This window comes from Adiantum capillus-veneris, chromosome 28 (genome assembly GCF_014529385.1).
Source record: "Adiantum capillus-veneris isolate H3 chromosome 28, ASM1452938v2, whole genome shotgun sequence".
NCBI classification, from domain to species: Eukaryota; Viridiplantae; Streptophyta; class Polypodiopsida; order Polypodiales; family Pteridaceae; genus Adiantum; species Adiantum capillus-veneris.
In genome coordinates this window covers 73298412-73370500 of record NC_140958.1, presented here as the reverse complement: position 1 = coordinate 73370500, position 72089 = coordinate 73298412, and the positions used below count along the sequence as shown (strand labels likewise).

General features: G+C 41.3%; 1 protein-coding gene across 1 annotated transcript; it reads right to left on the bottom strand.

Moving 5' to 3' along the window:
- Window positions 1-22069: 22069 nt before the first annotated feature.
- Window positions 22070-39191, bottom strand: LOC147420685 (uncharacterized). The gene is made up of 18 exons (XM_086503843.1): window positions 36693-39191; window positions 31967-35996; window positions 31049-31899; window positions 30862-30970; window positions 30667-30780; window positions 30067-30582; window positions 29797-29945; window positions 29259-29717; window positions 29030-29183; window positions 28719-28841; window positions 28324-28643; window positions 25518-28258; window positions 24706-25432; window positions 24245-24560; window positions 23989-24155; window position 23731; window positions 22953-23675; window positions 22070-22809 (listed from the first exon to the last, which is right to left on the bottom strand). The coding sequence occupies exons 1-18, from the start codon at window positions 39056-39058 to the stop codon at window positions 22789-22791; spliced, it is 13887 nt and encodes a 4628-aa protein (XP_086359969.1). The 5' UTR covers window positions 39059-39191; the 3' UTR covers window positions 22070-22788.
- Between the last annotated feature and the right edge of the window lie 32898 nt (window positions 39192-72089).

Below are 72089 nucleotides of genomic sequence, written 5' to 3'. Positions count from 1 at the left end.
AAGCAGAGAGCACAAAAAAAAATCTTTGTATGGTGATCACAAAGATAGTGAGTGAATCAAGAGCAGAGTAGGACCAAAAGCTCCATTCAGCTCTTTGAGCATACCAAGTAGCTTATAAAATAGTGATTGGAATGACACCTTTCAACTTGGTGTTTGGACTTAATACCATAGTGTGCATAGAATTCTTTATTCCCACACTTCAAATAGCGTAGAGTGGACAGGCCACAAATTGTCATGTGGGGTAAATGTTCTCAAAAATCTAGACGAGACATGCTTACAAGCTATCGCAAATATCTATGCACAAAAATGATGCATGAAGGAGTTTCACGATCAACATGTAATCAACAAAGAATTCAAAAAGGGTGAATATGTATTAGTCTACACCTTAAAACAACACTTCAAAAAGTTAAGAAAGTGAAGAAATGGCTCATTCATGATTAACAACATATCATTAAGTAGCACCATTTAACTTGCAACATTAGAGAGAGAACCCAACTAAATTAGTGGCTATAGGTTGAAGAAATATAATTTACCTCTTAGCATGGCAATGTTAGAGAAGATCCATGAGGCAATAGAAAGAAAGAAGCAAGCTCAAGCTAATCAAGCACAACCTCAAGAGGAAGCTAAGTTGCGGATTTAAAAGCGTAAGGAATGACAAAACCACGTACCAATTCTACCACAACCAACAATAGCACCTCCTCAAATAGAAGCAATTCATACATAGCAAAATTGGCTTGGAGACATGGATGTATGCATCCGTATACATTTTACAGATGGATCGACAGAGTGAGCACTTGTAGACATTAGAGCGTGCATAGGTGCCGACAAGTACTCTACATACATGAAGATGTTAGATGCACCCTTATCAGAAAATCAAATAGAGCTCAAACTACAAATCAAGGAAAGATGCTCATTTTAGGTCATGCAAATTTGTCAATCAACATCAACGGCCATCAATGCCCACATCAATTGCATGTCACATCAGATGTAGATCTTAACACTAGGTTGGTAACCTAACAAGACATAAAAGTGTCCTTTCAGGGTTTTGAAAAAAAACCTCCAAAACCATAGTAGATCCACTCATTTTGTAAAATCCTTTCATGAGGTTATAGTTCAAGGCCTACAACACATGGAAAAAATAAGAAACTTTTAAAATTTCTCATCTTTTGGTCACACCAAGCCTCCAAAGTTGATGGACCAGTACATTTTCATCAAAACAATCATTTCTTTCTTTTTGTTGCATAAAAATAAGATTAGGGATTTTTGTAGGACTTGAGATAAATTCCCAAGTTAACTTCAATGGGTTGGTGATCAAAACATATGATTGCTTCTCACTCACTATTTTTTGTTTTGCCAAAAGAAATAGGTACAAAAAAGTTGAATTTTTACCATTTTGCAAACCTATCATCAAAGTTTCTATAGCCACGCTCAATACAAATAATATATGCATGTTTTCTTAGTTCCCTATTGTCCTTTAGGTTCATAAGGAGCCATGGAGCATGTCAAAAGAATAATACATCTCTTACTAAGGGGAATCTTGGGGACAAAGATGAAGTGCTAAATACAGCAAACATGAAAAAACTGGGTTCAACATTATGAGTTGTAGAATCCCATAGAAACTATTCAATTTCTAGCCAAATTTGATCCTTATGGCTAGATATGGTTACTACCTACAAAATGCATGTAGTTGTCACAAGAAACTAACAATATTGAAAAAGCTATACTTGATATACTAGAATGTTTCGTTTTCTTCTATAATTGAAAAAATCAACCATCGTTGTCTACTATGCAAAATAGGGTATTAGGTGCCCCAAAACTCAAGGAATATTAGCTTTATGTTACAATATGTGACATAGAAAATCAAAACTGCATTTGGATATCATGAAAGCCACCAAAAAAATCATAGAAGAGCTAAAATTGGCTAAAAAACAGGATTTGATAATTTTTGTAATTTGGTCATAACTTACAACTTTAACATTTATTTCTCCCTAGAAGCATCAGAACATGTTGAGGACTACTAAAGATAGTTCTCTAGCATTATAGACATCACAAACATGAATTCTAGAGTGGTATAGTTGCAAAAAGTTGAAAAAAGCCAAAAACAGGACCCGTTTTTTCACACAGTTTAGGTTGTGAAATGTTGTGCAAGGACAAGGTTAAAGATGGAATTGATATTCCAAAAAAAAGCCGAGTTTCTTTCAGCTCATGAGACAACTTTTTAGACAGATAGCACCTCAAAATCTATTTTGAAACTCTTGACATAATTCAAGGAAAATGGTCACTTAACAGGACATAAAAGTGTCCCATTACCAACCTAGTGTTAATGAAGCAGTCTTCCTATCCTGGATGAGAGCTTACAAAGCACTTTCCAATTGGCAAGAGAATACTTTAATGTTTAAACTTAACGACACCTCTTATGCCACTCCTTTGGCACAAAGTGATCACATGTGGGAAGTACAACACATTGTTACAAAACCGCAGCCAGTGATACGACCTCAACCTAAATGACAATTAAACGAACAAACCAGAAGATAGGTATGGATGAAAAAATCCATCATGGCAAACAAGCCCAAACAGGTCTACTTACCACACAGTCAATAACCACACAAGTGGCTACCAAACCAAAGCAACTGCATCCACCAGCAAAATCTCAACAACCTCACCGCAGTTATACTTGGAAATGGCAGTCCACATAACAGTGAAAATCTATAGCAAGCCAATCCAGCTATAAATGGATTCCAAAACGAACACAATCCTATCGACCCAAATTGACCAAGAAAACCTAGAAATGGAAATCAAAGCAACCGATTCGCAAACCAGCTCAGTAGTCTCCACCAAATATGACCATCACATACAAGTGGGTCCCAAAGACACCACAACCCATGGAAACCAAGACAATGGTACTCTAACCACCCACAATCAAAGAAAAGCACCCCATCTTTATAGTCTTTTGTCCGGACCACGTAGTATAGATGGAGTCTTGATAGCAAAAATCATTGAATACTCAGTTCAGTGCCCACATCCTGCACAACACATTGTTACCAATGCATCTTTTCCATTGGCATAATGGGGACATGTTTCACAACCTTGAATAGACACGGTGTTCTCGCCCATGCACATTGCACAGACCTTTGTCGTGGAAGACTTAGAATGGGAAGGGGAGAGTAATAGCCAATTACAAGATTATGAGCTGCAAGATTATGAGAATTCATGTGTATAAGGTATAAAGTGTGTTTTTGGAAATGTATGTCTAGAGTGAGAGTATGTATAGAAGAGTGTGCGAAATAATTTTGGCTAATTTTTACCCAAATAATAATATTTTTTTTCTAGTTTTCTTTAATTTTAGCTAATTAGCATAAAAAATTTAATAAAATTGACCAAGGGAACCAAAATCAATGATCGAATGTCCAAATGACGAGCTATTTGAGCCGTAGGTGATATGCCATGAGCAATCAAGGCAAGGAAGGTAAGTATGCACTTGAGACTTTGGGTAAGTCGGACACTTATAGGCAAAATAGGGCAAATCATACCTCATTTTCACTCGCTACATCTTGGGGGGGGGGGGAGAGAGAGAGAAGAGAAGCAGATTTATTGTTGTGACCTAGAGTGCACGAGCAAATTTTTGCTTTCTACGCGCACTCGAAGCCACCACATAGCACCAAATTTGACAGGTATGATCTATTAACCTCCCTCAACAAATATATGAAGGCCACACATCACAAAAAACACCAGATTAGCCACATCAACTGAATAAATGTCGATTTTTTATAAAATGTCAAAGGTTGGTAGAGGGGCAAACCCAACCCAAATTCAAAAAAAAATGGCCAGGAGACTCTTGAAGCCACGAGCTTTCCAAACATGCAATCACACGGAGAATTGGTGGTGGAACACGGATCGCGATCTGTGTTCCCCAACCTAAGAATGCAAAAAAATTTCTCTTGCAGTATGCCCTACAGAGCATAGCATCTATTCACTTGTGCAAAAATAGTTCAAAAATCTTGTCAGACATGGATCCCCCAACATGGACTAAAAGTCACCCACAATCAGATCAGGGTTTGGGGAAATCAACTCTCAAGTTTAGGAAAAATTTGGATATCAAAAGACCTCAAAACCCTAAACCAGAATTTATCTCTACAAAATGGTCATTTTGACATAGGCTAGGAAAAAATGATACAAACCCCAAAAGTTGATGACCAAAAGGCTTAGGGAACATGTCTAGATGCTTCTTCACAAGTTTGGGAATATTTGGGCTCCAAATATGGATCGCGATCCATGTACCCTAGGTGTAGAGATGGCAGATTTTGGGTCCTAAGTGTATGCAAGTGTCAAAATCATCAAGTTATGGAGGAATTGTGCAAGATTGGTTAGAAATCCTTGAGATTTGCAACTTCAGAGTGTCAAAGTGTCAAAAGTTAAGGTTTTGAAAGGAAAAGCCTTGAAGTGGAGATTAAACATATTGTATGCTCATAATGTCAAAGAGTAACCAAAAAATGCATGGAAAAAGTGTAGATCTTGACAGCAATGCCAGGAAGCTCAATCAAATCAAATGACAGTGAAAATAGATGGACAGGTAGACATCAAGGTGGTAATCAGTCTCCAAACATCAGAACCACAAAAACCAACACCTATTAGCCACAAGAATCAATCAAAGAGGGGTCCAAAAAATAGATACGGTCAAAGTTGGAAAAACAAGGCCATAAACTAGGAAATCGGGTTAACTTAGTGAATATAGGTGTGAATTTGAAAGATTCCACTAGTGTGCTAGGATACACTATAAGAACATTCCCACAAAGTTTGAGCCCAAAATGTGACCCAACATGGAACTTGATCCATGTACCTTTTCCAACTTTCAAGACCTGGACCAAGCCATCATGACCCACATGCTAATTAAAGCTTAACCCTGAAGTTTCAATCCATTTAAACATCAACCCTTGTGAGAATGCCAAAATTCTCCACGTCTACGAAGAATTTACAAAATTTAGCTTAGAATCCAAATCACAAAAGTTTTCATCCATAGCATCCTTTGATCATGGCAAACCAGATGGTGCAAAGATCACTCCAAAATGTGTTCCAACATGGATTGGGATCCATGTATCTCTCACCCAAAATTAACCTGAACTAGTTTGCCCTAGTGCTTGTAGATGTCCTAGACACACTGGTGAAGTTTTGTCAAATTTGGAACTTTTTTGCTCGAGTTATGCTCATTTTTCATTTTATGGTCAAGTTTGCGTTATATCAACTTTTGCAACCACATTTTGATCAACTTTTGGACACTAAACAGTTGAAATTTTGGTAGTAGGATACCATGCAGATGTGCTCAGAAGGAGTGGGAAGCAACCCTCTATATCAACATGTCATCGAATGAAAAGGCTCATGTCACAGACAAAAAGCTTGAGAAAATTTTGGCCAATATATTCATAGGAAAATTCAAAGCAGTTGATGGCACTAAAGGTTAAAGCTAGCATCTTCCCAAAGAATCTTTAGACAATACACCAACAACTAGAGGTTCTAGATAGTGCAAGATGTCTACAATTAGACAGCTTTTTCAGACTACCACCATGGGGGAGCAGACTTTTAAAGAGCCCATGAGCTGATGAGCACCATACATTATAATAGAGAATCCACCTTGACAGACAAAGATGGAGCCTTTGTTTGGGTCAAATCACAAGTGGCCTCATCTTCCAAGCACTCCATCTCCCAATAGGCAACCACAGCATGTTGTTGTTGAAGACCAAAGCCATAGATAATCACAAATCTTTCATTAAGCAACAAGGGTACAAGTGAATATAAAAGGATTTGATATATTCAGAGACAAAATTTCCATTAAGGTTGATCTCCCAGCATCTGAAGTACAAAAACCACCCCGCTATACATATCCCTTACTACATGTAGCCGTGGGCATGGCTAGCAGAGAGAAGGGTCATCATGTACGACCTTGGCAGATATATCCTTGTGACAATCTAGTAGAAGATAATCTAAAGAGCAATGATAGGAACAAAGCATACATGAATTTTGGTCCAATGCTCGCACACATTCCATATCGGCCCTGGGCATGATAGAGGATTTACCGGAGGCAAAACCTTAGTTGAAGCTCCTGCACAAAGGAAAGCATGAAGTTAAGGTGGTGGGTAGCTCATCGACAACACCTAGAAAGAGAAGGCCACAAGGCACTAGTTCCAAAGCACCCGCAACTGATAGTGAAGCCACATAGTCCAATTTTGAGCTCCACAAAGAAATAAATAAGAAAGAGGATGTGTGAGGGATGTGCCATCAGAGTATCAATCATTAGAAGAGGAGGAAATAGAAGTTCCTTTGATCTAAAAGAGATTGTAATAGACTGAACAAATCTCCAAGTCTCAAGCACAAATATCAATGGAGGTAGCTCAAAAGCTCAAAGAGGAGTGACAACAAAGAGAGCACAGGAGAAGAAAATAGAAGAAACACAACAAGACTCACCTCCCTCCGATGTTGATGATGTTGAGCTGGATGTAAGACTCAAGAAAATGAAGGAGGAAAGGGGACAGAAAGGCCAAGAAGTTCAACTGGTTGTCTCCACTCGACAACGCATCCACAAGGTGTTGAAGAGAAAAGCTAAAGAGAGAGCTGAGATAGAGTTTGAAAAATAGAAAACACCAAATTTAGATTCACGATTGGACTCTCCTCAAAGTCAGAAATCTCATCATGAGGAGACTGCTAAATATGTGACAACAACAAAAGATGTTGAAAAAACAGAGAAAACCATATCTCTCCAAAGCAACAATCTCCACCTCTTGTTGGTACAAAGGAAACAAAAACTCAAGTTGAAAGAAAACAAGACCTCCTAGAGGAAGAGCAACAACGCCAATTACAAACACAAGTGAAAACTTCTCAACCAAAGAGAAACACAATTAAAAATAGATGTCCACCCTCTTAACCAAGCAGGAGGCGGTGGCAAAGAGGATTAAAAGAATTTGATCTAAAAGAGCATCTTGAGATGATTGAACTACGATTTAGATGCTAGGATGTAATAACATAGCTTTGGATCCAAGATGCGGAAGATGCTAAAGTTGACACTCAAGAAGCAAATCAAGAGATAGAGTGGATCAGAGAATAGCCTGCAAAAGGATAAAGAATAGCTCCAGAGGGATCTAGCAAAAGAAAAAGAAGATGATGCAAGCATCTACCAGGATCTAGAGAAATAGATTGAAGCCAACACAGAGATCATGTGGAATAGGAAGCACTAGAGGAGGCTCTAGAGGGGGGGGGGGGGGGGGGGGAAGATACTCAAAGCTGTGTGACTCATACAACATTCTCAAGCACACACTCTCCACCCTCCTATCAATTCAAGACATAGTTGCACATGCATCCACCTCAAAATCATCCATAGCAAATGCAAAAGAAATCAAAGCATTGAAGGTGGAGCTCGAGCAAGAGAAGTTGCAAAGGAAACTTATGATGGCCAAAATGCATGCAACAAATTCACAAAGAGAGTGACAAATCAAGGAGCTTCAAGAGAAGCTGGCAAAGGCTAAAGCGGGCCTTATTGCCCAAGCGGAGATGCAAGCTAAAGCTATGGAATTGGGTGCTCTACAAACAATGATACATTAATCTATCACCCAAAACCAGCACATTGAATTCGAAAGCACTCATCAACCCCCACTGGACCTACCAAGCACATCATTTAGGGGAGGAATGCAAGAGCTTGAAGGAAAAAAAGAATCAATGGGTGCTAGAGATGAGCTCAAGAAGTGGACATAAGATATGCCAAAAGGGACACATAAAGAATACATTCAGTATGAGCTCAGGGTTCTAGAATTGAATGCTCTTCTAATGATCAAACCAAATAATATGTCAAGAATTACACCATGAGATGATCACACTGCAATTGACGAAGCAAGAGGCCCTTTTGTGGAAGAAGAAGCTGCTACCAGCACTAGAATCCAATGCAAAAGGCGACTATGAGAGGGAGTCCCAGTAACTACAGAGCAGGTGTTGCTCATCCTAGAGAACCAATCTCTATGGTGCAAGCAAAAAGGGACCCCAGGATGAGACGACATACAAGAATGCTCCCTAGCACTTACGGATCGGGCCGACCTATTGCCCAATACCAAGAAGGAAATCTATGCAATATGGAAGAGTAGGAGGCCATCAGTGCTCAACTATACAGTACTTACAAAGCTTACACACAACCATAAGCCACTAGAAGCTTATATGATACATAGACTCAAGGTTGTCATCACACTAATGAGGGATATTCCAGACTTAACCTACCAAATGACATGCAAGATTGCAAAGATGATCCTCACCTACATTGAAGCATTTGAGGCATCAACAAAGCAGAACATCCATGGGAGGTGTTTCTTAAATAGACAGCATCAGCTGGATATGGAGACTGAAGTTCCATCAAAGAATGTCATAATGGGCATGTACGAGTGCTTAATGTTTCTACCTTCCCACTACATGCAGACGTTCGAAGAAGCATTCATGACAGGCTTCTTCAAAATGGACTCCACAATCTTCAACCTGCTTACAAAAGATATGTAGGCAAGGCATGTGGCATACAAAAGCATGTTCCTTTTAGAGATCTCTCAAATAAAAACAAAAATTATAGCTAGTGCTCAACAAAGTCGTCATCAAGACTTTGGAAAAAGGTAGTTTGACTACTGAATTGCTTCCACGACTTGTAAGAGGACGTGGAACGTCTAGGAAGGGGGAAGTGTTTGGCCGATGTAGCTGATGAGCACCCTCCTAGTCAACCAAACCTTGTACAAGCCACATTTCTAATGTAATTTATCCTCTCTTTTTTGGGAAGCCTTGTAAATGAGTCTATGTAATTTTGATCCGAAAGTCGTACACTCTGAGCTGTATTATTTGATCATGTGCCCAAAGCCATGTTAGTCGGCCGTTGGCCATTTTGAAAGCCCTATGTATAAAGCTCAAAAATCTTAGTTTAAACACACTTTTGTAACATTATCTTTTGGAGAAATAGAAGAGCTATGTGTACGACTATCAAACGGCTACTCAGTTACTACGAGTTCTTATCCATTTATCTCTTGATTTGGTAATCCAAATTTAGTTTTGAGAATTGCATTATGCTCCTTGTTTCTTTCTCTTTCAATTAAGTATAAGCATGTCAAGTTTTGATGTGGTTTGCAACTATGTGTCTGTGAATCTTATCTGCATATTTGAGTGCTTAAATCATTGTTTTTTGATATTTTGACCATAGGAGAGTATTATTAAACCTTAGGGAAACTTGTTTATGATGTTCTATTGTAGTTTTTATGACTTATTACATGATATATTGTGATTTTTTTACCTTGACAGATAGCCACTAAACTTGATAGACTTGTCCCCTTAGACCTAATATAGCTTCTCTTAGAGTTTTTTGACGATCCAAGTTCATTTAGTTGATGAAATGGCATGAGGACCTGGAGTGACATGATAGGACATATGCATATTTTTTTATCAAAGAATGGTGATTAGTTTGTTGAGTTGATATGTTTTCTTGCTAAGTTGACTTCTTGAGTATTGACAACCTCAAACAGTCTTTGTGCCCCATCCGAGTCACTTCCTAGCGTATTGACATATTATGTTAGTATCAGATAGGTATGCTATAGACGTCCGTCATGACAACCCACTAACACCTTCATATCTAAATCCATGATTGATTAGAGATTGGTTGAAAGCTCCCCTTTTTTCAATTCTCATTAATTGGTGTAATCATCAACTTTTGCATCATTTCATTGGCTTTGCATTTTCAATTAGTGCTTTTGTTCCCATAAAACACTTGCATTAGCATTGTTCTCCTCTTATCATGCTCCTCATAGAGGCCCTAAACACCCAAATAAGAGTTCATTAGCCCATCCAATTGTTTTCTATACTAGGGTGTGTGTGTGCACCAATGCATAGCCGAGAACAAGTGTGTATCTCTTGGAGGCTTTATCACTCAAAAGGCATTGTCTACTTGGCTAATTTTATGCATGTGATGCATGGCAAGAACCAGAACAAGTACAACTAGACATAGGTGCGTCCAATTTATTGTCATGCAAAGTATGCACCAGCCATTTAGACATACCCCTAGCCTTTTCATTCTCAGCCCTTTCCACATCAAGTATATCATGTATATCTTCATAGTTAACGGCTGATCCATGACATTTTTGGAACCCCATAGGCTATACATTTGCTTCATTGGAACTTACATTCAAGTTTTTACCATTAAAAAGAGGCAACATATTGTCATAAATTTCCTATGAGCTTACATTATTTTCTCTGGTATGTGATAACAAGGGGTGAAAAAAATCTTCCACAAAAACAATATCTCATGAAATCAAAATACACTTTTTCTTCCAATGGTACAACCTATAAATTGTTGCTTTCAGGATTGTAACCAATAATACATTTGATAGCCTTATCATCCATTTTTTGCGATGCTTTTGTGGTACCAAAGCATAAGCTAAGCAACCAAAGATGCATATCTTATCAATAGATGGCTTCTTCTCATGTCGTGCTAAGGATTCTTAGACTACAAGGCTTTAGTAGGAAACATGCTAAGTACATAAGTAGCACACATGACAGCCTAAAGCCAAAACGAATGTGGTAAAGGATGACTCTTGACCATAAATCATGCCATCTCTATAAGAAACCTATTTTTTCTTTCACCAAACCATTTTTCTAAGGTAGGTATGGCACTGTACATTGGTGTTCTATTTCATGACTAGGCAGAATTGCATTAAAGTCATGAAACATATACTTCCGCCCTTGATTTGGATGGAGGATGCCCATAGTTCATTTAGAGATATTTTTAATCATAACCTAAAATTTATTGAAGCAAATGAACACTTTCGGACTTAGCTTTAAGCGGATACACCCATGCATGCCTGGAGTAATCATCAATGAAAGTCACAAAGTACATGTAATCACCCAGGGATGGAGTTTGTATAGGTCCACAAGGATCATTATGCACAAGTTGATGTTACCATATACATGTGGTAGTGATGTGTGTGAACACACTAGGACCGCCGGGGCATTTTTTCCCTCTTTAGGAGGTTTTTTCCCCCGAGCATTGTATATACACCCATCACTCTAGGGCTATCTATCTTTCCATTGCATGCTAAGTAACACACTCTCTATTGTGTGCCTTGAGCTTCCTTCGTCTTCTCCAAGCTGTGTGCGTTTCTCTGCAAACCTAATTCCAACAATTGGTATCAGAGCAGGTTGCGTCCTCCCGGGCTCGTCGCCAGCAGCTCCAACACATGCCTGCTCATTTTCTCCAATTTCAGTGAGCTTTGGCGAGCGTTTGCAGGTTTGTAGGTGAGCTTTGGCGAGTGCTTGCAGCTTTGGCAAGCGTTTGCAGCTTAGTCTGCTCATATTTTTTATTCGGGCTCATTTCGGCCTCCATTTCCACTACAAGCAGTGCTGCACAAGCTATTTCGTCATTTTGTGTAGAATTTTTGTCAGTGCCAATTTTTGCATAACAGGTGCCTTATAGTCTTCTACGGTTTGTGCTATATACCAACTGTTGTTCCCGCTCCGTTTCTCCTATTTTCGGGCAGTTTTCACATCAGGTGCAACATTTACCATGGCTGACAACAACAACACAGATGTGTTCAAGATGTTTGCTATTGAGGACAGGTTGCATGGGGACAATTACCCTATGTGGGCTTATATGATGCAACACGTTCTTGTGTCAAAGGGCGTCTGGAATATTGTGCACGGCATTGATGTACGTCCTGGTTCTGAGGATGTAGGCGATGTTGAGGATGTTGCAGGTCTTGCTGAAAGGATTGTTGCTGTTAGAGTTGCTTTTCCTACAGCACAACAAGCTCGTTGGGATGTTATGGATGCGCAGGCTCATGTATTTATTGTGTTGTCTGTGAAGCGCACCATTGTTCCTCACATCCGTTTAGCAAAATCTACAAAACAGGCTTGGGATATTTTGGCTGGTCTTTATGCAAGTCGCCATGAGGCTAAAATTTGCTTTGCTGCGTAAAGTGTTGGAGTCAAAGATTATGCATGAGGAAGATGATATGGACACTTTCCTTGCTAGTGTCAAGGATATCAATGAGCAACTTATTTCTGCAGGAGAAGTCATTTCGGACAGTTCCCTTGTGCAGATTGTTCTTGATGCCTTACTAGATTCTAATCAGACTTTTGCTAGTACTTGGAGACTTATATCCCAAGGAAATCCAGAAGTTGTCAAGTTTGATGCATTATACACATTGCTATTGCAAGAGTCACTTTCCAGAAAAAACAAGACTAGACAGCGTGCAGTTGAACAGGCTTTCATTGCTTCTCAAAGAAAGGGTGGTAAGAGCAATGCAGCCACTTCTTATGGTTCTGCTGCGAGTGGCAAAACCTCTGTTCCTAATGCTTCTGCTAGCAGCACTTCGTCGGGCAATTATGGTGACAAGGGCAAAAAGAAGATGCGTTGCCATTATTGTAAAGCTAATGATCACTTGATCAAGTCCTGTCCTAAGTTGAAGGCCAAAGAGGCTAAGAAGAAAGAGGGTGGTTCCATTGCAAATGCTGGTTCTACTACAAATGCAGCCATTGTTGAGTCTTCTGTGAAAGGAGACTGTGATACTGATGTCGATGAAGAATGGGCTTTTAACGCAGAGTGCACTTACAATCTTGCTGTCCATGATGCATGCTTGTCAGTTTGCTGTAGATTCACATGTGTGGTATTTCGACAGTGGTGCTACAAAGCACATTACCTCACATCGTGAATTGTTTACCTCTCTCGAGTCTGTCCCTCATGGGAATTAAGTCACTTGTGCCAACAATGCCTCTTATCCGGTTGAGGGAATTGGAAAGATTGTGCTTACTGCTACAAATGACAGTTATTTCACACTTGTTGATGCGCTTTATGTACCTGGGATCAAGAAGAATCTCTTGTCTGTATCCGCACTTGCTAGACTTGGACTTGTAGTCAAATTTGTGGATGACAGATGTACAATTCATGATCTAAGTTTTGGTGATAAAATTGTTGCATCTGGCCTCTTGTGCCGTGGGCTGTATAAGCTTACTTTGTATGACAAGTGTGGACAAAATTTTGAAAATGTTGTTGCAGATTCAAGGGCTATTTCAGATGCAAAACTCTGGCATGCACGTTTTGGTCATCTGAATTTTGCCAGTTTGCTACGTTTGCAGAAATCTGATATGGTTGCTTCTTTGCCGCCTCTTGAAGCACCTGTCAAACATGTTTGTGAAGGCTGTATTTTGGGTAAGATGCAGCGTTCTAAGTTTCCAAAGGATGGTTCAGTTCGGGCCACATGCAGGTTGCAGCTTGTGCATAGTGATGTTTGTGGGCCCGTGCAAACTCCATCCTTGAGCAATTACCAAAACGTGCATGCCAAAGTTTTGCATCTAAAATAGACTTTGAATCCACAATTTCATTTTCAAAATTCTACCAATACTTGTCATACAAAGTGAGCTTATACAACCCACAACACAAAATGCCAAATGTAACAATTTCATCACCAAAACTAAGACCATTAACTATATATGTCATCCCACAAATTTGACAACAAGGAAGTCTTTCAAGTGCACATATAGACAAAAGGTTATTTTTTATTCATGGTACATAAATTGAAGGAGTACAAGCAGAAGTGCCACGCGAGAGAGAGTGCGAGAAGAAGAGCCAGAACGAGAACGAGACATGATTTCCATTCCCTTCTTGGACATATGTCCTAGCCGGCTATGCCACAAAGAAACATTCGGCTGCTCGGTTACATTGATTACAGTTTTAGAGACATTTGATACATAAATCATGTAAAGTCCTCCAGACTTTACTCCATGTGCTACTGTCATAGAACCCTTGGATATCTTCCACATGTTCTGTCCAAAAGTGGTGACGTAGCCAGCATCATCAAGTAAACCTGTGCTGATAAAGCTCTTTGTAATTGCGGGAACATGTCTCACATTCTTCAGCGTGAAAGAAGAGCCATTCTAAAACTTCAATTGAACATCTCCAACACCTAAGATCTCACATGTCTGCCCATTGCCTAGCCGAACATGATCTTTAGTGGTCACATAAGAGGTAAACCACTCCTTGTTTGGAGACACATGAAGTGATGCCCCTGAGTCTATAATCCAATCACTCAGTGCATTTCCATCAGATGCTGTAAGAAGAGCTGAGTCCATTGTATTCTTCAAGAAGTAGATGTCTCCTGACACTAGATTGTCATCCTCTGCAACAGTGTTTGTCACATTTATTTCTTGAATCTTCACTGAGGACTTGTTCTTCTCACCATGGTCTTCAGCTTTCTCTTTGCCTTTTTCTGCTTTCCATTCTCTGCAGTCTCTTTTCATGTGACCCTTCTTGCCACAATGGTAGGATTCTATGTCACTCTTGCCTTTAGCACTGCGGGACTTGCTATGAGACTGATTCCTCTTTCCACCTTTGTACTTTTCTTTGGTCCTTCCCCTGACAACTAAGGCTGTTCCTTTGCCTTTGTCCATTGTCTTTCTATTGGTTTCTTCAGTAAGCAGACTTCCTTCTACACCTGCTATGTTCAAACCATCTGGAGGTGCAGAATTACTCAAAGCTGTGCGAAAAGTGTCCCAACTTTCTGGCAATGTGACCAACAGGAACATAGCTCTAACAGGTTTATCAAACTTGACACCTTGAGCTGACAACTGACTATAGATTGTGTTGAATTCATTCAGATGATTGGACATAGGTGTCCCTTCTTTCATCTTCAAGTCAACAAGCTTCTTAAGCCAGTATACCTGTGAAGCTGCACTCTGCTTCTCATAAAGATCACTCAGCTTTAACCATGCTTGATAAGCCGACATCTCGTCTGCTACATTGAAGTAAACGCTTTCTGCCAAAGTCAGCATAGTGGTAGAAAGTGCCAATTCATCCATTTCGCTCCATTCATCTTTGTCCATATCTTTTGGTTTTATCCCCTTGAGCTTTATAGGTTTTATCTGCTTCTTTTGTACCAACACGTGCCAAATCTGCTTCTTCCACAATGGGAAATTGGTTCCATCCAGCTTCTTGATATTGTAAAGAGCAGTGTCCTGTGATCCAGCCATAGCTACGCTTCACAGTAGTTTACTTTCCTGGGAAAAATTCGGCAGAGTTTCCCCTGTAAACTGCCCTCTGAACCAATATCAACCTGTCAAATGAACCAAGAAAGCTTCAGATTCTGCAAAAATTTTGGCAAAGTCTCCTTTGTAAAATGGCTCTAGTGTACTAAAAACAGAGCTCAAAAAACACTGTCTCTCTGACACTGTAAGCTGCGGGTAAACCTGTCCTGCACCTGTACTGTCTCTCACTGTCTTGTCACTGTCCTGTAAGCATAGACTGTGACAATGCCTCAACGGCAGTAAAGCAAAGATGCAATCCCAACTGTCTAACTCACAGTCAATAAATCCTAGCTACCTATCTAAGGGTGCTCGAGGGATCGCTCCAAGACCTGTATCACCGAAAGGATCTCAACATTCGAGAATCCCCCAGCTCAATAAAACCTCACTCGACCCTCAACAAAGGCTGCAGTAAATTTGACAGTACATAGACTTCCCACAAAGTCATACATCCACAAATTTCCCACTATATGCTGTAACCGCTGCGGCGGTTGTTTGCTGCGTGACTCACAGCCAGCAAACCCTCAACAAACATACATCATCTCTGACAATACATCCCATGTGGAAGTACCTGCAATGTCAAGATGAAATCTGGAATATCAAGCAGCAAACAGAAGCTACCTGATGAACTAGTGGATGTCGCCTACAGTCTGTGTGTAGATGCGTCTGTGTCGTATGTGACACGCCTCCAAGAACTGTGAGCCGTCCTTCGATGTGTAGATAGCCACAAATCAACACTCTGGGAGTGTCGATATCCTCAGCACCTGCAGTCGTAGGCCGAAAACCCCAAATTTACAGAGTCGGATCTACACCCGCCGAGACCACGTAGTCGAAAATGGCCTGCGCAGACCTTTGTCGAAGCCGAACGGTGGCCGAGATGACCTCAGAATGAAATTGTGAGAACACCAAGCCCTTAGGGCTTACCCACAGGATTTGGGGCCGTGTCTTCGCCTGTCGAATTTCACTCCAATCGGAGCTGGTGACTCTAGCCTCCTGCAGTGCTGCCCGGAGCCTCGATCTGAGCTCTGATACCAGTTGAAGGAGTACGAGCGGAAGTGCGACGCGAGAGAGAGTGCGAGAAGAAGAGCACAACGATATGGTGAACTCGCTCTACTGTAATGTGTAGAGCATAGTGAGTTCTTATCAGGTTTCAACAAAAGAATATGTGTACATACCTGGCGGCCCGCCCACTTACCTGGGCGACCACATTGGGCTTTATACCCCAACATAAATCACATCAACAAGTGTGAAAGAACTCCCATTCATATGAGTCTAGCACAATCTTTCCAACTCTCTTGACTAGATAAGAGGCATTGTTGACACAAAACCATATTCCCATGAGGGATTGCCTTGAGAGAGGTAAATAAGTCATGATGTGAATCAATGTGCTTTGTAGCATCGCTCTCAAAGTACAACATGTGAATCTATTTATTGTTCCCTGCACTAAATGCCCATTTTGCATATATATAAATCATCATCACAATCTCCATTTAAAGAAAATTTTGCGATAGTTGCACCAGTAGAAGATCGAGCCTCTTTTTTCTTGGATGTTGTTGCCTCCAACTTAGAACAATGCTTTATCAAGTGATCATTAGCCTTGTAATAATGGCAACTCCTCTTCTTCTTGCCTTTTTCACCAAAATTCCTATACGAGTTGTTGCCATCAAAAGCACTAGACACATGTGATCTGCTACTCATAGAAGAACTATGAGAAGTGGTTGTATTGCTTTCACCACCTCCTCTTTGAGTAGCAAAAAAATCATTTTCAATTGCATGTTGTTTAGCCCTATTATTTCTTGAAATTGACTCCTATAATAGCAATGTACATAATGTATCAAACTTAATAGCTTGAGGGTTTCCTTGGGTCATAAGTCTCCAAGTACTCGCAAAAGTCTAGTAAGAGTTTGGAAATGCATATAGAACGGTTTGTACAGGTGAACTTGGAAAAATGAGAAGCTCAGAAGAGTGTGTAGAAGATAGTGTGTAGGTGAAGGTGTTGTCCTAAAAACTCTGTGCGCATGACTGTTTTCAAATGCATTTTCCTCCTTGCAGAGAGGAGATCTAAAAATTTTGCCCGCTATACCCCTCCTTTTTGACGTGGTCTACAACTATGTGGAAGAAACTTTCTACAATTCTCACCATTTTGCTAATATTCAGCTCAAACTGACTGTATACAAAAAATTTAGGCTTTTTGTTTCTACGTAGTGTGCAAGTTTGATGCACTTTTGGAACCACGGAAGGTTCTCGAAGTTGAGTGCATAAATTTTGAGTTGAAGATGCAATTTCAGTTTGTGTAAATCTTGTGGTTTGAGGGTTATTTGCTAAATTCGGGCAAAGCGTCACGGAGGTGTTTACACACCATTGGAGCCATCTCTTAAGAGATATGATTTTTTGAGCAAATAGGTGAGGCTTCTTTCACAAGTTTTCACAGGGACACGATTTGCAGAGATTTGATGCATATTGAGTGTGGATATGATGTGCATTTATTGCTCATGTTTGAGCTTGATAGCTAATTGGTTATTTGGATTTGATAGCCATTTACTTCCGAAGATTTGGCAATTTTTCCCATGAATTTTATGAGACATGATTTGATGTGATCTAGGTTGTGATTGCAGGCTGTACTCGGGGCTTTTGTGTGGTATTCTCTGCAGGCTGGGAGATTAGAGAGTGTATGCATCGATGCCACATTGGGTGAGCTTGGTGATTATATCATAGATTTGCAATGACCTGTGCAATAGGTACAGCCTTGACATTGCGTGAGCTTTACGCTCATTGATGTTGGTTGCGGGACTCCTAGATTGTTTGCCATTGTGTTTGGCCTTGTTTATTTTCTCATTTTTTGGTGACACTTTACTCCTTACAAAGGAGACTTTGTCGGTTTTTCACTAGGCTTTATGCGTTTTGTGACAAGTGCTAGAGAGTTGTTTTAGCCAATTTTTGGCTTGTGCCTATGCAGAAGGACATTTTGCTTGCGCTTTCATTGTGTATGGTCACAATTTATGCATGATTGGTTCTTGATTTTGGCAAAGAGTTATGGGCTTTATGCGATCTTTACTATAGTTTTGGTGATGCTCTTGTGCATTTACCCTTTGTGTGGGGGCTGATCTATAGACTCATTTTGCACTCATTTATGGCATCTTGCAATGACAGATCATCATTGGATACACAGGTTGGTGTATTAGGCAAATCTCAGAGGCACAGACATGAGGTTTGCTAGCATTGTGGCAAACCATGGCACATGAGGAGACATTGTCTCAGGTGTTGGAGACAGTGCAGGATTCCATTGGTTGTTGTTGAGAGTACGAATGTGATAGACACTCCTATTTTCACAGGTTCACCCAGACATGCATGGAATTTGTCTCACGATTCGCAGCTAGACAGCAATGCTTTACGTCATGTTACTTGTCGCAGGGATAGTTTAGCATGTTTTTTGCTTTGAGAGAAAATGGTGTTCATGTTAGGGGTGACATTCATTTGCACTTCGTCAGTGGGAGTATGCTTGTGCTCCATGATTGTGATAGGGTGAGGCCATTGTGGTGCTCATTTAACTCTTCTCTACGTTCTTGGTGTCAAAGACACCATAGTCTTTGTGAGTGCATTTCCATGTAGACGTTTGCATCTAGGAGAAACACTTTTTTGATGAGCAGGATGACACTCCGCTTATTGTGCATACACGGTTTGAGGACAGACATGTAGAGCGGGATAGATCTTTGAGTGCATGAGTAAAGCAGTCACACTGGTGGTGGTGACAGATTTTGATGCTTTGCCAGTTTTAGGAAGCAGAACAGTGAGTCACGCGTGCGAGACGGTGCAGTCTTAGTGACTTTGCAGACATGTACTCAGCGAGAGACTAGACACATGTCTTTTGTGGATAAGTTCCAAAGTGTTGTGCAGGACATGTATGTAGATGCAAAGTTAGAGCAGCCATGCTCTAGGGGTCACTGCACATGGTGTTGATTATGGATATACTCGCGAAGATTGCGCGTTTATCATCCATCTTTGGGACTCTCATGTATGACTTCTTAGTGTCAAGACCCGACATAGCAACTGTAGTGGGAACATTTGCAGTTGAGACTTTTAGTCGTGCGATGACTCACACTAGCATGATGCATCGTGGAGCACTGCACGTTATTACAGTATACCTACAAGGGATGCATATTGATTCTAGCAATATACGCTTTCGCACACCGCTAGAGCCTATACGGCGGCATGCATTGACTTTGAGAGATTTAGTGGACATACATTGAGACGAGATTCCTCTCTATACCTCTTGTGCATTCTACTAGGTCATATAGTAGTACCACTTATCGGCACATTCTCCTTTAGAAGGAAGATTGTTGGGGTAAAGGCGGTGCGCCTCTTCCCCGATCAAATGCGTCAGAGACGTTCGATTGTGTTTCACTTGTACACACCTTATTCTTTACTAAATAGAAGAATAAGAGGCTCTCTCATACACATTGTGGTGAGTTGCTCCACCCATATCCTATGTTCTCTCTCTCTTTCTCCTTCTTCCTCTCTGCACACACACATTTATCATCCGCCTTTGGGACTCTCATGTACGACCTTTTAGTGTTGTCAAGACCTAACATAGCAACTGCAATGGGAGCGTTTGCAATTAGGATTGTTACTTGTGTGATAACTGACACTAGCGTGATGCATCATGGAGCAGTGCAGGTCATTACAGGCCACCTGCAGTGTATGCATGTTGATTCTAGCGGGGGATACGCTTCCACACATCGCTAGAGTCTATATGATGGCATGCATCAGCTTCGAGAGAGCCAATGGGCATAGGTTGAGATGAGCTTCCTCCATATACCAATTGTATATACTACTAGATCCTATAGTAGTACCACTTATCGACACATTCACCTTTAAGTGGGAGATTGTTGACCGGACACTCACAGACATTCAACCACCCATCACTTGTACACACTTTATTCTTTACTAAATAGAATAATAAGGGGCTCTCTCACACACATATTGTGGTGAGCTGCTCCACCCACATCATGTGTTCCCTCTCTCTCTCTCTCTCTCTCTCTCTCTCTCTCTCTCTCTCTCTCTCTCTCTCTCCGCACACGCACCGCATTCACGCACTCACACCTAATGCAACTATTGTTTTGTCAGGTGGATGCCTAAAACTCAAGATATGACACCAAACAACAAATAAATGCCTAAATTATTAAGTTGTACCTAATGCAACTGATGGTTCATCAAATGGATGCCTAAAACTCAAGATATGACACCAAACAACATGTAGGGAGTCACAAACCAAACTTAGAAAAGTAGCACAAGAGACTTATGTCAATGTGAAGACCCTTCACCTAACAATGTGTAGAATGCTCATAATCACACTACGATGTCGTATGAGGCGAAAGGAGTAGAATATACACAAAAACCAACAGATATACCCTCAAAAGCTTATTTCCATTAAAACTTATGTTCTTAAGGTACAAAATGATCTTTATACTTGGCCAAGGTCCTAATTTGGTCCTTTATCCAAAATGCTTACAACTTGACAATCTAAGTGCCAAAAATTGTGATCATTACAAATTGGAAGCTTGTAGCCCCAAATAATAATAGTGGCTCACTTATACAAACTTAAGTGGCCGATAACATATAAAGACAATAAATTTTACAAAGTGGTGCCACATAATCTTCATTTGGCTACTCTTGTTAGCATGGCAGCTAGCAATCCCCTCCCCCCTTCCCTCCTAGCTCATGTTCTCCCCCGACACAATGGCCAAGGTGCTTAGTAGTACCACTTATCAGCAACTATTCTACAACTATTTCAAACCCTCCTTGTATATGTTCCTTTGCTCTTTATCTAGATCTAACATGAAATCCATATCGATTTTGTTTTTGAGCTCTATTGTGGAGTATCCAACAAATGTGGCTCTCAAACTAACAAGCACGGAGCCAAAGATTCTTGTCCTACAAGTGAAAAATCTAGTGTATAAAGATTCTTCAATGGTCTGCATATACTATGATGGTAGGAACATAAATCTAGCATAGAATCCATATAGTCTCTTTAGTTGGTTATTATGATAGATTCTAGAATAAGCCTTACTACCTTTTAGAAAAGACATCTAAGGTGCATCTGCTTGTTCAGCTCTATGGAATGTCTCGAGGCATATAAGCATCATCTTTCAATCTTCACAATCATTTTAAAAGAGAGTTTTGGAATGCCTCTAAAGGTATTTTAATGGCGCTCGTTAGGATTTTCACCAAATAGTCTTCATTAACAAGTCCATCCTCTCATTGTGGTAGTCGAGGAGGGTAATTGAGCCAAGACTACCTCTTCTCCTTTAGTCTTGCATGTTCCAACTTTGAATCGTGGGCTCTAGATAGTAGGCTGAATCTTCTTCAATCTCCTGTAGACATGATCGATTACTTTGATAAGGGATTGCCAGAGAGAGTGCAATCAAAGGGTATGTAAGCTCTTATTGTATAGGTATGTCTCCTTCATGCAATAACTAATCGTCTCCATGTCACTAATAACTGCATAGTTAAAATTGGTGTTACATGGCATGATCTTTAAATATGACATGATTGATTGCTTTTATAGGGTTTTGCTAGAGACCTCTCTTGTCTCTCCACATACCCCATGTCCATTGACTGATTTTTAAGTTTCCACTCTCCCTCAACATGTTGATACATCTAAAGGCTAGTTTGGACTTGCAAGTATTGAGCATTTCAAAAAAAATTGCAAGTATACCATTAACTCACTTGCTTCCATCATGATCCACTTCTCTTTTTTGTCAATTTAGTGTAGATTTTGCTCTTATTGATTTATTTTAAAACCAACTTTTCCTTTTTCTCAAGATAGTGTAGAATAAATCCATTAATAGAGTTTCACACAAGGTGAGTTTCAAACCTTGGATATTCTTAATAGTTTCCCTTTTATAACCGGTGTTTTGTGGTAGATGAAGAACGAGAAAGCTCTTGCCAAAATTGTGCTAATCTTGGTCACCAAATTTGGCTTGAATTTTACTAGCGAAGTTTCTATAAGCTTATTGTTCAAACAATATCACCAACATGGTTGCACGCACACATTGAAGAGCAACAACAATATGCCATTCATTTTTTTGGGGTGGGTCAATGACGTGCAATCAACTCCTTTGTACTCAATGCCCTTGCTATGCAGCCATTCTCTTGCTTAGTTGTTCTTCAAGCATGCTAAGTAAGAAGAGGCTTAGTTAATGGTTCACTCTTTGAGTAACTAAACCTCATGCATGCACACATGAAAGCCCTAGTTGTAACTTCTTTTTTTAACCTCCAACACGGGGATGGTAATAGGGATAAACTTTATACATATCAATGTATTTACAACTACATAGATGTACCTTACACACTCGAGGGGCAACCGTGGGAACAACCTCCTTCGTGCCCGCCCGCATTGCCTGCCTTAGGTTGTAACACAGAAACTATCCTGTCTACTTTGGCGACTGTGAAACTTTATGTAAAATTGACATGGAGCCTTTGTACAATAATGTGCAATTGAGACATATTTTGATGGTAATCTCAAGGCTTGGGGGGTTGTGGGACGATTGTGGATTTGCTCAAGCCTTCCAAGAGATTTTTTAAGCCCATCATGATATAATTATCAGCTCCAGAGAGTGCAAGCAACGAGCTCGCTGTTGGATGTTTGGCTTCGCAGCCTCCGGAAGACTGACGACAAAATGTAAGCAAAACGACAGCAAAACGACGGCCCTCGCTAGCCTATTGCTTCTCATTGCAAATCTGCAAGGCAACAGCAGCTCGCTCGCTCTCTCTCTCTCTCTCTCTCTCTCTCTCTCTCTCTCTCTCTCTCTCTCACACACACACACACACACACACACATATTGACCACTAGAGTACGCACAGAGTATGCTTTAATTACTTACCTGCTTCAGGGATAAGTAAAGCGCTCTGGCATGCCTGAGCTGAAAGCTTGGGGGGAATATGTCTTCGAGGGATCCACCAGCTACTTCCAAATCCTCAGCAGGCCATGTCACCAGACCCTCGTTCATAAGATACATTTGTAGCTCATCGTCGGGCTTGAATGTGTCCGTTGTGAGATATCTGAACATGAACCGATTCAACACATCCCGAAAAGCCTCTGCACCCAGCTTTCCCTTACTGCTACTGGCTCGAGATGGCGCACCCACATCACATCTCCATCCTGCCTTCCTCACTACAAAACTGCACAACAAATCCTTGTGCAATTCAGCATCCAAATCTGCAACATAGCTTGAAGACACCATATCCTCCACTGCTGAGCTTGCCACTGCCTCTAGCCCTTCATACAAACTCACCACATGCCGCACCTCAATCTCATCAAAAACTCCCTTCTTCAGAATCGGGTGTGCGTCTATACCAAGCCATCTCTCACAGTAATCCCTGAGCAATTCTGAAGGTTCTGCATTCATCCTTCGGAGATATCCAAGGCAAAGCTCAAGAGTGACAAGCAGCTGCCATGGCCCCAGACCCTCCATAGTAAGCTCTCTATTGATATTGCTTAGCTTTTCTGTAGGCAGTGGATTCTGGGTGACTCGTTCTATTGCATCAGTTAATAGTGTTGCATGCCTGTGAAAGGTTTCTTGCTGATATGGAAACTCAGTGTATTCCTGCAAAATGTGCCATAACTTTGCCTTAACAGTTGGTATGACCAGTGAGCAGAACTCTTCTGTCCATATAGAGATTTGTGTACAATGTTTCTTGCTATGGTTAACAAAGGAGAGTAGTGAAAATGAGTGTGCAGAAAAACGATATTTCAAGTTCCATTGTGTCCTAGCTCAGAGCACGCAATTTAGACAGTTTCTGTTTCCAATGTCTTCATCATGTGCATTAATGTATATAATAGTCGGCTGGAAAAATTCTCGGAAGAGACTGACCATGGCCCCATGTAAGGAGCTAGCTCAAAGAAGAATGCTCGCTTACCCTTCCAAAAAAGCTTTCTGTTGAAGGAGCCTGCATCGCATTTCCATTTCTATTTGATAATCATCGTACTCCACTTGCATGCCCTTCCCATATGCTGGATTGCACATGCCCAGCTCATTCACCAGATCATTGGCCCACTGCTCGTCAAAACAAACCACTTGCTCGGCCTGTCAAAACAAAAACACATCGATTCCACAGATTCACATTGGTTGGTTCACAAGTTTCAACTGTGTTTCATGTCTGTTCATCAATTTACCTTGCAGTCTTGTACACGGACAGATGTCATGTTTCTTGCATCCACTGCATCAAAGGACTGGTGACCTGCAGAAGAATCCTCCAGGAGTCCCGCCTTTACGTCATCTAAGAAACCATTTTGACAAGTCCTTAGAAATTCCAAGATAGCAATGAGATACATGCCCTGGTCTTTCTTCTCAGTCAGGCATAATCCTATAGGTTGCGCCTTGTGCATGGCGGGAATGGGGTTTTTAAACTGGTGGCATTCATATCCCTTCACAAGTAGCCTGACGGAATTCCAGCTTGCTTCGAACCCATCATACTTTTCAGCTGCATCACTGCACAGACTAAAAACTGCATTTAGTCATAAAAACGTTAAAACTAATAGAGGTTAATGGTATGGGTAATAGGAACTTACTGCTTCATGAACTTCGTTGAAAAGCCAAAAAATGAATTTTTTTATTTTGTTTGACAGAAAGCTACCTTTTATCCCATAGGACGTCTTGTATAGTTGTTGTGGCTGCTTCCTGCCGAGTTATCTTGTGACCAAAGACGGTGTGTAGAACTGCACTGAACTCAACGATGGGCAACAGAGATGGTAGGCTAATAAGGTGTTTTGCATGAGCGAGCACAGCCGCAACACATGGAAATTTAGCAGCTCTTACTGTGTTTTGCACAAACATAGTCCCATAGTGAGAAAAGCAAGGTTTCTTTGTCATCCTAAAATACCCCTGGAGTGCAGCTGGTGGGAAAGGATCTCTTTCTTGAAGAACCTCGTTCAAACCATCAGTTCGCTTCTGCTGAAGGTACTCAGAAACTGATTCATGAGGTGGCTGACTGTTGACCACTTTCTCAAATGCCAGTTCCCATTCATCTCTTTGGTGTGTAGTCACCAATGGTCCTACTAAATAAACTTGTGGGAGTTTTCTCAGAGCACTGTGGATAAACTGATATGTCATTTCTCGCTGGCAGGCAATTAATTTGTCAAGCAGGTCCATGTCTGCTTCAACCAGATCTGTTAGCATCTGCGCAAGGATCTGTTTACTATTTGGCGAATTCAAGTAGGAGCTCAATATCATTGTGTCCCTACCAATTGTAATGCCTATAAGAAAGCAATAGTGGACCAAGATACGAAGCAAGCGGTAACTTAGTGGATTTATCCTAACCGAAAATGCAGCCTTCCCTGCAAGTGATGTCTCCATAACCCGCTCTGTACTCCAAACGAGGATGTTAATTACGAGTCAGTCCTGACAACATTTTGTTAAGAGTTACTTGAAAAACTATTTTCTACTTACGGGAGCTGACGTCTCGAAGAGCAGTGTTTCCGGGCTGAAGGGCATGGTCATACCCTCCTATGGTCTTGTGGCATTTAGGACAGGTACCAACAGCAGCTGGCCTGGTGCAGTCACCAATAATATACATATAACCACATCCACAGAGATATTCACGGTATGACCCCAAGCCGGCAACATCTTGCAGGGTATTATCCAGTTCAGTCAACACATGTGCTCCTGTCAGATGTGATGCGTTCAGCATGCAGTAGCCTCGCAATGGTGATTCCATGGGCATATTCATAACAGTCACCAGAACATCTAAAACAAGGCACCGTGACCTCAAAATGTTCGTGGCCAAGTGTTCACAGCAGTGCCATACTCCACCTGGTGTATTTGCTGTGAGATACCAGAGGCTTGTTTTTGCCAGAGGATCCCAATTGCTGAGATTACCCACAAGCTCTTGGACCTGTTTCATAGCATTCGACTCTGCATCAGTCAGGGGGCCCCCAGACTTTGTAACAAAGAAATGGGATGCAATGGCTGCAACAAAGGCAGCCTGTTCGTTTTGCCCTGCACTCCTGAAGAATTCCATCATCTCTTCATCTCTGTGTTTGAAAAATCCAGTACACTCCTCTCCATTGCTGCTCAGCACCAACTTTTTCAATGCCAATTCAGCTGTCATGAACGAATGTGCAGAGTTCATGAAGGGGTTAAACCCAAGTCGATTGTGGACATTTTGAAGAAGTGAGCTGTCTAGTAAAAAGGAGAAAGTATCAACATTGCTTTCTTTCTCATGACTAATCAAAATATTAGCAATTTCATCTGCAGACAGTCCAAACTCCCAGTGCAATATTTTCATGAAGAAGACTTGAAGAGTATTTCTCAGGTCTGGAGAGATCATCAATAGGGCACTATACACAGATTGGCAGTAACCCTTACTTCTCAGCCTATTCAAGTAAACCTCTTTCAAGAGAGATGCAATAGAGTAAAGGAAGCATTTCATGAAAGCCAGGGCCATGACCTTCTTCAAAGATAATGGTACCTCATCTTCACAAGCTTGTAGAGCCAAAGAGAGGCACTTGTGAAAGTTCTCAAGGTCCCACTCTTGATTTTGCTCTTTATTCATAAGAACAGGGATCATTGTCTCTCTTAGCTTGTGGTATACAAAGTCGACAAGAAACAGGCTGCTTCTGAGGTTGATCTCATCTTCCGTGTCTTCATTCTGAAGATCCTTCCCGTTGTTCAAGAATAGGGCTTTGAAAATGGTGTTCTGCCCTTTCAACAAGTTGGTACTTGATGAGAAGACACTGTTCAGTAGTTGAAACAGGACATGTCCCATCATGCAGGATGGGCTTACAGAGGTCAGCAAATTGAAGATGATTATTCTTAGGTCATTTTGTGATAAGCTCGGTAGATGAGGATGACGCTTCAACATAGAACATAAAAAGTTCGTCCAGCACCTACACTCCTGTTGATTACTAAGCGCACGCAAATTTGGAAGAGCAGCCACTACTTTTCTCACTAGAGAAGAAGTGCAGAGCTCTTTGCAATCCTCAATAAACCAGGCTACCAAAGAATTAAGATGTTCAGTGTGCAGGTGCAACGGTAGAATTACATACACGGCAAAATCATGCATGGTCTGTAAGAAAAAAACAATGTCTGGACCTCCAACAGGAAGCACACATTTGAGAAGAACTCTGACTTTTGCAATCCAGCCTTCGATTCCTCCAACTTCATTCAAACAGGCCTCTGTTGGCAATAAGCTTAAGCAGCATTGTAAGGCAAGGTCTTCCTTGAAACTTCTATTGGGATGCCTTCCTGCCCTTAGCTCCCTGACATGCTGGTATATGACATCAGTGGCCAGACACAACGAGACCAATGCTGCTTGATCTTTTATTTCCTTTTCCCTCTCCCAGAAAACAATATGAATATCTGAAGCGTGATATATATCTGGGAGTAGATTCTCACGTAGAGCCCATTCCAGAGCTTGAGTCTTTGTTTGCAAATTCTCATGGTTAAGGAGATTACAAAAGTCTATCACATAGCTTTCAAGATCGTTGTCAATGCAAGTTTTAATCATAGCAAGAGCTGGAGTGAGGGAGGCATCCACGTCCCTCTGGATACTACTTGGTTTTCTGGTCCCACTATCATAATAATTGAGATCCGAAGTCTTCTGTCTTGATAGATTGTCCATGTAAGGCTGTTTGAACGTGTCCACGTGAGCTGCATACAGAGAACTAAAAGGAATCTGTACATCCAGTGGCTTCTCTAGTGTATAACCCTCTGGATAACAAGGTGGAGGTGCTAAATCATAGTTCAAAAACCTTGGCATGAGCAACAGATCCCTCCAGACTTGCTGCTTGTGAGCATCATATCGGAAATAGGACGAGAGAGAGGACGTCTTTTCTGTAAGGTATAAGAGTCTGGCAAGACACTCTCGAAAATTTTCTTCCAGATATTGCACGAAGGCATCATGGACACTCGCTGAAGTTGATAAAAGCTTTTGGTTATTCAGGACAGTTAACTGCCACAAGCTCTCTTTTCTTTCCAAAAACCACTCCATTGCCCTTCGCTTCAAGGAGGCAAGCACGGCTTCATCCTGGCAGATGAGCTGAACCATCTTTTGTGGGTATGATGTAGGAATAGTCTTGTCCTCATATTTGATGCACAAGTAACACCAAGTGAGCACTCTAAGCATGATGCGCTTGATAGGCATAGCTTTATGGTCTAGTATTTCTGAGATAGGTTTTTCCAGGTAAACTCTGCAAGATGCACAATTATTAGTAAAGGATATTAAGTAACATCTATGTCAAACTGAGGTTTATACCTTAATTGAATGGGTTCTTTTTGGAGCCTGTCTATAGTGAGCTGTTTCCACCCGCACAAATAGCTGAACCTGGAAAGTCTTCTTCTTCCCTGCTGCACATGAATGATCAACAATACATGTTTCTTTATGGCTGTTGTTTCGCCAGGTATAGTTTTCCTGGCCTTGTCAATATGGAACTTGGCAAGGGATATATGATCTCTGTCAGAAACATCATCAGCTTGCAAAACTAACAAGTTGTTAACTCCATCAGTCCAAAACTTGTTTATATGTGTCTGCAGTTGCTTCTCACTGGTGAAGTCCCCCAGTCGCAGACAATACACCTAACAAAGTACGAAGGATTAAGAAAAAATGCAAGCAAGAGACCTCTGCCAAGGCCAGCAAAAAATGATAGGTACCTTTATCTGAGAGCTTTCTGCAGTGCTCTCCATATCTTGATGTATACTCCACTGGAGAGGTGTGAAAGTTGTGACAATGAGCTTCACCCCAATGCTGTCTGCCCAATTTTCTGAGCTGGATACCTGCAACTAAACAACCCTCAATGAAATATGCGTCTGGACTCTGATCTATTTCTCACACTTGCTGAGTGCCTGTTCACTTCAGGGTTCCAAACCTAACTCCTCGGCCATTCTAGATATGCAGGTTGCATGAGCATTACACAAAATACAGCACTTTAAAGCTTAGCAATGACTGAAAATGTGCAACGTACGTGTAACTTCATTAATTCATCTAAGCTCTGTTCTGCATCCCAGGAGAGAAACATATCTGTCCAATGTTCAAACTCTTCTTTTTCCAAGTTTTGTTGAAGATGAGCTCGAGCAATTGCATTCGCATTCGCTGTTTGCAGTAAGTCCACTTTACATCTAGTAAAAAGGATTTGAGTTACTTTAATGTTATTTCAGCATGTTTTATGTATTTTAAATTATTTCAAGCTGCACCTGTGTATCAGTTGAGAACAATTTGAAGCTTCAGTTTTCAGCATATTCCAGTGATACATCACCAAGGAAGGAACACTATCTTCAAACAAACCACAAAAGAATTCTCTCTCTGCATCATTCGTCGTGCTATCAGGACACCCAACTAATGAAATGGCAGCCAGTTTATGAGCCCAAGCTCTGATAGTCTCTACTGCTCTTCTTTGAGAACTGTTCAGAATACTTTCATAAGTTAAAATTTGCTTTTCAAAACGATTCAAAAATGGTGGATCCATGTGAGGAATATGCTCATGATCCACTATGACGATGCACCGAAACTTGTCATGCACATAGCACATCGGATTGCTGTAAACTCCGAGTGCAATGCGGCAGTTTTTTCGGCCTCCAACTATGGTGTAGTGCTGATTTAACATGTCATATAGTGACGACCAAACTTGATCAGCATTTTCCAGCAGTATACACCTGGAAAGCAACTTTCACATGTATTAGAATTCTCTTGAAATAATTGCAAAGTGTATGATGGAGATATCATAAACTGTACCTCCCCATTTCCATATGCAGGATAATTTCACCGAGCAACAAATAACAGTATTCTTCATTCTTATCATCTTTGTAGGTGCTTCCTCGTATGATAGCAAACTCATCATCTTGTTGCAGCATGTGCTGTATAATGCTTGATGCTGAATCCCCCTGCAATATAATTTCTTACAATCAATTACCCAATCTACTATAAAATGTTTCAAAGAAATCTCTCCCCAGGCTCTATGTGAAAATTACAAAATGTTCAAGACTTTGCAAAACCAAGTCATACCTTTGTAATAAGTAGCAAGTGACGAGCTTCAGGGTCTTGTAAGTTGCTTCTAATCAACTCCGTGACTGGGGGTGCTTGGCTGCACAGCCCCTCACAGCTTGTAAGTTCCTCCACATCTGAAAGAAAGGTCTGCATATCTGCAGAACTTCCTCCACCAAAGTTTCTCCACAATGAATGTGCCAACTTCTCCTGTTCCAACAAAGTGCTCTTGCAGAGGTGGAGAGACTTTATCAACGAATAGAAATCTCTGAGACCATGAAAGTCAGCTCGAACTTGTTGAGCATGATACTTGACGTAAGCAGTGACAAGGCCACGTAATTTTTCCCTAAACTGATGACAGTTAGCAGCATTATAGCTCTCAAAAATTGCCAAACCAGTGTCATACAAGTCCTCTTCTTCTGGGTCCGACTGGGAAAGATGTATCCCACGATTCATTTTAGCTGCATCAAGAGACCAATTGCTGATCCCAACAACTGCAATTTCTTGCACATCAGGTTCTAATAATGGATGAAGGACCTGTCAAAGTTAACAGTCCTTATTCTTGGCCCAACATTCTTAATCATCCAATCAAATGAATAAAACCAAGAGCATTTGTGTCACCTTCAAGGGATTATGGCAGGAGGTCTCAGCCAAAGCTATTTCGTCCAGCACTATTACAACGAGCATGTCTCTTTTCCTGTTGCTCTCTACATAACGCTTGGCTTTTTCAAATACCTGCATTATTGCAGAATGCATATGAAACTGACACAGTGCTCAGCTGAAGAAAAGCAGCAAGACGTAAGTTTTGATGGGCACCCTGAGAATTCCCTCTGAGGTGGAATTTTGCGAGCCTTGATAAGAGAGCATTAGCATCCTTGGGAGCTGTTGAAAATACACATCTTTTGAATCTGCCCCTCGTAAATTACTGCGAATTGAGAACAACAATTAGCATTTTGTAGACCAGGAGCTAGCTTAAATTCAAGGCTCAGACCGTGGAAAATACCTGTAGATAATTTGAAGAGCCAATGTTTTGCCTGACCCTGGTTTTCCAACAACAAATACAGGCAAGTAGTTTAACATGCAAACTAAGACTACAAACACATTTTCTAGGAGTGAAGTGTTCAAAGCAATGCCAGGGGGGATCTCCATGCGCTGAAGAATGTCAAGCTGCTCTTCATGTAATATCTTAGAGTACAATAATGGTGAAATTTCTTCAAGCTTACTGGCTTTGAGTGCTCTCCCAGTTCCAGACTTAAACCTAAGATATTTGCAGCACATTTCCCTGTAAAGCTTTGTTAATTCTTTTGTAGGTAGGCGGCAGTCATAACACAAAAAGCATGCCAAAACTTTTGATTGTCCTTCGACATTTTTCACCCCTAGCTTCTTATTTAGTTTTGCCCGTGCTGCTACATCAACTTGGAGCCAATCAAAGAGATAAACCCAGCGTTGTATATCCCTCAAACTTACACTTGACAACCCTAAGTGACATCTCATAAATTTTTGTGAGTTACTGAGCACATCAACAATGTCTGTACTTCTTGTACCAATCATTGCATATATGTAAGATCTTTCATCATTATCGCTGAGGATGCCATAGTCCCACACATAATCTAGCATTGCCTCAGGTAGAGGCTGCACTTTGTAGGCCATTAACTGATGACCTGACTGACTTGCCCTATTTAATTGCAGGCCAACAGCTTTGTTCTCAAGATCTTGAAGGCGATAAGGATTACATGCTGCCAGGACAACGAGGTTTGGAGGCAACAAACTCCCATCCATTGTGTGGTGACAGAGGATTCCATTCAAAAACCCCAAATGGTGACAAGCATTGATTTCATCAAGAAAAGCCCACACCTAAAAAATAACGATGAAAAACAGAAGGAAAAATACTTGAAATGTGAAGTTGTGTTGCGATGGCAACCTGTGTATTTAAAGATAAAGCTAGAGTCCTAGCCTCCATAATGAATGACTCTATGTCCTGCTCTGTAGAGCCTGCATGGAGAGTGAGACAAGAAAAGCTGGCATTGCTGCAGGTTGCTAATGCCTTCAAAAGGCTAGTCTTGCCACATCCTGTCTCACCCATAATTATTACAGGAACTTGGGTATTAATGCGAAGCGAGATGAGTGCCATTTTCAAGAAATTGTCTGGTGTCAGGGCGTAGTTTGCAGCAGGGGTAGAAATGTCCTTACCCAGGATTGGTGAAAGAATTCTCCACAGCTCTAAAGACGACAATCTAGAATAGTCTAGGAGCTCTGTACCCATCACTTCTGCTTGAATCATCATCATACTTTTCATCGCCTCAGGAATGAGCTTTTTATCTCGATATAGCACTGTAGCTGGTCCATACATGTCAAAGAACAGCATGACATGATTACTTTCGGACCAGCCAAGTAGTGAGCTCATCCTCATATGCATGCTTGTGTTCAAATCTTTCTTCAATACCTGCTGTTGTTCACCATGGAGCCATGGCTTCACTGACCGTAATGAAAGCTCCTTAGCAGCTTGTACCAAGGAAGCAACCAAATTTGACCTGAAGTCCCCAGGAGTAGGTGATCTTAGAATCCAGCAGAGAGTTTCAACTGTATAAAAATCAGTTGCACTCAGTTTCCGGAGCTGATAAGCAAGAGTTCTCAGGAATCCAACTAAGACAGAGTAGGACATCTGACAGGAGTCTTTAATCAGATACTGATTCAGCAACTCTTTGCATCTCCATTCAGGCAAGGGCAACACATTGCTGCTTCTGCCACTCAGCACAATGTCCTTGTTGTCAAGCTGCTTCAATGCCAGCGCATCCAGATACAAGCAAACTACTTGCTCATCACTTTCCAAATCTTCAGAAATGTGCAAGGATTCAAGCTCCCAGATGCGATGTTCATGAGGAAGCCAAGAACAAACTGGTAGGTTGGTTTCTAGACTATTTCCGAGAGTATTAGCGAGCTCTATGTATATTTTGTTTGCAGCTAGCCAGAAAGCCCCAGCATAACTTGATTTGAGGACTCCAAGAATAAGGAGCTCAAACAGGTAACAATTCAAACTTTCATAACCTTCCTCTGTTGTTATGTCTATGTGCAGAGAGTCTTCAGCACCAATTTGTGTGTTCTTCAGCTTCATTATAAAAGACTCCAGTGTGACCTCCCGACTGATGGTAATAGTGGCACATAAACCATGGGCCTTGATCCTTGATGACTTTCCCATTCCAGCAAGTTCTGATGTTACCACACTCATGTGAGTACATTCTTCTGGCAGATGATGTTTTATAGTATCCTTTGCATAGCCATTCATGAACTGTATTGGCACTTTAAGATGGTGGGAAATTCCCTGAAGAGCCTGGCTTCCTATCCAACAAACCAGGACAAGCTGATTTTTGACCCCTTGGTGGTGGGAAACTGCCATCTGTTGTAACTCCAGCGCAAGCTGCAACTGGCACTCAAAGCTTAACTTTTCGATGAAGGATATCACAAAAACTTGAGAACCATCATTGTCATCTGACCTCAAGTAGCGAAGTAAAAGAAGGTGAACTTCTTCCCAACTTGTCAATGAAGAGCACAAAATTAAGTTGTTGTTCTGACTGCGAATATGCTTTCCACGTTTACTGAAAATCTCCACCACAACATTAAATTCCAGGAGCTGCTCTTCTACCGAAATTAATAACGTTGAATCTTCTATTTTTTCTGGAATTGCTGTTTCCTTGATAATTCCAGGAGTGAGATACGCGAACAGTTGCTGCATCCTAGTGGAAAGGTGCTGCAAACATTCATACATCTGTGTTTCATTTCCCTCCTCACTTATGGAACAGTTTTTGGTTTCTGTTCCACAAGCGCAGCTTTTAAGATAGTTTTCTACTTTGTTTCTATCTAAACCAGGTTTCACAAAATTCAGTAACTCATAGCATAGTTGGATCTGATCTCTAGGAGCCTTTGAGCTAAAACAGTGGTGTATCAAGCGCAACTCAATGCCTTTGAAGAAATTGAGGCAGTTGAATTGCAACCGTGCTCTATTAAGGGCTGCAGTCCAGCAAGATAACTGACCATCCATCCACCTGACCTTCTCTTGAAGACAACAAATCCCAGATCCACTCCATTTGAAAGCATCAAAGAGCAAATGACCAGAATTATGGGCAAGGGAAACCTGATTATAAAATTTTTCGACTAGATTTATAAACTCCACAAAGTCTTCCAATGCAGACGGTGGTGTGCTTTCTTGATTACAGGTATCAGGTTGTATCCTTCTCCTACTTAGGAGCATTCGTGCACGGCTTCGCAAATCAACTAGTTCTGATAAACCAAACTGCTGCCTGGAATTTTGTTTGGAATCTGATGCAGCCAAATAGTTAATTTTAAGAGAGAAACTGCAAACTTCATGGCAATGTCCAACTCCACTCTGACTTACAACAGCAACATCATAGACACTAGATTGCAGGATCCAATGCATGTTCATCCTCAATACAGAGGAGCGATCTGCTAGTGATGTCACAAACTGGCGAATTCTATGTATATTGATTGTGCAAAAGCTCAGCTTTGAACACAGCTGACCCGATTCAAAACTTTGGGTTTCAAGTTCCAAAGCGGCTTTTAAATGAGCTAAGCTCGCTCTTTCACTCTTCAGGAGTGGCCGAAAAACCTTGTCTATGTGAATAAGATCACTGACAGTTGCCTCATCAACCAAGACGTCTTCTGCTTGCTCCTCGATAGCATCTGTTAGTAACCGAAAATCATCACCTGATTTCTCCTTTAAGAAAGAAATAAGTTGCTCTGAATCTGCAATTTGCTTAATGACCACAGTTTCTTTGCTTGAAAAATAATTAATGGCTTCAAGGTTGTCATTGTAAAGTTCTAGATACTCTCCTAGAGTGCCTATGATGCAAGCATCGCAAAGTCTCTGCAAAGTAGCTGACAATTCACTGCCATCCTCAACGATGTTGAACATTCTTTCTACCTTGAGAAGTGCAGCCACTAAAGAACTTTTTTCCTGCAAATTAACCCATGCAATTAGAGCAGCAAGGATTTCTGGAAAATTTTGCGGTACATGCTCTTGCCAACAGGTTAAGAAACTCTCTGCTAGGTTGCCTTCTACTTCAATGTCCTCAACTGTGAGGCCACACAGGAAGTCACTGAGCTGTCTCGCAGGGTAACATGAGTTAGATAAATTCTTCCATTCTGCAACATAGCAATCCAATGAGACCTCCATGATACTGGCCACATTTTGCCACAGCCAGGAAACGTCATCACCTATATCACCGCTATCCACAATTTCCTCTTTATCAGAAAAGAGCATGGACATACTATCAGCATGGCCATCCTCATCGGCTGTTTCCTCTTCATTTGTGCTTCTGGAGCACATTGGAGTGAATTGAGGTGCCTTAATTTTGAAGATGTTTTCAAGGAGCTTGGATCTTCTCAGTATCAACATAGCCTCAAAAAAATGAGCATCCAGTTGTGATGGCCAATGTTTAGGGCCTTTAATCTCTCTCAAAGTGAAATACTTGCACTTATTGTTTCTTTCTTCTAGCCATAACTGTGCCTCATGTATGTCTCTAGATGTAAATCGAGGTCCCATGACACTGATAGCATAATCCAACAGCATATGAAAAGCCTTCAACAGTGTGTTCCTGTAGCGAGTGACCTCAGCAACTGCTTCTGTTAAGGTCTTGCTACCCACTTTCTGCACTTTACAGACATACTCCCAAGAGGCCAAGGGGTGGTTCATTAGTTTGCTGATCATTCCCACTGAAATGCTCTGGTCTTCCAATTCCTTCTGGAGTGTAGTCCACTCCCTTAGTAGAGACTGATAAAATGTATGCAACTGTAGACGAGATGCTGGTACCAATTTCACTTGCAAAAGCAAACGTTTGAAGTTGGATTCCACTAATGTTCCAGTACATGCAGAGGGATTCGTTGCACCAATGTTGGTCAAGACATCCAAAAGAAATGTACAAAGATCCTCCTGTATCCTGTGAACAATTCCATAGTCATTAAATAAATTTTACAGCTCAACAATGTTTAGTCTAGTTGGATGGACAGTTTCTTTCAATTGGTAATCAGTCAAATAAGCGTTGTAATGATGTAATGATGATGTATTAACGTCTTCAAAAGGCAAAAATGACCTATGAGACCAATCCTTTACAAACTGGAGAATCTGATACCATGTCTGGGAAAAACCTTTCGACAATTTCACTCAGGAACCTAAAACAGAATACAAGCAGATAAACAGACAACCAGATAAAGACAACCACTGGTGATATCTTCCACCATTTTACATGTGGAGCAAAATCAGCACACAAAGCATGCAAACAAGGCGACCAGCTTCTAGACAGATCATTCAAACCTTCGTCGTTTACAGCCATACTGATCTACAACAGAATACAAGCAGACGTACGGACAACCAGATTTTAAAGAGTCAATTACACCTTGTACATCAGATAAAGACCCTAACATTACCAACCACTGGTGATATCTTCCCACAAAGCATTCAAACAAGGCGACCAGCTTCTAGACAGATCATTCAAACCTTCGCCATTTACAGCCTTACTGATATACTTTGCACCATTTCACAAGTGGAGCAACCTAAGTCAACACAGAAAAGATTCGAACAGGGAACCAGCTTCTAGACAGAACTTTGACATTTAGAAGAGGAACCAAATGCTTACCAGCCATTTAACAATATGTCTCCTTTAGCTCTTGTGCAAAGCCAATTGAGAAGCTCTGTGGCTCTGTGGTCTAGACCTTTATTGCTAACTTGCTCGTAGAAGTTTAGGTGTTTGCTAAGAGCCTTCTTCCCAAATGAGCAGTATTGTTGAGCTATCTCATTGCAATCAAAAAAGCTCATCTCCCCTGCATCCTGAATCACTTCTTGCAAGCCACAGCGTTGCTGCAGTAAACGACTAACAATCTCATCAATGGCTTCTGCCAGAAATCCTGCTGATTGAAGACCTTTTCCAAACAAGTTTGCCACCTTGCTGTACAACGCATGGGGGGTCATTGGTGCCTGTATCATGATCTTTTTAGTTGCATCTGCTGCCCTTGCACATACCTTGTGTAACCAAGTCCTTAGATTGTCCCAAATTCCTCCCTTGCCTTCAGCACTTTCCACAGATTCAACCTTTCTGACTAATGCAAGAACCACACGAGCAGCAAACTCAAGGTCCCCCTTTGATACAATATCATACATGAGAATCGTCTCATCAGACAACAAGGGAACAGTGAAAGTATGTTGGCATGCACAAACCTTAATTAAGTCATCAAAGCTAGCCTTAGGTGAATTGATTTCTCCAGAGACCCCCTTAGTAAGAGGAAAGATTTGCCATCTGAGAAAGATAGTGCTTAAGATCCTAATAAAAGTTCTCAATATTTTGCTGTCATTACTGCTAAGTTCCCTTAAGAGCAGTTTAACCATAATATTTGGGGTCTCCACTTCCACTAGCCATTTGAAATGATTGATCAAGGCTTTACCATAATCAGTTGAAAGAAATCCTTCCACTTCTTCCACTGTAGCCAAGTCAGTAAGCACATTGCTGCAGAGTAAAAAGTGAATTGCTCTTAGAAGCGTTGCACCTGATGGGGTGGCTAGGATGGCTGCCCTTATGGCCTTGAGTTTGAAGGCCTCATCTGAAAATGTGTGACAAAAGCTAAAAATATTGGAAATGGCTTCTTCATAGTCCATCTCCTGTTGATCCTTCCCCATCCTGATATTGCCCCACCTTGCTTTCCATCTATTCAGAAAAGAATAAAGAGGATCAGCATTACAGAGAGCACTGAGGAATAAGCTCCATTGTGAAGCAGGTGTTAAGTGGACCAGATCAGCCACAAATTGTTGCATAGTAGTGGCAGCACTCAAAGGCAACATCTGTAGAGAACGAAGATGATAAACAACCTTCGCAAACAGCTGGAGTAGTTTCACACAATGCACCTCGAGAAACTTGGGGAGAAAATCGACCTTTTGTAGGTGTTTGACCAGATGGCACTGACCCAGCAAAGCAGGGACCATTTTTGATGCCCATTCAATATTTGAACCTTCTGTGCTGACAGGTTCTTGAAACTCCTGCTGTATCCAGGCCAACCAATCACAAGCTCTATTCAAGTCAGAATCACTCATACGATAACACTGGAACATTCTGGCACACTCTGCAAAGCAATCGGACAAAACCAATGGGTTGCTGAGTAAGACCAAGACACTGTTGAGAGCCAGATTCATTTGTTCCCTGCTTTCTGGGTCTTGCTTGTGAAAGAATTCAATCTGCAACCTTCTCCTTCGGCATTTAAAATACTTGAACAATGTTGACTCCTTTGAGCGAGGGTAAGGGATGGAACCAAGTAGTTTTGCCTTTGGGAAGGTTACTATCACACGGAAACTCACTCTGGAAAATGACAATGGGAAGCGGCATCGCCAGCATGCATAATTACCCACAAACGATCTTGCTCGCTCAGGTAGTTTCAATGGCTGAAAGTCCTGGGTAAATTCACTTTTGTGACCGTCATTTGCAGATGCCCTTACTGTTTTGGGGCTTGGAGAAACAAGCAAGTACAGAAAGAACTCGCCATCTTTCTGATCATTGACGATGTCAAAGTAGGAAGCACCTTCGGCGCCATCTATTTCCATGCTTTCATCCTCACCCCCTGGTTCTACCAACATCCCTGCCTCTTCATGACAGGATTGATTACCATGTTTTTGCGACTCCACTGAGTTAGTCACTACAGGATGTGATGTGCGATCATCTCCCACCGTAGCTTCTTGCGCTTGAGTCACCATCGGGGATGCTGTTTCATCGGCAAACTCACTAGGCGAACTTCCCTGTTTATTTCTATTAATTTCTGGCATATCTCTGCCTGCAATATCAACTAACTGGTGAGCTTCAATAGATATTGAAGTCTTGCTTGGAAAAGCGGGCGGCTCATGCAGCTGCGCCTCTATCTCCACAGCATCCATGCGCGCCGGTAAAGTCCCGATAGAGGCGTTGTTTGAGCTGCCACCGGCATGCTGCGTTATAGAGGTATGGAGATTTTCAGATGTGTGCATTGCTGCAGTTGCACTACGACTCAAGTGATGAGGGGATAGACTCCTACGCTGTGAGAGAGAAGGGGGGCGGAGGGAGGGATGCTGCAGGTTTGCACGTAACACTATAAGGAGAGCCCCAATGAGCGCGAAAATTGGAGCGTGAACTTGACTCGAGCGTGTGCACTGTGCACCTTTACTTGTGTCCAAAATGTTAATTGTTCACCTTCACTTTGAATGATTATTGTAAGGCCCCGGGTCCCCCGAGGCCCTCGTTTATAATGAACACGGGTGGACTCGAGGGATCAACGGCGCCAATCCAATCCATTGTTGATTTTGGCCGCGTAACTTAAAAAATATAGGTTCCCTTCATCGCTCTCGCTGCTCGAGCTCGCGAGCTTGTCCCACAGACTCCCACACCTTATCCAACCTGCCTATCACGCATTCATGCAAGCATCACGAGCTCGCGTGTATAAGTCCTTGCCCCCCCTATCGCGTGGATCCGACAATCCAAAGCCCCCCGCCTCGCCGTTAAATCGCCCCACCATTGATATGGAGTCCCACCCTGTGTTATTTATGAACGAGGCCCCGAGGCCATGTCACACACATCCCTCTGTGCGTAACAAGGTTGCATTCAGATTGCCACAAGAGGGGCCCCCCCAAGGCCATTGGTCGTTGTTATACACACTACGCAAGAGCAAACATTGTAAATGCAACTCCCATCCAATCACAGTGGAGCTTCCAAATGAGCCCATTCGCTATCAGCATTCTATGCCAAAAATGTGGATGGAGCATCCTTAGGTTAGGTTCACATTGTCCATCTTTAGCTTACATGGACCAATCAGACGAGCTGCCTTAGAGACTATAGTTCAATTTGCACACGTTCCAAGCAATGCTTTGCTGTTGTGGCATGTTGACGCACGTCTTGTTGAGATGTCAAGCTCAACATGTACGACTCCTGGATAACTATCACCGACAGTCATCATCATCGGCGCGCCTATACACCGAGTTGGTCTACCTACCGAAGTTATGGTACACTTATCCATTCACTTCACTCACTAGCGGTTCAGACTAAACTATTGTATCAGTTTCCTTTTAAGTTGTTTTTTTCCCCTATGTTATGTATACCTCTTATCTTGAGTTAGTAAAGAAGACAAAGAATAGGGTTTTCCCTCCATCTTTGTGTGTGTGTGTGTGTGTGTGTGTGTGTGTCATAAAATCTAATATCTAACCAACCCAAATTATTTTTTCATCTTAAACTGATCATTTAATGTGAGAGAATAAGCGAGAACAAGGGTTAAAATATAGACATGTGCTTATGGATCTATCTCAATACGGGGCCAAAGTGAAAGGGTCCAATTGAGAGATGGTCTATTAAAGAACTAGAAATGGAGCTTAAAGCCTTAGGGTTACCTTCATTAAAGACCTCCAATGGTTGGTGTAAAAGTCTTTAGACCTTAGGTTACAGCTAGGCCTATGCTTGAGGTGCTTGATAATTAAAAAGTGCATGAGATGCTTGACAACTAAGGTGCATGCTTGAAGGTAGGCATGTGCTTGAAGTCAAATTCAATCCCTACAAAGAGGGGGCGAGCCCTTAAGGCTAGGGGCATGAGAGAGAGAGAGAGAGAGAGAGAGAGAGAGGACATGCACTTACTAACCCTATGCTTGATGGCTAAGGTGCTTGAGGTGCTTAAGCATGTAGAGGGCCAAGTTGCTTGGGTCTTGAAAGTCAACATGCATGCCTACAAAGGAGGGGGTGAGCCACACAAGTAGGGGATGAGGTTGAGTGACTTCTCTCTTCCCCAAAGGGCACCCCTTACTCAAGAGGCAAAAGGGACACATGTCAAGCCCTTAGCAAAGACTATCAGTTGACCCTTAACGATGTCCAATGAGGATTTAGCTAATTAAATTAATTAACTAGGCATTTATCAAGCCCTCTTTCTCGAAGGGGAAAGGAGGACACTTGTCCAAAGAGTACCTGTACTGCGTGAGTTGACCCAAGCTTGTGATTGGTTGGGCTTGAGAGAGCCAATGAGCTTCGCATGAGCTAGAAGAGGGGGTCGACCCAAGCAAGGAGGGGGCTTGCTTGCAAGGTGTACTCTCTCCCACACACACACAATCTCATTGTGTGAAGTGCCAAGTGCAAGAACTCCACCTCCTTCTCCAAGCTTCTTGAGAAGTTGAGAGCCTACACCAACACTCTTGGCAAATCAAACCAAGAGCCGTGCTTCAATGCTTAAGCTTGCCATCTTATCCATCTTCATTACTATGCTATTATGCTATGCTAAGCAAGAAGAGTGATGCTTAAGCTTGCCATCTTATTGTACCGCTTGTAAATTCACCTACTTTTGATAAGTCAATGAAAAGCTCAATTTCGACATACATGATTTTTGTCAAAGAGTCTCTAAATGATACTAATGTTTTATCAAATGAAAATGGTAGGAATCAAAAAGAGTTAGACTTGTCTAATTTTCTAAATGGATTCCAAGATGTTTTTATCGATGATATCCCTATGGACTTACCTCCATCGAATTGAGCTCCTACCATGAAGCTCACCGCCCAACAAGCCTCCTTATCGAGTTTCCCAAGCTCAACAAGAGGAGATCATGAGGCAAGTATAAGAATTGGTGGACAAAGGGATGGTGAGGCCTAGCTCCTCTCTATTCTCCAGTCCTTTTAGTGCAAAAGAAAGATGGTACATATTGCATGTGTGTGGACTATCGAGCACTAAACCATATCACTATCAAAAACAAAATTCTTGTGCCGCGGGTCAAAAATCTGTTTGATAAGCTACAAGGTTGGACCTACTTCAGTAGGATTGACCTTAAAAGTGGCTATCATCAAATAAAAATAGTGAATGAAGATAATGTAAAGACCGCGTTCGGTACAACGTTTGGTCTTTATGAATATATCTTGTCATGCCTTTTGGTTTAACAAATGCTCCAGCCACGTTCAATCGTTTGATGGAGAAAATATTTAGACCCTACCACAAGTACACTAGAATGTTCTTTGATGGTATCATCATCTACTCCAAGTCCTTGAAGGAACATGAGCAACATCTCCATGTGATTTTTCAAGCTTTAAGGGAGAACAAGCTTTCTTCTCCATGGCAATAGGCTATGTGTTACCCGCTCCCTTTGTGAGAAAGTCATGTATGAATTCCATGCTCCTCCCTATGCGGGGCATAGAGGCATTCAACCTACTCTTCGAGGAGTAGAGAATACTTCTATTGGCCTACCATGAAAGTAGACATACAAGAGAAATGTGTGGTATGCCAAAAGACCAAGTATGATAGAGGGAGCCAACTTGGATTACTCCAGCCATTGCCAATCCCTAATTCATCATGGGAGAGTATATCCATGGATTTTATCTTTGTATTACCCAAGCCTATCCATAAGAAGACGGGAATATGGACAATAGTAGACAGGTTTAGCAAGCAAGCACACTTTATTCTTGTCAAAAAGACTATTAAGACACACCAAGTGGCAACCCTCTTCATATCCCAGATTTTCAAACACCATGGATTGCCAACATCCATTGTGTCAAATAGAGATCCTAGAATGACCATTAATTTTTGGAAAGGTCTCTTTGAAAACCTAGGTACAAGATTGAATTTCTTTTCGACCTATCATCCACAAACGGATAGCCAAAGTGAGATAGCCAATCTTACGATTCTCGATCTACTAAAAACTTATGTTACAGAAGTAGATCAACACTCACAATCTTACGATTCTCGATCTACTAAAAACTTATGTTACAGAAGTAGATCAACACTCACAATGGGAAAAGTACTTACTCCTTGTAGAGTATGCGTACAATAATACTATCCATACTACTATGGGAAATGCACCTTTTGAGATCATAGAGGAAAGACCTAAAAGTCCCTTGCTACTTAAAGTACATGGGAAGATCTTTGTTGCCAATGAGTATAGCGGTAGAATCTTTCAAAAAGATTAAGGAGGCTATATCCATCTCTCAACATAGGCAAAAAGTTGCTACTGAGACAAGCACATAAGGGCCTTAACGTTCAAAGAAAATGATTGGGTCTTACTTAAGTTTCCCAAGGCTAGATTGAGGCAAATGACAGGCAAAAATCCTACGGGCTACCAAAAGTATTATGCTAAACTAGCAAAAAGATACTATGGTCCTTTTCAAATCTTGAAGCCAATCAATGACATGGCTTATCAACTCAAGTTGCCCAACCATTGGCTCATACACAATGCTTTTCATGTGAGTCTACTTAAGCCCTACAAAGGAGAGCCACCAAAAGGACCAATTATTGAAGCCCCACCAGAAATCGAAGACCAAGAAGAGGTGCTACAATCTGAAGCTATCCTTCAGCATGAGGACAAGGTGTTACGGCATGGTAAGATTATCCGACGATATCTTATTAAGTTCAAAAATTAGCCTTTTGAAGATGCTAGATGGATGCAAGGAGTAGAGCTTAAGGATAATATGAACCTTGTAAATGCTTACAACGCTACATTAGAGTAAGCAAATGTATATGTTTCTTTTAAATGATCAATGTTTGTGTATTATAAGACTAATTCCCTTTTTCTTGTGCACAAATTTAAGTAGTATGCATGCTTAGAATCATGTTTGTGATGACGACGTCTCAAACACCAAGTAGCATTTGTTACTCTACTTTGGGAGAATGAAATGGACTAAAGAGCAGACATGCTTGCAGCTAGGTCTCCCAAGCACCAAATGGATTAGTCATTCCTTGGAATGATGTTGTAGGGTAAAAAGGGATCCTCTATCCGCTAAGAAACATCAACTAATGACTAAGGCTTTATCTCTTCTACCTCATAGTCGAGGACGACTATGATTTCAAGAGAGAGGTAATGCTATAAAATCTAATATCTAACCAACCCAAATGATTTTCTCATATTAAACTGATCATTTAATGTGGGAGAATAAATGGAAACAAGGGTTAAAATATAGACATGTGCTTATGGATCTATCTCAATACGGGGCCAAAGTGAAAGGGTCCAAATGAGAAATGGTGAACTAGCCAATGGAGCTTAAAAGACCTTAGGGTTACCTTCATTAAAGACCTCAATGGTTGGTGTAAAAGTATTTAGACCTTAGGTTAAAGCTAGGTGTAAGGACATGGGTCCTACGGGCAAGGCCAGACAATGTGTACGCTAGGGGTAGGCTATAAGATAGCACGGTTGGGTGGAGACTAGCACATGCATTGCCACCGCCCTTTCATCGGTATCAGAGCTATCTTTGGGAGGAGGGGAAAAGCAGGTTGCATATGCATGCGACTCAATGGTTGGTGTAAAAGTCTTTAGAACTTAGGTTAAAGCTAGGTGTAAGGACATGGGTCCTACGGGGCTACCGGCACGACCGGACAATGTGTACGCTAGGGGAGGCTATAAGATAGCACGGTTGGGTGGAGATTAGCACACACATTACCACCACCCTTTCACTGGTATGAGAGCTATTTTTGGGAGGAGGGAAAAAGCGGATTGCGAGCAACCAAGGCAAACTCGACCGGCAACTCGACAGCACCAAGGCTTCGAAGGCTTCCATTGGCGTCATTGGTTGCAACCGTAGGAAGGCCCGCTTAACCCTTGCATGTAGGAGGGGTTGAACCTACCCCATGAGGGTAAGAGGCCAACACTTTACCATCAAACTATTGACCCTTCTTGTATCTAACAAGGAAAGATAGCATACTTGTGTTGAAAGGAAAGTTAGAAGGAAAGGGAAAGCTTCAAACTTCAAGGAAGTAGTTTCACCCTTCCTTTTCACTTCTTGGAGAAAGGCAAATTTTCCTCCAAAAATTCTTTTTTCCTCAAGGAGGTAGCTTCAATGTGAACAAAATCCTTCACAAAAACGACGAGTTTTTGTGAAGAGTCAACAAAGGTATTCTTACGACAAATGACACGTGAAGCGCTACAATTCCCGCAAGGCAAGGCTCGCATGCAACGCAAATCGCGGAGCATACAAAACACAAAGACTTCAATTTCACAAGGTACAAGTTGACGTTTTTCTCTCTTTACATTAGTGTGTTTACCATGGCTAGTGAGGATATCCCACCTACACACACTTTTGATTTTGAGCACGTAGATCAAAATCAGGGCACCACGGGTGCTACTGACACTAATATGCATGATGATGATGATCTAGGAGATCATGGGCTTATGAAAATGTCTACTTTCAAGACTTTGGAACATCGCCAAAGCGTACTTGAAAGCAACCTCTCTGCACTCAATGCAAATGTTACCAATGTTACGGAGTTACTTGTGAAATTTATGAATTCACAGACGGCTCAAGGAGCCACAAGTGGCACGGTTCAAGGGAACCAAGCCCGCACGACTCAAGGAGTCCAAGAGACAAGTGTTGTAGAAGATGCAGAAGGTAGCAATGCATTACTTAAGAATATCACCATTCCTGAGTTTCACGGGGAAGAGCGTGATCGCCACAAGGATTCGGTCAATATGTTCTTACACAAATGGAGTGATATTTATAGATTGAGACACACCCCGGATATAAAGACGGTTGTGGAAACAAGTCTATCTTTTAAAGGCAAGGCCTATAAGTGGTGGATGACATTTCCAATAGATGCTAGTCCTCCGTCTTGGGCTGCGTCTCAAGCTTCTTTCTCCAAAGTGGTTTTGGACTCCAACGAAGAAGATGAGAATTTGTTAGCATGGGATGCATGCCGCATGTCTGGCCTCTCCACAGTACCTTTCAAAGTATCGAGAAATCATATTAAAACTAGAAGGTCTATATGAATTCCAAAAGATACGGGGTTTTAATAGGGGTCTGGACAAAGACTATCGTCTTCATGTCAAGAGCCAACATCCAAAAACTTTGGAAGAAGCCATCAGTCATGCCCAAAGATATGATGATGACCAAGAGAGGAAAGGAATTGTTCCCTACTCTAAGAATACGTTTGTTAAGAGCAATGTGGCTAAGAGCCAATGGCGAGGTAGATCTCCCACACGTTCCAAGAGGAATAAGAGACAATATACCTCTCCATGCCCACAAGAGGCTAAGAAGCCGAAGCACTCACGAGATACTCCACGTGGGTCTCTCAGCACTGCTGATTTTGAGCGTGCAAAGAAACACAATTTGTGTTTTAGATGTCTTTCGGACCAACATAACAAGAAAGATTATCCTCTTTTGCAAGGCAAAGAAAAGGCCATGCACATGGTGCAACGCCTCACATTAGATTCATCTCCTAAATATTGTGCTATAGAGGTTCTTCATATGGAAGAAAAGCACAAGTGTTGTGTGCCTGCTTCAATGTGGCAGTCCACCTTTGGCCCCCATGATTTGATTCGCATGCATGGCACTATTAACAGACAACGTGTTCGTATTTTAGTGGATGATGGTGCAACTCATAACTTCCTGAACTATAAGCTAGCAAGAAATTGAAGCTTACACAGACTCCCTGTTCTCACAAGTATATGGTGGAGTAGATGTCTGGGAATGATAAAGAAGTATGGGATACGGTAGATCAAAGGGTTGAGATTATTGTTCAAGATCATACGATGACCCTTGACTTCCAAGTTATGAACATGGACCGTGTTGATGTAGTTTTAGGACGGGCGTGGCTGCATGGTTTAGGAAACACATTGCACACTAGTTATGAACACAACTCCTTATCCTTCATGGCCAATGGTAAACTTGTGCTTTTGATTGGTGAGAAAAATATACCATCTGCACCCCTTATATGTACAACCGAGCTTTCTATTTTGCAAAAAGCAGATTTAATAGATGAAGTCTTTTTGTGTTATTGCTTGTCTCCAAGTCTTGTGAATTCTCAAGAGCAAAGTGCGGTGAATTCTAGTAATGATATGCAAAGTGCAAAGAATTCTAATGATAAGCAAAGTGTTAACAAAACTAACGAGCAAAGTGCTCTCAATTTTAATTCTATAGAGCAACGTGCAATTGTTGTAAAACAAACATTACAGGAAGTACAAGATTCTCCATCCCAGCATAACTCTAGTTTACTTTCTCCTTTTGCACGGCAAAAGATGACTCACTTACTCACGGAGTATAGTGATGTGTTCTCAAGTGATTTACCACCGGGTTTACCCCCTACACATGATGTGCAGCATGGCATAGATGTCTTGCCAGGCACTAAACCGGTGAGTAAACCACCTTATCATATGAGTGCTAAAGAAGCCAAGGAGGTTGAGAGTCAGTTGGTGGACTACCTCGCTCGTGGTTTCATTAGACCTAGCACTTTGCCTTGGGCATCACCAATTCTATTGGTAAAAAAGAAAGATGGTACTATGGGCATGTGCATAGATTATCGCGGATTAAATGTGATAACCATCAAGAACAAGTATCCTCTGCCTCGAGTGGATGAGTTGTTTGATCAACTCCATGGGGCAAGATACTATACAAAGATAGATCTTCGTTCAGGATACCACCAGGTGCCTATCCTTTTGCAAGATATCTCCAAAACTGCCTTTAGAACACGGTTCGGGCATTTTGAATTTTTGGTTATACCTTTTGATCTATCTAATGCTCCAGCTATATTTATGACACTCATGGATAGTGTCTTACGTCCCTATCTTGGAAAATTTGTTGTGGTTCTCCTTGATGACATTCTCATTTACATTAATATTGAAGATGAACACATAGAACACTTACGGTTAGTGTTCGAACAGCTACGAGCTCACGCGCTATATGCTAAGCAAAGCAAGTGCGATTTCTTTAAAGCAAAGATACATTACCTCGGTCATGTGATCTCTTATTATGGCATCAAAATGGGCATTGACTAGGTCGCTGCCATTCTTCGATGGCCACATCCTAACACGGTTGAGGAGCTTCAAATATTTTTAGGCATGGCTGGATTTTATCGACAGTATATCAGTGATTATGGCAAAATTGTTGTTCCTATGACATATCAACTTAAAGAAAAAGGTAAAACATTTTCTTGGGAAGAAGCCCAAAAACGCAGTTTCGAACAACTCAAGGTAACTATAGCCACTGCTCCCATCCTAGCAATTGTCGACCCACTTAAGTCGTTTGTGGTAGAGACTGATGCTAGTGATAAAGCAATTGGTGCGGTTTCTTGGCAAGAAGCCCAAAAACGCAGTTTCGAACAACTCAAGGTAACTATAGCCACTGCTCCCATCCTAGCAATTGTCGACCCACTTAAGCCGTTTGTGGAAGAGACTGATGCTAGTGATAAAGCAATTGGTGTGGTTTCTTGGCAAGAAGCCCAAAAACGCAGTTTCGAACAACTCAAGGTAACTATAGCCACTGCTCCCATCCTAGCAATTGTCGACCCACTTAAGCCGTTTGTGGTAGAGACTGATGCTAGTGATAAAGCAATTGGTGCGGTACTTCTCCAGGAGGGAAGACCTATAGCCTTTGAAAGTAAAAATTTAGATAGAGCTCAACAGAATTATTCTGTCTATGGGAGAGAGCTCTATGCCATAATTCACGCTTTACGAAAGTGGCGACACTATTTACACGGTGCCGAGTTTGAAGTAGTTTTTGACCATGAGAGTATCAAATGGTTTACTACTCAAACGGACTTGAAGGGCCGCAAAGATAGATTGGGAGAAATCCTTCAAGATTATGATTGTAAGCTACGATATCGCAAGGGGCGATATAATGTAGTAGTGGATGCACTAAGTCAGATGCCTCGGTTTAATTCACTTGCTTTCACGGAAATAAAGAGTGGATTTTTAGAGTCATTACGTGGCAAGTGTGCACAAGATCAATCATATGCTAAAGTGTGGAGTGTAGTTTTAAAAAGGGATCCCTCACACTCACATGTCTCTGTACAGCCAGATCAACATGTCTTTGCACGCGCAGATAAAAACTATAACACACAGAGCTCCACCCCTACTCAGGAAGAGCTTAAGCGATGGAAGAATTTTTCCATTGATGATGGATAATTACTCCACAAAGGTAGAGTATGTGTGCCAAAGGACTTAGACACTAGGTGCCAAATCTTATTTGAGTGTCACGATAGTCCAAGTGCTGATCATCCAGGTATTCATAAGACGAATGCCTTAGTTCCATGGAAATTTTATTGGCCAGCTTACATCATGATGTTCAAGAGTATGTACTAAATTGCCAACGGTGCCAAGTTAATAAGGCAGAGCGCCTCAAGGTAGGTAGCCTTTTACATCCTTTAGAAATTCCACAAGGTAAGTGGGAGAGTATCTCTATGGATTTTGTAGTAGGACTACCTACTACAAATCGTGGCCATGATGCCATATGGGTAATTGTAGACCGTCTCACCAAGATGGGTCCATTCATTCCCACTAAGACTACGGTTAAGACACCGGAATTAGCACGGCTATTTGTAGAGCATATATATAAACTCTACGGTCTTCCAGCTAGTATCATTAGTGACAGAGATCGAAAGTTCGATAATCACTTCTAGAGAGCTGTGTTCCAAAAGTTGGAAACTAAACTTAGTTTAAGTACGACTGATCATCCAGAAACAAATGGTCAAAGAGAAAGAGTTAATCAAGTGCTAGAGGATATGCTACGAGCGTACGTTAGCAAGAAGCAAACCAATTGGAACGACTACTTACCTATATTGGAATTTGCTTATAATAGTTCAAAGCATGTGATTACAGGGTTTAGTCCATTTATGCTTTTGTATGGATTTCAACCTATATCACCCGTTATGGTGGGGTTGGCTAAGGAGAAGATACAACAAGCGAAGGATTTTCTCCAAGACCATTTTTACATGCTTCGAGTTGCTCGACAAAATGTTGAGCAAGCTCAAGATCGATATAAGAAGTACGAAGATGAGCATCGTCGTCTTGCTACTTTCGAAGAAGGAGACAAGGTTTTCCTCAAAGTTTTGGAGCATTCAGAAAGTCTGAAGACGGGAAAAGTTGCTAAACTTTCACCACGCTATTGTGGACCGTTTGCCATTCTCAAACGTATAGGTCAAGTGGCCTATAAGTTAGCTCTTCCAGAGCACTCACGAGTTCATCCTGTTTTTCATGTTAGCCGTTTACGAAAACAGCTAGGACAGAATGATAATGTCATTAACAGAGGTGTGTGAGTTGACCTTATTGAACCGCCAAGCATCCCTCATGAGCCCGAAAAGATTTTGGATTCTCATGAGCTTCGCACCAAACAGACAATAGGTATTGGTAAAATGGCTAGATAGACCTGAAGAAGGTTCTACATGGGAGAATGTCCCCACACTTAAGAGACGTTTTCCTACGTTCGTTTTCGAGGATGAAAATGATTCTCCAAGGGGGGGGGGGGGGGGTAATGTAAGGACATGGGTCCTATGGGCAAGGCCACCGGCACGGTCGGACATTGTGTACGCTAGGGGGAGGCTATAAGATAGCACGATTGGGTGGAGACTAGCACACGTATTACCACGGCCCTTTCTCTAGGCCTATGCTTGAGGTGTTTGATGATTAAAAGTGCACGAGATGCTTGACAACTAAGGTGCATACTTGAAGGTAGGCATGTGCTTGAAGTCAAATTCAATCCCTACAAGGAGGGGGCAAGCCCTTGAGGCTAGGGGCATGAGAGAGACAGAGGCCATGCACTTACGAACCCTATGCTTGATGACTAAGGTGCTTGAGGTGCTTAAGTATGTAGAGGGCCAAGTTGCTTGGGTCTTGAAAGTCAACATGCATTCCTACAAAGGAGGGGGCGATCCACACAAGTGGGGGATGAGGTTGAGTGACTTCTGTCTCTCCCAAAGGGCACCCCTTGCTCAAGAGGCAAAAGGGACACATGTCAAGCCCCTAGAAAAGCCTATTGGTTGACCCTTCAAGAGGCCTAATGAGTATTTAGCTAATTAAATTAATTGATTAGGCATTTATCAAGACCTCTTTCTCGAAGGGGAAAGGAGGACACTTGTCCAAGGAATACCACTACTGCTTGACTTGACCCAAGCTTGTGGTTGGCTAGGCTTGAGAGAGCCAATAAACTTCATGCATGAGCTAGAAGAGGGGGTAGACCCAAGCAAGGAGGGGGCTTGCTTGCAAGGTGTACTCTCTCCCACACACTCTCATTGTGTGAAGTAGTGCCAAGTGCAAGAACTCCATCTCCTTCTCCAAGCTTGTTGAGAAGTTGAGAGCCTACACCAACACTTTTTGGCTATGGAACGCAAATCCAACCAGGAGCCATGTTTCAATGCTTAAGCTTGCCATCTTCTCCATCTTCATTACTATGCTATTATGCTATGCTAAGCAAGAAACTATTTCTTTCTCATTGCATCACCTATGTCTCAAGGAAACCAAAGATTATATTGTATCATGTTTCTCTTTATGGGAGAATCTATAATACAAAAGCCTATTGGAGGGGGGACTGCCTCCACATAAATCCGGTCCTTAGTTGTTGTCAAGTTCTCTAACTCTCTCTCTTGCAAAAGTATTGTTCATGCCATTGGCCTTCATCCAACAATTTGATGCATCCTTTGGAGACGAGGGCTTCATAGAGTGCTCCAAGCTACGTCATGTAGCTATGTACTTTCAAAAATCTGCTCGTCAATGGTGGGCTAGCCTTCGTGGCAACGGTGAAACCCCAAAGACATGGAAAACTCTATGAGTTTCCATCATGAAGAAATTCCTTGCAAGCAAGACAAAGGACAAAGTGCTTATCAAATGGCAGAGTTTGAAGCTGCTCTCCAACGAGTCTATCCACAAATATGTGGACAACTTTTGGGATCTACATCTCAAGGCTACTATCTTTCAAAAGATAGACTTCGCCGAGCAAAAGCAACAATTTTGTGCGGAGAAATAACCGAGTGTATCAACTCCCAACGGTCTGGTTCTATCACCAATATTAGTCAAAACACTATCGTTCTTCACGTATCAATTTCCAACAAGGGGCTAAAAGGAATGCCAGGCTCATGGAAAACAAAGATCAAAATGAAGCAAAGGGGAAGAACAATGCCCAAAACTCTTCCCAAGGCAATTCCAACAACAACAATAACAACAATCGGTCCAAGGAGAAGAGAGTTTACAAAGGTTAAAAAAAACTCTCCCATGAAGAGCTAGAAGCTTTTCATAAGGACCACAAATGTTTTAAATGTGGGGAGCAAGGACATGGCTATCGTTCTTGCCCAAAAAGAAATTCCCGCAATAATGAGACTCCCAAAGCTTCCACGGTCGAAGCTCCAAAAGAGGATACTCATTGCAAAGGATTACCTCTCTCCTATGCTTGGGGAAAGGTAAGGGAGCATGATGCCTTCATCCTGTTTGACCCTGGCTCTACTCACAGCTTCATATCAATGGAGTTGGCCAGTAAGTTGGGCATTTGAGCTTTCAAGATGGGAGATATCATAACTGTCGATGGAGCTTTCCAGGCACAACAAGCCTCTTTTACTCCCTTGATTGGGAAGTTGAGGCTTCATGTCCAAAGATACGTCGACAAAGAAGACTTTTTCATCCCTCCTCTCCAACGATGTTATCCAAGGGGTACCATGGTTCAATCGCATGGTTGCCAACATGAAGTTCCCTGAAAGGAGAATCTACTTCACCTATAGGGAAAAGAGCATGTATATAGATGCTAATGAGTCCGATCATACTATACCACTTGTAAATTCACCTACTTTTGATAAGTCAATGAAAAACTCACTTTCTGCGTATATGATTTTTGTCAAAGAGTCTCTAAATGATGCTATTGTTTTATCAAATGAAAATGGTAGGAATCAAGAAGAGTTAGACTTGTCTAATTTTCTAAATGGATTCCAAGATGTTTTTATTGATGATATCCCTATGGACTTACCTCCAAAATGAGGGGATGATGACCATCGAATTGAGCTCCTACCAGGAAGCTCACAGCCTAACAAGCCTCGTTATCGAGTTTCCTAAGCTCAACAAGAGGAGATCATGAGGCACGTACAAGAATTGGTAGACAAAGGGATGGTGAGGCGTAACTCCTCTCCCTTTTGTTCTCCAGTCCTTTTAGTGCAAAAAAAAGATGGTACATATTGCATGTGTGTGGACTATCGAGTGCTAAACCATATCACTATCAAAGAACGATTTCTCGTACCGAGAGTCAAAGGTCTGTTTGATAAGATGCAAGGTTCGACCTACTTCAGTAGGATTGACCTTAAAAGTGGCTATCATCAAATAAGAATAGTGAATGAAGATATCATAAAGACCGTGTTCCGTACAATGTTTGGTCTTTATGAATAAGTTGTCATGCCTTTTGGTTTGACAAATGCTCCAGCCACGTTCAATTGTTTGATGGAGAAAATATTTAGACCCTACCACAAGTACACTCGAATGTTCTTTGATGATATTATCATCTACTCCAAGTCCTTGGAGGAACACAAGCAACATCTCCAGGTGATTTTTCAAGCTTTAAGGGAGAACAAGATTTTCTTCTCCATCGCAATAGGCTATGTGTTACCCACTCCCTTGGTGACAAAGTCGTGTATTCAACCTAGTAGAGACATACTTCTATTGGCCTACCATGAAAGTAGACATACAAGAGAAATGTGTGGTATGCCAAAAGACCAAGTATGATAGAGGGAGGCAACCTGGATTACTCCAGCCATTGCCAATCCCTGATTCACCATGGGAGAGTATATCCATGGATTTTATCTCTGGATTACTCGAGTCTATCCATGGGAATACGGGAATATGGAAAATAGTAGACAGGTTTAGCAAGCAAGTACACTTTATTCCTGTCAAAAAGACTATTATGGCACACCAAGTGGCAATCCTCTTCAAATTCAAAGGTCAATTAATGAAATGGATTACTATCTTAAGCTTCCCTCTTATTGACCGATCCATAACGCTTTGCATGTCAGTCTACTCAAAAAATACAAGGGCCATCCACCAGAAGAGCAAGCAGCAGAAGATCCTCTTGATTTTGGAGTAGCCAAGGAGATATTGCAACCTAAGCATATTCTTTTCCATGAAGAAAAATTATACGTAACTCTAGTTAAATTAAAAAATTATCCTTTTTGAAGATGCAATGGGTGCAAGAGCCACTATTAAAGGATAACATGACCCTTGTAGATACCTATAATGAATGACACACAAAGCCTTACTATATTTACATCGATGTATTCTATGGCAAATATATAGAAGAATAACATGATTCTCTCTTTTGGAATTTGTTCTCTCATGTTCTTCTTTAATGTTTAAATGTTTTAAGTGTATGCATACCAAATGTGACACATACTTTCTTCCAAGTATTAGAGTAGCCTTGCAAGCTACTATGGAAATGTGTTAGCGCTAAATGGATAGACATACTTGCGGAAAATTTTCTCCCAAGTGCCAAGTACATTGGTCATCTACTCTTGAAAGCTGTCTAGGTGCTAAAATTGAATCTTGAGAAAAAAAAGTCAATGGACCACCGAGGTAATGTCACCAAATTTCATTTTTGGTCTATTGAAACGATTTTATCTCTTTAGAATTGGCCATCCTAGTGAGGAAAAATAGAAAATAGTAAAAGAACTAATAATGTAAAAGGGTAGGCAAATGTGTTCTAAGACTTGAAAGTTTCAGAAGGTGAATTCATTTTATGAAAGTGCCATAGGAATTTGACAAGAATTCAACCGAGATTTTACGGACAAAAATGGAATATTTATGATCCAAGGTGTTATTATCCACACTTGCAAATCAAAAGATATGTGGAGATAAGGGATGTGGTCCACAAGCCTCCCATGCAAGAAAGAAGGTAAAAGGAGTAGTTTTAAAAATAGAAAATTGCCTCTAAAGGACCTAGTGTGAGTATCTTTAGAATAATTTGAAAAAGAAGGTGTTTCTTAAAAAATGGGTTGGTTGCCTTACTAAAAACAACGAGATGAACAACTTTCATGTTTCAACTTGAGGACCTCAAAAAAGAGGATTTTTGTTTTTTCGACAAGACTATACTAGAGAGAGCAGAGGTACTTTTGTCTTCCTGGCTCTCGAAGCTCCGTGAAATCCTCACTCTAAAGGAAGGTCTCCATGATCTTCTTAGAGCTCATCATCTTCTCTCTCTCTCTCTCTCTCTCTCTCTCATCTCCATGGCTAAGGATACTAGTAGCTTATGCTAATTAACAACCGAACATGTTATTACTTTGTAATGCTTATGTATTCCTTTATTCCAACTTGAGTTCTTACTTAATCTCCATAAATCTTACCACGCGCGAGGTATTTAAGGCCTTGAGATTGAGTCCTATGAGTTAATTGCAGATCAAGTCTATTTACAAGATGTAGTCGAATGTAAGATTCTCCATCTCTCTAATTTGATTAACAAGAAGTGTGATTAACAGTGCAAGTAATCAAATGCTCTTTGATTTGAACAAAACAATTCATACAAAGTCCTTCTAGAGGGGGAGGGGTCAGCTCTAAAAAGTCCGGCCCTCAACTAGTGTTGATTCTCTCTTTGTGTGTGTGTGTGTGTGTGTGTGTGTGTGTGTGTAATTGTGTTTAAGTTCATGTGTGCATGCGTGATTGAAACTTGATGAAATTATACATGTCTTTGCAAATGTTATGCTACAAAGTGCTTAGTTATACACAAAGTGATTGATCTACACATCAATCTCCATTTTTCTTTGTTGTTATATTGCCAGTGCTTTGACAGTGTGGCTAAAGCATGTGGGTCTCTTGCAAACTAAGAGAGAAAAGAGCGTACATAAATGTATGAAACCCTTGATCCGAATTCTTCCCAGATAGACTTACAGAAAGGTATGTGATGGTAACAATTGAGAGCTAAAATTCCAAAATTCTATTATATGAAGAGACCTAGGATGAGAGACTCCATAATTTGAATTGTATTTGGCTTGGGGAAATCCCACTCCCTCCCTGTGGGATCCCTAAAAGGCTCCATTCTTTTGGAATAGCATGCTCTCTCCTCCGGGGGGTCATCCCGAGTAGTCCCACCTTAAAAAGTAGTGATCTGACTTTGCAATGGAGAGAGAGGGAGGGAGGGAGGGAGACAGAGAGTGGGGGAGGGGGAGAGGAACACACACACACACATATGCATATATCTGTATCCTCGTTACGAGGGCCATCTTGCCTTGTTAGGAATACACACGCACACACACACACACACTTGGTTTCAGTAGGATAGCTTGATGATCTTGGATACACTACAAGGTTTGGCAATGGTTCCTGAATTATCAAAAAATGTAACTTGGTCATGCTCAAATGCCAAAAGTATGGCTCATTACATTCCTTATATGTCTCTTCAATGAAAGATCTCTGTTTATGTAGGGAAGCTTCCTTCTACTAAGTTGTGGCATAGCTAGCTTCAAAAGGGAATGAAGCAATTGTAGCGTTTTGGCTATATCCTTGTGTTAAACTATTCTAAGTTTAGTTTGTGTGAGCATTGCATATATGGGAAACAGACTAGGCTTACCACTTTGCCATTAGATCAGAAGTTAGGGAATCCTCTAGACTTGGTTCATAGTGATCTATGTGGGCCTATGTCGCATAAGTCACTAGGGAGGGCATCATTTTTCTTGAATTTCTTAGACGACTCTACTCAAAAGGTGGTGGTCTACCTCTTAAAAAGGAAAGACAGCTTTTACTACGTTTCATAAATTTCTTGCAATGCACGAGAACTAATCAGGCAAGAAGTTGAAGGCTTAGCACACTGATAAGGGAGAAGAGTATGTCTCCACCGAGTTAAGAATTTTTGTAGCAAAAGAGAAATTTGGTGAGAGTTTATTAGGCCGTACAAACATGCTCAAATGGATTTGTTGAGGGCATGAATATGACTATTTAGGAGAGAATCACTTCCATGCTATCTATGGAAAATTTACCTTGAGAGTTTTGGGGAGAGGCTATTATGAAATCGCTACATATAATCAATAGGTTTCCTAGTACACCATTAAACTACAAGATTCTGTAGGAGATGTGGACAATTAAGAAGCCCAATTATGACAGATTACGGGTGTTTGGGTGTGTGGCATTCTCACATGTGCCTAAAGAGTTTAGAAAGAAGTTGGACCCCAAGTCACACGAATGCATTTTCATTGGCTCTGGCGCGCAGATGGAGAGATGGGTTATTGTCTTTGGCGCTCGGAATCTCAGAGAGTTATTCACAGCTCACAAAGTGATCTTTAATGAGTCAAAGATGCGTAGATAGCCTATAATCAATAGGTTGCATAGTACACCATTAAACTACAAGATTCTGTAGGAGATGTGGACAATTAAGAAGCCCAATTATGACAGATTACGGGTGTTTGGGTGTGTGGCATTCTCACATGTGCCTAAAGAGTTTAGAAAGAAGTTGGACCCCAAGTCACACGAATGCATTTTCATTGGCTACGGTGCGCAGATGGAGAGATGGGTTATTGTCTTTGGGGCTCGGAATCTCAGAGAGTTATTCACAGCTCACAAAGTGATCTTTAATGAGTCAAAGATGCGTAGATAGCCCATGAAAGAGGTTAAATTGCAAAGTAAGATTCGAGGACGCAACTTAAGTCTGATTACGCAAACAACTCAGTCTACTAGCAATGTATCTACCGCTAGTAGTGCTCTTGAGAGAGCTAGTAATGCTCCCAAGAGAGCAAAATCCAACATTTGGGTAATGAGGATATCCACACATTTTTGTCATGCCCTTGAGTGGTTTCAGCCAAGATTAGACTATTTGTTGATCATTGACTGCGGAGAGCCTACCTGCTACCAAGAGGCTATTGAGATGGAAGATAGCGTGAGGTGGGAGCAGGCAATGCAATGTGAGTACAACTCAATTGTGGCTAGTGAAACTTAAAAAGTGATAGAGTTGCTAGAGGGTAAACAATCCTTGCCTTGCAAATGGGTGTATAAAAAGAAGTATATGACAGAGGATCCCGAGCCTAAGTACTGGTTGCCAAGGGTTTCAAGCAAAAGAGAGGTGTGGATTTTGATGAGATTTTTTCTCAAGTGGTCAAAATGACTACGTTGCGTCTAGTGCTTGAATTAATAGCCATTGAGGACATGGAATTGGGGATCTTGATGAGGATGTCTACATGAAATAACCAAAGGGTTTTGAAGTCAAACATGAGAAGCCTACGAGGGCAAAATTGGTGTGTAGATTACATAGGGCATGGTATGGCCTAAGGCAAGGCTCAACGCAGTGGTACATGAAGTTTGACAAGTACATGCAATCCCAAGGTTATAAAAGGAGCCAAGAAGATCACCGCTTGTATACTTGAAAGTTGAACGATGGTTCACTTATCATCTTGATACTTTATGTTGATGATATGATCATTGTCAAGAAGTCTAAAGACAAGATTGCCATCTTGAAAAAATCACTTAGCATGCAATTTTCTATGAAGGATTTGGGAGATGCAATCCACTTTCTTGGTACATTGTATTGAGAGGGATAGACTACGTGGAATATTGAAGTCTCAAGAAACGTATGTCCACAAGGTCTTGCATCTCAAGAAACATATATCCACGAGGTCTTGCAATGTTGTAATATGCAAAGGGGGAAAGGCTAAATTGAGTACCCCAATGTAGGCATATGCAAAATTTAGAAAGAAGATGCTCCCATGTCTGATGTTGGGAAAGAGAAAATGGCCAAGGTGCCATATCCTTTGGTAGTTGTTAGTCTTATGTATGCCACGGTAGCCACGAGACCGAACATTGCTTTTACTGTGGAAGTGGTTAGCATATTTATGAAAAATCCTAACAAAAAGCACACTGGGAAGCAATGAAGTACATCTTGAGATATGTGAAAGGTACAATAGACAATGGATAGTCAAAGATAGACATCTAGCTATGTCTTTTGATTTGCTAGAGCAGCCATGTCATGGAGATCATGTCTATAAAACTACATGTCGTCTTTGCCACATAGGCCAAGTATGTGGTAGTTTCTGATGCTAGTAAGGAAGGTGTGTGGTTAGCTCACCTAGTGGAAGATCTTGGCTGTACTCAAACTCCAATGTTTCATTGTGATAGTCAGAGTGCAATGGCATTAGCTGTGTTTCAGTCCAATTTGAAACACATAGAAGTTCGTTATCATGTAATAGACGACATATTGGCTACCAAGGGCATTCAACTAGTCAAGGTTCATATGGATGACAATTCTGCATATGCTCTTATGAAGAGCCTACTCTCAGAGTAGTTTGTACATTGCATGGAGATGATGGGTGTAGAGTGAAGCCACACAATTGCTTTGTGGTTGTACAAATGTACATACATAGACCACTTGGGCCACATTGGCCTTCAAGTGGGAGATTGTTGGGGTTCAGGCTAACTAACCGGCATATGCCCATCTCACTGTGACTGACCTTACTACTAACCTTATCTCTATTCTTTGTTCATATAGAAAAATAAGGAGTGGTAAGGTGATTCCAATCCTCACTGAGAGCTCCACCCAAAACTCTCTACGTTCTCTTCCACACATGCAGGCTTCACCCACGTATCCACACATGCAGGCTTCACACTCGTTGCTGCCTTGCTTTGATGACTCTACAAAATGCCGTGTTAGTGGCATTTTCTTTGGGGCTGTTATATTACTAACCTTAATAATATACTAACTCTTCATCTTCAAAAAAACTAAGTTTATAACACATGCCATTAACATGTCAATATGTGGTAACGAGTTTGGATTGAGTTATTTGGCTTCGATTTTATTAAAAACCAACAACAAAAAGGTAAATGTCAAAGAAGGGCAACGGGGGGAAAGGGTCATGGCAAAAGTGGCATGTGTTGCAAGAGGTGAGCAAGGATAGGCATGCAAGCGACTACCATGTGAAGGAAGCATTGCAGAAACGTGGCGAGCAAGCGCATAGGCAGGGCCAAAGCAGAAGCCGCATGCGAAGGGACCTGAGTGGCAGCAGCAGCAGGGGAGGGACAACTTCATTGTTTTTCCCAACATAAAGGGAGGCATGTGCAATAGTGCATGGATGCGGCTTGAGTGGTTAGCGCAACAAAAAGGTAAGATGTCAAAGGAGGGCAAGGGGGAAGGGGGGGGGGGGGGGGGGGGGGGGGTTGGGAAAAAGTGGCATGTGTTGCAAGAGGTGATCAAGGCTAGGTATGCAAGTGGTAGATGCCCTGTGAGGGAAGTGAAGGGAGCGTTGTAGGAACGTGGCAAGAAAGTGCATAGGCAAGGATAGAGCACAAGCCACGTGTGAGGAGGACATGAGCGGCAGCAACATAACACAAGCCGCGTGCGAAAAGGACCTGAGTGGCAGCAACAGCAACCGGAGAGGAACAACTTTTCTTTTTTTCCCAACATAAATGGAGGCATATGCAATAGTGCATGGAGGCGGCCTGGAGGTTAGTGCAATGGAATTAAAGTCAAGCGGTGGTGCTGCACGCATTCATCACTACCTTGGTCTTGGATTTCTCTTTATGTTTTAGATTGGGAATGTGATAGCAGAGAGAATTCATGGAGCTTCCACAAAATGAGTATGTGAGCAAAAAAAAAGGCTATATTTGATGCAATCCAATTGTTGAAAGTGCTCAAAGCAGAGGGAGTCCAAGGTGATTCCAGAATGGTGGCTCATTCTAAAATGCGTGGCACGCTACTCCCAGCTTGTGCTACACATTTCCATGAGAGAAAATTCACTTAAAGTACAAATTTTTCACCCTAGATAGTAGATTGTAATCCCTTGTTATTACATACAACACCCTAGAAAAAATGGGTGTATACCGATGCGGGGCACCAAAATGCAATTTTGGTGGAAAAGGTGCACTTGAAAAGCTATCCTGTCCAACACCCAAATCAGTCATAAGGTGCCTGAGCAATACATACTCAACCATAGCTATGAAGACTGCCATGTACTCAACCTCACAACTAGAAGTGGCCACAGTAAGTTGCTTCTTGCTCAACCATGATATGCATGAATTTTCAAGCTCGAAACAAAAACCACTAGTGGACACTTGCATGTCAAAACAATTATCCCAATCTAAGTCCGAAAAAGCATGTAAATCTGGCGGCAATGATCTCCCCTTGGTATAAAACAACCCAATATGTAAAGTGCCACTCAATTAGTAGTGAAGATCTGCTTAACAACCTAGCAATGCTTAAACCCTGGGCTATGCATAAATTTACTAACCTGTGAGACTGCAAACTGCATATCCAGTCTCGTACTCCATACATAAATAAGGCTTCCAATAGTAGTTTGGTAAAGAGTGGCATTGAAAGAATCACCAGCATAACCTGTTTCCATAGGAGTGGCAATAGGTTTGCAATCTTTCAGTCCAAATTTACATAGCAATGATTCTATGTAACTTGTTTGACACAAGTTACATAGAATAGGTTTGCAATCTTTCAGTCCAAATTTACATAGCAATGATTCTATGTAACTTGTTTGACACAAGGCAATACCGGCATCACATTGCTCAAATTGTATGTCCAAGTATTGATGCAATAGTCCCAAATCTTTCATCTTGAAAGTAGCATTCAAATCAACCTTAAATTTAGCAATATGTGTCTCATTCATACCAGTGATCAACAAATCATCCACATACACAATAACAATGAGAAGTATATCGCCCTCACTCTCTACATACAAAGTGCTTTCTGTTGGGCTGTTAAACGAAAGCCTTGTTTGACCAAATGAGTGTCACCTTTCTCCTACCAAGCACGAGGAGATTGCTTCAATCCATAGAAATCTTTCTTACATTTGCACACTTTATCTTCTTGCCCTTTAATGACAAAACCGTGAGGCTACATTACATAAACTTCCTCCAATATTTCACCATTCAAGAAAGCAGTAATAATGTCTGATTGATGTACATCCCATCCAAAATGAGTTGCCAATGCACATAGAAAACACATAATAGTCATATGACAAGTGGGAGCAAAAGTCTTTTCATAATCTATGCCTTTTTTATGTGCATAACCTTTTACAACAAGTCGATCCTTATAGAGATCAATCTCATCATCCCGCTTACCTTTCAACTTGTAACCCACTTTGTACCAATGGCCTTTTTGCCAAGAGGCAAATCACATAAAGTCCATGTGTCATTTTCTATAAGTACATCATATCATGATTGCATGGCATCCCATCCAATTTTCTAAATTCTTTGCTTCATCAAAAGGCAGAGGTTCTTCTATATCACATAGGCTAGAAACAACCAAAGCATAGCAATCTAATACATAAGATGCATGGCAAGAACCTAAACGAGTACGACTAGACAAAGGTGCATCCAATTTATTGTCACGCAAAGTATGCACCAGCCATTGGCATACCTCTAGCATGCTCATTCTCAGCCCTTTCCACATGAAGCACATCATGTACATTTGCATCAATAATAGGTTGATCTGTAACATTCCCCCATAGGCTGTACATTTTTCTCATTGGAATTTACATTCACATTTCCACCACTAAAAAGAGGCAAAAAACTGTCATAAATATCCCGTGACCTTATATTACTATCTCTAGTACATGATAGAAAAGGCTGAACAGAATCTCCCACAAAAACAACATCGCGTGAAACCAAGATACACTTTGTTTGTAGATGGTACAACTTGTAACCTTTGATTTCAGTATTGTAACCAACAAAAATGCATTTAACAGCCTTATCATCCAATTTTTGGTGCTGCGTTTGTGACACCAACTCATAAGCCAAACAACAAAAAATGCGCATGTGATCAATAGATGGCTTTTTATCATGCCATGCTTCATATGGAGTCATAGACTGTAAAGATTTTGTAGGACACCTGTTAAGTACATAAGTAGCACACATGATGGCCTCAAGCCAAAATGAATGTGGCAAAGCTTGACTCTTGACCGTACATCGTGCCATCTCCGTAAGCGTCCTAATTCTCCTTTTAGAAACACTATTTTGTTGAGGTGTATACGACACTTTACATTATTGCTTTATTCCACAACTAGCCAGAAATGTATTAAATTCATGAGACATATACTCCCCCCCTCGATCTGAACAGAGGGTGCCCATAGTACATTTAGAGACATCAACCATAGCCAGAAATTGCTTGGAAGCACATAAACACTTTGGAATTAGCTTTAAGCGGATACACCCATGCATGCCTGGAGTAATCATCAATAAAAGTCACAAAGTAAAGGCAATTGCCCAAGGATGGAGTTAGCATGGGCCCACAAACATCACTATGCACAAGTTGTAACCTACATGTAGCCCTAACTAAACCATCCTTCATAAACTTTGAACGCCGCATCTTATAGAAAATACAACATTTACAAACATGTTTCATAGGTGCTTCAAGAGGTAGCAAAGAAGCAACCATAGCAAAATTTTGCAAATGCAACAAACTGGCAAAATTCATATGCTTAAAACATGCATGCCAAAGTTCTGCATTTAAAACAGCCTTTGAATGCACAATTGCATTTGTAAAATTTAGATCATGAACTATATATTTGTCATCCACAAATTTCACAATAAGATCAAGTCTAACAAGTGCAAATATGAACAAAAGGTTGTTTTTAATCCCAAGTACATAAAGTGCATCAACAAGAGTGAAAAAACTGCCATTTGCATCAGACAGCACAATCTTTACAACTCCCTTGACCGGATAAGAGGCATTGTTGGCACAAGTGATTGAATTCCCATGAGGGACATCCTCGAGAGAGGTAAAGAAGTCACGATGAGAGGGAATCTATTTTGTAGAACCACTGTCAAAATACCACACAAGCATCTATAGCAACTGACATATAGGCAACATGGACAAAAGGATCATAAATGCACTCTGCACTAAATTACCACTCTGCATTACATCAGCATCACAATCTCCTTTCACAAAAAACTCTACAATAGTTGCACTTGTAATGGAACCAACCTCTATCTTCTTAGCCTCTTTTGCCTTCAATTTTGGACACTGCTTGATCAAGTGATCATTAGCTTTACAATAATGGAAACACGTCTTCTTTTTGCCCTTTTCACTAGAATTCCCAGATGAGATGTTTCCAATAGAAGCATTGGAATAGGTGATTTGCCACTCGCCGAAGAACCATGAGAAATGGCTACATGTTACCACTTTTTCTTTAAGCAACAATAAAGGCATGTTCAACTGCATGCTGTTTAGCCTTGTTTTTTCTTGAAAATGACTCATGCAACAACAATATGCGTGATGCATCAAACTTGACGACTTCTAGATTTTCTTGGGTCAAAGTCTCCAAGTACTAGTAAAACTCTGGTAAGAATCTGACAAAGCATCAAGAACAGTCTGCACGAGGGAACTATCAAAAATGACTTCTCTTCTTCCATAAATAAGTTGCTCATTATTATCCTTAATACCAGCAAGGAAAGTGTCCATTTCATAATAATCTTCGACTCCAGCTCTTTATGCAGCAATGCAATTTTAGCCTCATTGGGACGTGCATAAAGACCGGTTAGAATATCTCAAGCCTGTTTGCAGATTTAGCTGAATGAACGTGAGGAGCAATAGTGCACTTCAAGTATATCGGAATCAATGCATGAGCATGTGCATCTCTTACATCCCAACGAGCTTACTCTGTTGTAGGTAAAACAGCTCTGGCAGCAACAACCCTACCGCCAAAACCTGCAACATCCTTAACATCGCTTGTATCCTCAAAACCAAGGCGTATATCAATGCCCTACATGTTGCATCATGTAAGTCCACAATGGGTAATTGTCCCCATCCAATTTATCCTCAGTAGAGGAAACATCTTGTACACATCTATGTTGTTGTCAGCCATGACGAATGGATGCACCTGATGGGAAAACTACTTGAAAAGAGGTGAAACAAAGCGAGAACAACACGTGCTACATAGCATAACCCAAAGTAGACTTTAAGGCACGTGTTATGCAAAAAATGGCATTAACAAAAATTCTGCACAAAATGACAAAATTGCTTGCGAAGTACTACTTGTAGTGGAAATGGAGGCTGAAATGAGCCCAAATGGAAAATATGAGATGTTGATTATCACCGAAGCTTAGTGTTGTAAGCAAACTAAGGGACTTGCGGGGAAAATCTGGCATACTCTACTCTATACAAAGATCAAAATTTCAAGCAAAACTCAGCAAAAGCAATGCATAAACCAACAAAGAGTGTTGATTAGGTATAAACTAGCATATATATATGAAAGAGTGCCAACTTGGTGTCAAAGCACCTTCACACCCATCTATATATATCTTATCACGAGGCCACTTATGGGGATCTCCAACAACCTAATCCACCTCACATTGGGTAGCCCAGCTCTAAGTGCTTGGCTTCAAAAAACCTCACGCAACGACCCTCACAAAAGGTTATGCACACACGACTAGCCACAATCTCAGAAAGGGCTCTTTCAAACCGAGTCTCAAAAACATTTGAAAGTGCCAAAACAAGCCAAAAAAGTCTCCACAACGAGGTACAATGGCAGTAAATCGTACATCCAAGAAACGTAAAACTGTCACTTTAAGATCGCAGGACACACGCTCAAACAGGCACCCATGAGATGCAAGCAAAAATCTAAACTCAAGTGAGCTCCTTGCGGGGAGTACAAATTGCTCTCAACAAAGCTCAAAGCACACACAAGGTGCTAATCATGCATATCCATACACATAAAGCTCCCAAAGAGAAGTAACCACTGGTCAAAAATCTCCTATGAAACCAAGAACATGTCACTGACAAAACCTGTTAACTATAGCCAACTAGGCTAGGCAAATTAAACCACAAATGCCATGCACGTAGTAATCCGCCACCATCTGTCACATGTAAGGACAATAGATGCACATTAGGAACACCTGCCAAGAAAAGTTGTACACCTATAGCTATGTAGTTTGTGCATTTGACAAACTGATGAAAAAATAATAACCTGTGAGCCATCAAGCATCATAAACCAAACCACCATAGACATACATCAAAAGATCTATGCAAAGTAGAGTACTAAGAAGCCAAGCAGTGACTGTCAATACTGTTATCTCTGATGATGCCGTGAAAAAATATTGTGTTGATGTCGATGTCAAGATAGTGTGTTGATGCCAACTTTTGATGGAAGTGTCTGGAGTGCTCGACGATGCCGAAGTCAAAAATCAGTGTGTGTGTGTGTGTGTGTGTGTGTGTATCCGATGTTGTTCACATTGGTGCAAAAAATGTGATCAAAATTAGGTCAAATGGACTTTGCCATTACATTCGAAGTGTGCCAAAACCCTCCAAACAACTCTTGGGTTGCCCCTATCTGAGTTTGTATGATAAAATTATGGCAAAAAATGCACCCTTGGAAACCTATTTCTACTAATCCGCCACAATGTGGGTTGAATAACCACTAAAAAACGGTCCCAAATCTCCAAAAAATCAGTTTCTAAATAAGCTAAGCACACGCTGAAGATCTTAGCGCCACAATCCCATACATGGCTCCAAATTTTGTGCTCCAAATCCTGTTGTTGTCACACACAAATGCACTCTATGTGTGTATCATCAATAGACATCACTCTGGCTGAATACTCTTCTTTGAAAGCACTCAAGAACGACTACAAATTAGCTCCGAATAGTGCACAAAGCACTCATAGTGATGAAGCTCTCTCGTTGGCAACCAATCGACTCTGATATCACTTTTTGAAGCGTGTGTGCATGGATGCGTGCGTGCTTAGCGTGTTGTGCAAGTAAAGAGAACACATAGAGTTTTGGGTGGAGTTATTAGCGAGGGTTAGAATCACCTAAGCGCTCCTTATTTTTCTGTATGACCAAAGAATAGAGATAAGATTAGTAGTACAGTCAGGGAGATGGGTGTCCATTGGCTAGTTGGCGTGAACCCCAACAACAAGTGATAACAACCCATGTGTGAGTGATATGGGTGTCCGTCGACCAGTTGGCCTGAACCCCAACAATGAGTGATAGCTACCCACGTGCAAGAGAGACAAACATAGCAACTATTATTGCGTGCATTAGAGCACCTACGAGGAGCCTACCATGGTTTTTGAAGTCGTCAAAGAGGCAACAACATACATGCTCCATAAAGGAACAGAGAGATGGTCAAAAGCCTTGCACGCTCACACGTGTGGTGCCACAGAGAGAGAGAGAGAGAGAGAGAGAGAGAGAGAGAGAGAGAGACAGAGAGAATAGCTTGGGGCAAGACAACAGGTGTACAAATGTCTAACATTGAGGTAGGAGCCACATCACAAGAAGAAGGAAGCTACGCATGAAAGGAAACAAGAAATCTAGAAATGCCTTTGGTCAAACCTACTATTTGAAAAGGTTGTTATTTAAACCAATAGTAACTTTATATTGCTTTCAATTTCAACTTTGAATTGAATATTCTATTTTTCTAATGCACAAACGTCATTGAGGATGTGAGCTAGATGAAGGCTAATTCAAAATGTGGGCGCTCTATGTGATAAGCATCCACCAACATTAGGATGCCTTTATAGTCTTTGTATGCTTGAGAGAGAGAGAGAGAGAGAGAGAGAGAGAGAGAGAGAGAGAGAGAGAGAGAGAGAGAGAGAGCGAGCGAGAGAGAGATGGACGAAATGGACGTTGCTTTCTATGCCCCTTCTCAAAATCGAGTCTCTTGGAAATCTCAATCTGTGGGATAATCTCTGAAGCAGTGTAGATCAAACATATATCCGTCTATAAATACTAAGCATGGTTTGCCCAAGTATGTTGTGGACACATGCTCGCACCACACAATTGTATATTATATGTTGGTCTTGTTTTGGGTGCCTCATGCCCGACAACATGCACATGCTCTCATTTTTTCCACTCACTCTCACTGTACTAAATTAGACCACATTCAAAAATATACATCCACGTGGCACAAGAATCTGATGCATAGTTGCTTGTCTGCCAAATACCCATCCTCCTTGGCTGATATCTACATCCTAAGAGAACTATGGCATCTAGAGAGGGACCTTCACCTGGCATCTGCTAAAAACAACCTAGAGCTTACTTATTGCCCTAGCCATGTTGGGCGATCGGGAAACAACAAACAATATCTCTAATATCATTGATGCCATCAACAATAGCACTATAGACGAGGACAATGACGTCCACTAGCTCTTGTGGTGGCAAAGACAGTTGGCTCTCACAGTAGTTGGCCTCCTTTCAATGCTAGGGTCTCGAGGCCATCTCTCTGAAATGTGTAGGGTCTCTCTTTGCAGGCCTGCCCTATTAACATGCTATGTAAAAGGCTACAAACTTAGGGGAGTCTCAATGAAGGGTTGACCAGGGGGCTGATGAAGTTGGGTGCCAAAACAAGTAGGTTGGGCTGAGAGACTCGTGCCACATTTGGCATACATATTGACCAAAGCACCAGCAAGCACAAACATGTTTCTCCAACAACCGCTCTTATGAGTAAGTGTTTTTTTGTGTGTTGCACATTTGGTGTTTGTAGCTCTAGTCATCATGCCATCATTTAACAGATATACAAGTTGATGCATTATGTGCATGCATGCTTGTGCCCAATATCAAAATCGGAAAAGAAAGCAGAAAAAAGTCATAAAAATCCAATTAATACAGGGGAAACACAACCATACACAAATATGGTTGGGAGGTGGCACCGTCCTCACCCATTTATATAATACGTAGGGATGTGCCTTTCCCCCGTCTGTCCATTTTTTAACCCCAGTGTCGGAGTTGTGATATGCTCATCTCTGGTGTCAGAGGATGTTCTTTTTCGTCAAATTTGTCCAATGCAAGACTTGTATATCTGTGATGTATGTTGATTTCAAACTCGAGCTATGTTGATTTTATTTTTGCTTTGCTATGTTGATGGATGGCAGCTATGTTTTCAAGAACAAAAGAAACTTTTCTCAGAAGCATGATAACAGAACACGATGAGAACTGGCTATCCCGAGGCACTTCTCTTAGAAGCATTCCATCTGTTATATACTTGGAAATTATCTCAGGCCTTGTGCAATCCTCAAGCGTGATCACTTGACCAGCCTCTTTACCAAGCCTGCAACCAAATTTGTCAGCAACCCTCTTGGCTACAAACATTATTGTCACTCTTCCTGGTTGTGTGCAACCTCATCGAGTGACTATAAGGATTGGGAACACTAGAAAAGTGATTGCACTTAAAGAAGTGCCCTCTTATTGTATCCACATCGACAATAGTCTAGAGCTTGCTCAGCCAACCATGTCCGCATATTCCTAGCGACTTCATTTGGAAGGGAACCCTCACTAATCCAATGCCATAAATGTTGTGGAGTTCCATTGTTACTTTCAGAATGCCAAGTCAGAATTCATCATCTTTCATTGTTATAGTGCTCGCAACTCTCTTTCTTTGTACTTGAGGATAGAAAAAACAATGCCAAATTCTTTGCACTATTCTATTGGCAACCTCACAATACTCCGTACATCATTTGCTACATAATAATGAAGAAGAAATCCCCATTTGTCACCTTATAATTGATTGTCACCATCTATGGCTTTCGTCCAACCTTTGAGTTGTCAATTCTGGAGTCAAAATCCTCAAAGTAGCATGGAGCTACATAAGTGTGTTTGTGTGCAAAGCATGATGTAATAAAGGTCTGGATCCACATCATCAATTTCCATGTAAATAAAGAAGAATTTAGATGATAGATGGCTAATTGCCATGCCCCCAAATAGACGGTGGGAATCAAAAAGAGGAGGGGACGCACCTTCGCACAACCTCTAAGGCACAACTAAATCAACATGTCCGAGGAAGGTGAGGTACCTCAAAGCACCTTGACCAAGAGATTGCAGTCAAGTCCACCAAGGAAGGAGAACTACATATGATTCTTTTTTTGAGTTTAATTACTTACATTATAACACAACAGTCGCTGCTCTGGAATCTAGAGTCCTGACTCCTACAAGAACTTGTGACCACTCCACGGTCCACACACAATCCTCAGTCTTTTTTACGGAGCCTGGTACATGAGTTCCGACGGCAGCGGCAAGCAGCAGCAGCAGCCCCCATTTTTGACACAAAGGTCACATAAATTCAGCTTGCCATGTGCATGATGGACGAGGGCTTCTTCATCACACAGACCACAACCATGAGCGGATGTTCCCCAAGCGGGCAACAACTCCTATTTATCAACAGTCATATCCCCGATGGGTTGGGTCGAGACGACTGCGATGACTCTGGCTTTTCTAGGCCTTTTTGTGAGGCTAGTGCGACACATTTATAATAGCATTGGCAATGAATCCCCTTGCATCATCGTTGACGCCTTCTGCACTTGGATTCGAGATGTGGCTGACCAATTTCACATCCCTCGTGTCTCGCTCTAGACCCATGCCAATATCGCTTCGCGTTCCAATCCACTCTTCAATCATGATCACTTGGCCTCATCCCAATGAAAGGTTTGTTAATTTCCTCTCTTTTGATACCAATCTTGAACCCTTAGCCTCATCCTAGTGAAATGCTTGTTAATTTCGTCTCTTCTAATACCATTCTTGAAGTCTTGGTATACATATATACATAAATAAGAATATATATATATATATATATATATATAGATATAGACAGAGAGAGAGAGAGAGAGCACTTTGATAATACTGTGGAAGATGACTCTGATAATTTTCTGTCATCATGAGTGCTTCTTCATTTGCTAGTTGGATGTCGTCGGCTCAGCCACTGTAGTAATCGTTGCCGTCCAACATCCAATAGTACTACTTATTGTTCGACAAGAGGGAAGAAGAGTTGGAGTCATGTATGGCGGCCACCTCTCTTTTGCATGTGCCCCCAGAGTTGGTTGCCTCCTTCGTCGTCGTATTTTTCTCGTAAAGCAAATACACTTTTTGTCTATTATGATTACAAGCTCACGCGACCCGCCTCTGGTAGGTCTCGTTCGCTCTTACCAAGGGGTCATTCCTGTACAGTATGTCAAGCTCATTCATTTGAGTATGTGTATAACATACCCACGTCTCTAGTGGATCTCGTTCACTTTCACTAATAGGTCAAGCCTATAAGTTTCCCAACTCAAACATGTGAGTATGTGTGTACGTACCTACATGTGTATGTAAATGTGTGTATGTGTGTGTGTCTATCCCATTCTCTCTTTTTCTCCCTTATTGACATCCCTCACCACACCACCTCTCTCTCTCTCTCTCTCTCTCTCTCTCTCTCTCTCTCTCGCAATCCCGCCCCCTACAGTCCTACGCGCTCCCCCCCGGGATGTACAACAGGCAATCAGTTTGTTTTTTTGCGCAGGGGGAAATCAGAGCAGATCATAGCAGATTTCCAATACTGTAGATTTTCATAAAATAGCAGGATAGCAGGTTTCAAAAACAACAGAATTCAAAAGTTACAAAATTGCAAAAATCAAATAAAGGGGGGCTTGGTTGTAATTTGCAAAAATTGCAGAAATGTAAGCCATGTATGCTTAATGTGGGAATATGTATACATAATATGGAAGCCCGAGGTCTCCTTCTACCACAAATTTTTTGTCTCGTTTGTTAGCAATGACCAAATATGAGGAAGTTGAATGACAAGCCCGATCCTTAGAAGATGCAGTCCAAAAGTGTAAAGAAGAAATGGTCGAGACCATTAACAAGATCAACCGTCACCTATTAGGTACAATAAAAATGCTCGAAGATCACGTTTTGGCCCAGGAAAGCAAGATCACTGCAATGGGAGATCGTGTGACGCCCAAGATGAAGAGATTGCGTCACTCAAGAAGGAGCTTGCAGAGGTACGATCACAAAACACACTTAAAGAAGGGAGAAATGCAACCCTCGATAATAGAAGAACTCAACACAATCAAGGAGGACTTTTTGAAGAAGAGACCAACTCTTAAGAAGACGGACATCTTTCTTGGGGATGACCTTACCCTCTCACAGGTCGCCCATATGCAAGAGGTAATGCCAGAGATTAGAGCGCCAAGGAAAAAATATAAGATTGCTTTTTACAGAGAAGTGGTGATATTGGAGTCACACTTTTAAGGAGAGTTTTAGTGGGAGTGACATCATCTTCTACTCTGAGACACATCAGGCCCCTAGGCAGTCTATGCCTCACATTAGTGGATACATATGGGAGACAACATGTAGACAAGAGACACAATCAGAGCACAGAGGGTGGGGCTCAGGAGGAGAAACAATGATATTCAGGGAGGAGTTGCAGCCATTGATACATAGCTCATAGGGATGAGCAAGCTAGGTACATGTGGGTGAGATTGAGAGCAGAGACTGGCAGATATATTTACATTGCTATTTGCTACTTTCCCCCGAGTACGTCAGTATATGCACCACCCTGAGGATAGTCCCGCTTCTCTATTTTGGATGATGACATATGGGAATTCTCTAGAGATGGTGACACTATCATTCTAGGGGATTTCAATGCTAGGACTACCCATCATCAGATAATATTTTATGATAC

Coding starts and splice junctions, on each gene's coding strand:
- LOC147420685 (XM_086503843.1), bottom strand. CDS start 39,058: ATGCACACATCTGAAAATCTCCATACCTCTATAACGCAGCATGCCGGT. Junction 29,184..29,258: donor TGTTCTCAACTGATACACAG/GTGCAGCTTGAA, acceptor CCTTTTTACTAG/ATGTAAAGTGGACTTACTGC. Junction 28,644..28,718: donor CAGAAAGCTCTCAGATAAAG/GTACCTATCATT, acceptor GTACTTTGTTAG/GTGTATTGTCTGCGACTGGG.